The 69,512-nt window shown below is 53.0% G+C and overlaps 4 protein-coding genes and 2 long non-coding RNA genes across 8 annotated transcripts; 2 read left to right on the top strand and 4 right to left on the bottom strand.

Moving 5' to 3' along the window:
- Nucleotides 1-266: 266 nt before the first annotated feature.
- LOC311602065 (PWWP domain-containing DNA repair factor 3A-like) lies at nt 267-4,164 on the bottom strand (the record flags this gene model as incomplete). Its single annotated transcript, XM_084789756.1, is given in 5 exon segments — nt 267-283; nt 932-1,546; nt 1,631-1,969; nt 1,972-2,354; nt 4,128-4,164. Coding segments are annotated over 4 exon segments (1,173 nt in total). The 5' UTR covers nt 2,174-2,354; nt 4,128-4,164.
- An 18,924-nt stretch (nt 4,165-23,088) lies between these two features.
- On the top strand, nt 23,089-23,471 carry LOC311601435. Its single transcript, XR_014780574.1, has 2 exons — nt 23,089-23,162; nt 23,250-23,471. It is a non-coding gene; the product is annotated as an uncharacterized lncRNA (long non-coding RNA).
- Nucleotides 23,472-38,978: 15,507 nt separating this feature from the next.
- LOC311602499 (PWWP domain-containing DNA repair factor 4-like) lies at nt 38,979-41,348 on the bottom strand. Its single transcript, XM_084790667.1, is given in 3 exon segments — nt 38,979-40,684; nt 40,688-41,082; nt 41,085-41,348. Coding segments are annotated over 3 exon segments (2,085 nt in total). The 5' UTR covers nt 41,284-41,348; the 3' UTR covers nt 38,979-39,193.
- A 4,706-nt stretch (nt 41,349-46,054) lies between these two features.
- On the top strand, nt 46,055-47,509 carry LOC311602508. The gene is made up of 3 exons (XR_014780770.1): nt 46,055-46,116; nt 46,667-46,736; nt 47,387-47,509. It is a non-coding gene; the product is annotated as an uncharacterized lncRNA (long non-coding RNA).
- A 923-nt stretch (nt 47,510-48,432) lies between these two features.
- On the bottom strand, nt 48,433-49,420 carry LOC311602064 (40-kDa huntingtin-associated protein-like; the record flags this gene model as incomplete). Its single annotated transcript, XM_084789755.1, has 1 exon — nt 48,433-49,420. Exon 1 carries the CDS (start codon nt 49,198-49,200, stop codon nt 48,433-48,435), a length of 768 nt encoding a protein of 255 aa, XP_084645881.1. The 5' UTR covers nt 49,201-49,420.
- An 8,842-nt stretch (nt 49,421-58,262) lies between these two features.
- On the bottom strand, nt 58,263-67,970 carry LOC311602504 (X-linked lymphocyte-regulated protein 3A-like). Of its 3 annotated transcripts, none has more exons than XM_084790689.1 (9): nt 67,829-67,970; nt 65,923-66,036; nt 65,301-65,370; nt 64,616-64,650; nt 63,269-63,386; nt 62,319-62,418; nt 60,833-60,931; nt 58,572-58,667; nt 58,263-58,484 (listed from the first exon to the last, which is right to left on the bottom strand). In XM_084790689.1, exons 2-9 carry the CDS (start codon nt 66,008-66,010, stop codon nt 58,425-58,427), a joined length of 666 nt encoding a protein of 221 aa, XP_084646815.1. In that variant the 5' UTR covers nt 66,011-66,036; nt 67,829-67,970; the 3' UTR covers nt 58,263-58,424. The 3 variants fall into 3 exon arrangements, with proteins under 3 accessions (XP_084646815.1, XP_084646816.1, XP_084646817.1); XM_084790690.1 differs by lacking the exon at nt 67,829-67,970 and adding an exon at nt 66,700-66,755; XM_084790691.1 differs by lacking the exons at nt 64,616-64,650; nt 65,301-65,370.
- Nucleotides 67,971-69,512: the final 1,542 nt, after the last annotated feature.

Here is a 69,512-nt window from a genome sequence, read left to right as displayed (position 1 = left end):
ACACAGAGCAAGCAACAACTGACTTACAAAAACAAAAACAAAAACAAAAGCAAAACAAAACAGCTATGACACTGAGACTCAGCAAACTATGTGAATTAATGATGGCAGCCACCAGACTAGGAAGCTTAATAGCTGGCCTTCATCACTCATATTCCTATTTTCAAATACTCTGCCCTTGTCTACTATTGTTATTTCCTTGCTTAAACTCAGTATGAGTATCCTGGCTTGGATCTCTTTGTGGATGTGCCTGTTTCTCTGTATGAACATCACTTGTATGCAGTGCCTATGGAGGTCAAAACAGGACATTGACCCCTCCCCCCAGAACTGGAGAAACAAGTGACCATGAACCACCTGCTGTGAGTGCTGGGAAGTGAAGCCAGATCCTCGAAAACATCAGCATGTACTCTGAATCTCTGAGATACCACTTCAACTTCCAAACCCACCCGACATTGTGTGATTCTTTTAACCTGAGACATATTAGTGCTGCCTAAAGACAATCACACTCGTGGCTGGCCCCTCACTGGAGCATGGCGGACCTATAAAGGGCCACGCTCTTGAAGAACACTAACTCTCCTTCTCCAAACAGCTCCTACCATTTACTTAGGGACAGAATGTCACGCCCACCAGCCTCCTATATGTTGTCACTTAGTTTGGCTTAAATTTGCATGGATCTGATACATGCTGTCATGCTTGCTATGAGTTTTTGTGTGTAATTGACCTCTTGTGTATGCAAATACTATTTCTATCAAATCATCCACAGGTTCTGACTATTAGACTCTTTCTACCACTTTAGGGGTTAAGAACACTGGGTCTCTTTCCACATAACTGGGGTTTATTTCCCATTACATACATGGCAGCTTACAAACAAATATAAGTCCATTTAGAGACAGTTCTGACAATGTTTTTTGGACTCCAGAGGCACCAGCCTTACACATCTTGTCTTGTTGGCTGACGCTCTTGACCACCGCTGGCCAGAAAGGAAGGTCCTGACATTTGAACCAGACCAGCGTTCCTCCTTCAATGGTATTAGGACCCTGGGCAGAAGAAGCCACCTTGGTGGCTTGTCTGTCTCCTTGAATCGAGTCCCCTCTCCTCTGGAACCTGGTGCTGGACGCCTTTGAGTGTACGTGAGGTTCTGGTTCCGGGACCCTGCACAGGGAACACAGCATGTGGATCTTCCTTTTTCTGCTAGCAAGGCGGAGTGACCTCCATAGCTTCAGGAGAGGAGGCAAGCGGGCTGCTGATGCCCCCTTAGCATCTGGCTTCAGGGCCCCCAGGCTGAAATCCTCCTTGTCCTCTGGGAGGGCAGTATTCTTCCTCTGGCCTCCAATAGCCCGGATCTCTAGGCCTGCACACAATGCTCTTGCCAGTGGCTTTGGGGCTTTGGGCGAGGTGGAGACGCGCCTCCTCCTCCTCCACCACTGTGGCCTAGGGGCAGCTGGCTGCTCATTTTTAGCCCGGGCGCCCTCCATGGAGGCTGGGGCACTCTGAGGCCTGTGCTTGAATGTGCTTAGCTTTCTCTTGCCAGGATTACCAGCAGCCTTTCCTGCAGGTGCTGGGGACCTTGGCCACACTTAGCTGCCCCTTAGCACACTCCCTTGCACTTCAAAGTGAGGGGGCCCAACAGTACTGTGCACCTGAGTTTTCCCTCCTTGCACAGCAGGCACATTCTGTGAGCTCCTCACCACAGGACTCTGGGGGCGGGCCCTCTGCTTCCCAGGACTCCTCTGGGAGAGCCCTTGGCCTCTCTGACTGCATGGTTGGGCGCGAAGGCTCTGGCATGGGCTGGAGCTGGTCTGCTCTTTGGGAACCTTTGGAGCATCCATGCTGGTTCTTTGGCCTTGTGCCCTCCCTCCTGGAAACAAGGGCCTTCCCTTGTCCAGAACATCCAGGGCCACCTTGAGGGCTCCCTTGTATGCCCTGGTCTGCCCTGGGGAATCACTGCCCCGTGACCCCTTCCCTGCAAGAAATCCACGGTTAAGATTTTGGACTGGGTTAGGGGCTTCACCTCGGCGCTCCTCACTCTCACCTTCTCACCCCCTGACAGGATTTGCACCTCCAGGAAAGGTGCCCCTCTCCTCTTACTATGGGCTGAGGTCCTGGGTCTCGACAAGACCCTTGCAGGCCACAGCTGGCCCTTCCAGCCGCAGAGCACATACTCTGCAGAGTCCATGGTGACTGGACTCTGGGGCTGTGCTGGTCACCAACCACAGGGTTGCAGTGGGCTCCTTGACTGCCTGAGGGTCCTCTCCGGCCTGGCTGCCCTGCCTGAGGTGCTGGCCTCCCTCCAGCGTCTGGTGAGAAGCTTGAAGTGACTTCTTCGCTCAGGGTGATGTGGTGGGCGTGGGCATACCCTGGAGGGTGGGAGAGGGAAACAGAGCTGCACGAGGAAGGAAATGGCCTTTAGTGGACACAGGAGCATCAGCGCAGTGAGGTAAGGTGAGGGAAATCGAGGGAGCTCACAGAAGTCTGTTCTCCAGGTGCAGGAGAAGATATGGAAGGTTCCCGAGCCTGTGTGTGCCACACACTCATAACCATTTTGTTTCCCACCCTGAGGCTGGGGTGGTGCACTTCTTCCCAGAGAGGTGGGTGTCTTTACAAGGCTTGTGTATTTTCTTGCCCACCCAATCAGTACCTTGGGGACCCCTGGGATGCCCTTGCAGGGGGTGGGGTTCAGATGGGGGAAGTCTCATTCGACTCTTTCCTAGGGAAATAGTCCTGCTCTGCCATAGTCCCCATGCCCCGCTGGGAAACCTGTGGACACCTAGTGCACGTGCCTTCCATACTTGTGGGATTCCTCATAGCTCCTGGTCTCCCCATCCCCCACCCCTTCCAATCTTTTGGTTCAGATTTGTGGTTCCCAACTCCATCCTGCACCTCAGTATGGGATTAAGTGTCCCCGGGGCACACTTGGAGAGAGCCCCCAAGAGAAAGCACTCCATTGTGGAGAAACGGACAGACTCAGCAGTGTCAGATGGAGTGAGTGTCTCTGTTGGAGCTGTGCACCCTCCTGCTGCAAATGTCTAGTCTGCAGTAGACCCTGCACACCATATCTGCCTGTGATGGGCGGCCCAGTTCCTCCAACTGTTCCCAGACCAGAGAACTCTCCTGCCCACAACCTCTGTGCCCTAATTTTAATCCATAGCATCTTTAGACAGGTAGGAAATCACAGCAGCTACTTGACGACCCGAGTGGTGACTTGTCTGTCCACCCCTAGGTCCAGTACTAATCAATGTCATCGGTAGAGTAGCAGTCCTGTTCATGTTCCTCCGTACTGTGCCTCTCAACATAGTTACTTCCCCTCCGACTTCTCAGTGGAATCTCATACCTTTATCAGGCCTCCCTTCAGTGTGTGTGCATGCACCTACATCTGTGTGTGTGTGTGTCTATGCATTGCACATCTCCGTGTGGATGTGTGTGAAACTGTAAGCGTGCAGCAAGTTTGCATTTGTGTGTGCATGCGTGCATGCATGCGTGTACGAGCTTTTGAGGTGGTGGCTACTCTATTCCTGACTGCGTCTACCTTGAGCCTGTAGGGTCCCTATCAGCACTGTGCATGTCATGTGTGCCCATGGGAAAAAATGCCCACATCTGTCTCATCCTCAGAAGAGGCGCGCTGTGCTCCCTTTGAAGGACTACAGCACAGTGGAAGAACAAGGAAGGGCTCAGGTGCCACCTCTGTTCCCTGTTCATTCAAGGACACAAGTGATTTCCTGCCACTCTCTGGGCACCGCAAGGCACAATGAGGCAGAGCACTGTGGACTTAGGGCTCATGACGGAGTGTCCAGAGGTCTCTGCTCTTCTTGGGAACACTCGTTACCCTGCATCCCTTCTGTGAGTGTGAGCACACCGAGCATGGGGACCCCAGACCTTATCCGGGGATTTCCCAACCTTACAGAAACACGGGAGGCAAATGATGTTCTCCCCAGTCCCTCCCTCAGCCCTTCCCTCCCACCCCCTGTATCCATAAGCACCTGGGGGTACACTCTACCTCCTTTTTCACTGTGCCAATGTGCAGGGCCCCTCTTCTTGTATTCCCATCCAAGGCTAAGGGACTTCCAGCCCCATTTCACAGTGCCTAAAGTGGCTATCTACAGAAAGGGGTCGGGGTGGGTCTCAGGCCCCACCTGTTGGATGATGCAATATTCAATGTGTATGGTGGCAGTAATGGGCTCAACTTAGGGACCAACCAGGAATAACCCTTCCTCTGATGAGGCTGTGTGATCCTCCCAGGGCTGCCTTGCTCTGATTCGGCCCCCTTGGAGTTCTGGGCCTTGTCACGCAGATGTCTCCTGAGGACACAGAGGAAAACACAAGGCCCTCAGTTACTGTAGGCTGCCTTCTACTGGACCTTCCTGGCAGAGGTTGTTCTCCGCCAAGGCCGAGTGAGCACCATCCAGCCATTCCGTGCCCGCCCCACGCCCACCTGGGCACCATGTGTCGTGTACGTGAGAGCTCAGCCCTCACAGGGTACCCTTAGCAACAAAGGATGCCAGAGTTACACTTATAGAATGCACCCTTCCTACCTGGCCCAGCCCTGTGCTTGCTCCTGATTCCCTCACGCAGGGCGTTCTCGGCCCCACAGACTTCAGTCAGAAAGCATACCCGGGAATAACAACTGTGTGTTCAAGCCCACACACCACGGCATCCGTGCAGCATCTGTAACCCAATCTTCAACAGTCATAACCAGACATAACCGGTCATATCAGGCCACACTCTCCCCAGTGTGCATGCGCTCCCTGTGTGGCTATTGCTCCAGGGCATCTGAAACCTCCTTAAGTTTCCTACAGCCCACTTAAATCATATCCGTAATGCCACCTGCCTCCACCTTCTCTGCCATTGCCCGCGGTGCACTACTTTCAAAGGTTTGCTGACATTTCTGTGATAGTCACCTTCCCCGCATAAACAGCACTATCTTTTCTAGAGGCTCATGGAGAAGTGTGGGAGATGGAACCCTGAAATCTCTGTCTCCGCCCCTGCTTCAACCCGGGTGCCAAAGGCCCTCTATCAAGACCTTGCACACAATCGCTGCCTGTGAAGGCTATTGGCGTGTTCTCCAGGTGGGAACAGCAGCTTCCCGCCCCCCCCCTGTGGTAAGACAGACACAGGGAGGACAGGCTGATGAGACGGTGTAGGAATGGTACAGTGTATACTGCTCACACACGGAGGCAGAGATACACGGAGAGATCCCAATGAGCTGGAAGGTCACAGAGAAACCCCGGCTGCACACCCTGTACTGCCCAGCTGGTGCTTAACCCAACCCTGAGCAGGGTGAAGGCTGAGACAGAGACACAAACTAATGTCTGCTGAGGGGACACAGTCTGGCTCTTCCTCGGGTGTCCATACAGCACTGATTTTTACCTCAGTCGGCCTAACTGCGGTTAGTGGCCAGTTTAGAGGCAGCTGTCTTTTGGGGATATTTCTTACTTCCTGTGTCAGGTATCCCGGCCAAGAGAGTGACACCACTTGGCATCCACAGTCCTCCAAGGGAACAGCAGACCAGCACCCGCCTCAAACTCCTACAACCCTCACCCTCTGTCCCACGCCCACCCAACCCCACCACTGCCACTCACCTCCTCCTTAAATGCCCTCCAGCTTCTCTCTCAGACAGCGCAAGCCACAGCTATCTAGCATAAGGTGCTGCCACACAAGCCCGGTCATTCTGTCAAGAGCACCTGTGACAATCATGCCCAAACAGAGAGGAGGCATCCATTTACATGTGCTGGCGAACTGTGCTTTCAGGGCCTGAAACGATAAAGCTGGCACAAAAGAGCGATCAACTAAGGACGAAGAGACAGGGCTGGTGAACAGCCAGTCCTCGGGGCTTCACTTCAGACAATAGTAGTGAGCCCCTTTCCTGTCCCGTGAAAGAGCACACACGCTCCCAGGGCACACTCACCGGCTCAGCTCACACAGGCACTCAGGTTGGCTGCAGGCACCTACCTATGCGCTCTGCGTGTCTATCTAGTGACTGCACCTCTGCAGTCTGTGAGTATCCTTCCCAAATGTATCTGTAACCAGGAAAGAATGGCTTGTTCCCCTTTGTTGTCATGGCAACCGCCGTGTCATGTGGGTGAGGGTGGGGGACATTTTCTCCTAGTAGCCATTTCTCTGTGGAAATCAGGAAGTACTAATCCACCCAGGAGGCTGACTGTTCACTTACATCCCTGTCACCTAGCTCCCCTCCCCACCCCCTGCAGCTGCAGGCATGAAAGGAAGTAAGCGTGCATGTGCAAGGACCACAGAAGGTGATGCTGCCATTCCAGGATGCTGGGCCTTTGACCACAGAGGGTCTGAGACCAGGCAAGAGAAGAGATGACAGTTCTGCTCTGCCTCCTGTAAGGTCAGGGGCCATGTCTCAGAAGTACACCTTTTCACCTGCCAGAATTCAGAAGGCAGGCTTGTTGTTTCTCCAGATGCAAATGAGTGTTCTAGGTCGCTTGGCAGAAAATGTGGAGGAGCATGAACCTGCACAGGATGGAGAGCAGCTCAGGGATTCAGGTGGCAGCAGCATCAAAAGATCCATCTTGAATCTCAAACAGGAAGGGGGGGCGGATCAAACTTCAAATGGCAGGAAGCTTTGGGAGCCTCAAAGCGTACCCCCAGTGACATATTTCCTCCATCACTGCCACACCTCCCAAACAGTGCCATCTACTAGGAAACAGATATTCAGAAGCCCCAGGCTGTGGATGCTATCTCATTCAAACCAGCACCAGCATCTGCACCAGCACCAGCACCCTATCATCCACCCACCCACAAACACACACAGGGACATCACACACACACACACTCACCACTACCCAATCTCTCTTCTCTTCTCTTCTCTTCTCTTCTCTTCTCTTCTCTTCTCTCTCTCTCTCTCTCTCTCTCTCTCTCTCTCTCTCTCTCTCTCTCTCTCTCCCTCTCCCCCATCTGTGTGTGTGTGTGTGTCTGTCCATGTCTGTCTCTCTCTGTCTCTGTCTGTCTGTCTGTCTCTCCTCCCTCCCTTCCCCCCGTCCCTCCAACAGTCACACAGGAATCTGTGTTCCATTTGGCTGCCCCCAGGAATGCCTACTGCTGTATGCAGCCATCCCTGCACCCAGTGACATGTTTTCTCACCAGATTTGATGGCACCAGCTTGGTAAGTTTGCCTCTTCCGGATTTTTCTCTTCTGCCCATGGCACACCCAGGGATCCTTACAGACAGTGACTTTTGTCTGACCGATTTCACTGAAAATGCTTCGAACGTTCCTGGACTGGCTGTGCTTTTCTTTCTTAAGGTGGGATAGTATTCTGTTGTATGGATGCACCCCGCTTGGTGTATGTCTTTAGCATGAAGGGGTAATTTGGGCCTTTGCCCCTGTGCTTGGGGCTGCTGTGAGCTTTCACATACCTATATTGGCCTCTTCTATTCAGGGAGTGGCCCCTATACTTAGGGGTGCAGTAGCCTTGTGATGGGGTGTTGTCATGGGCCTCTCTTACACTCTGCAGCAGACAAATCCCTAAAGGGCTGCCTGGGAAAGCTTTGTGGAGGTGTTAGGGACTCCTAGGAGTGGGCAGGACAGCAGAATGTGTGCTCCTGCAGAGACCAGGGACTTTCCACATGGCTCTTTCAGTATCTCAGACTCTGCAGGGACCCACACTTGCACCTGTGAGGGCATTGAACACAGGGAGCAGAGGCCTTCAGGAACTTTCTGCAGGTCCTAGGTGAGCCCCCAGTTTATGGAAGCACACCTGACAGCACCAAGTCGAGCATTTTTGGTCATGGGAGGGGACAGTGAAGAGGTGGAGGGCCAGGGTTGGATATGGAGGACATGGCAGTGGGAGCTGGGGCAAGGGAGGTAGGAGGTTCACCAGGTGGAACAGCATTGCCCAGGTCCACAGAGAGCAGGCATGATTTACCCTAAGGTAGAATGCTTTCCAGGAGCGAGGGATGCCTGGGAAGACACACCCCCGAGCCTCCCGCAAGGAGAAAGAGGGTCTCTGGGATTGTGGTGAGCTATGTCTGTCCCTGTAAGAGAGCGACTAGGTATTGGGACCCAGGATAGTCCCCGAGACCAAGGTCAGGAGCCTGAATTCCACCTCAGAGTGGAGGAGGCCAGCAAGGGTGGTGTGGGAAAGCTTTGATACAATGAAGGGGGTGAACAGAGTGGGCAGGAAGGCTTCTGTGCTCGCAGAAGGCCTAGGGCTCTGCCACAGGGCCCTTGCTGACGTGCTCACGCACAGAGACACTCATCCACGTCCACACTTCCACAGTTGGGTCTACATAAAGCACATCCATGTGTGTTTGGGGTCTTTCCAGGCCATGAGATCGCAATTTCCTGATCAGGCCACAGGCAACCAGCACTAGAGTGAAGCTGTTTCCTGTGTGGGCTGGTGAGAGCAGCACATTTCATTTACAAAGGGTTGCCCTTTCCTTCGATGCAGCAGACAACCCAGCAGATGATATCAGTGAGATGGGCAGCTGTTCCTCAGGGGCAGATGAGCAAGAGGCCAGGTGATGTCTTAAAGGAACATGGGCCTGTCTGTGCCATGGGGTAGTTTCAGTGTGGTCATGTGCAGGCACAGAAAGAAAGATTTAGGCCTTTGTTGGAGAATGGATCCAAGTGGAGACCGTGGTTCTAAGCCACACAAGGCAGCATCAAAGAGACCGCTGTCACCTGTTCTCTGTCACTTGAGCATCCTAGACTACAGATAGGCCCACACAATGATACAACCTGAACTCAGAGGGGAGACTGGGAAGAGGCAGGCAATACGCAGTTGAGGAGAAGCCTTGGGGGCCAGGGGTTAGAGGCAGACTCTGGAGTTTGCACATGGTCACATGGCATGAAAGTCGAGGAGACACCGTCTGGGTGATACAGGAGGCATAGCAGGTGGGTACTGAGGAAGGACAGCATGCAGGACCTTGGGTGGGTACACCTTTATGGAACCCCATGCCACCATAGGGTGAATGGGTTCCGGTAAACAGTCAGTATAAAAACCCCTACACTGCCCGAACGGGACACAAAGCCACTGCCTGAGGAGAGGAGACACTCCCCTGGAGCTGTCTGCACTTGGCAGGGAACAACACCCTGGAAGAGGTTGTCACAAGTTGCCCAACACGCAGCCTGGGGTGGGTTTCCTGGGGTTACAGCTGAATTTCTGTCACCTATGTCCATAAGGTAACCCTTACCCGTGTGCCCCTAAAAATCTGCAGTGACCTCGCTGGCCCATGGTGACAGTGTGATGAAAGGAATAAAAGCAGTGACATAAAGAGAGGAAATCCCGACTTCCCTCCACATGAGCTCTTGGCTCTCCCATACAGCATGGCTCCCCTAGCCTTCAAGGCAAGCTTGGGATGTTTGTCCGCAATCATGGGTTCTGTGTGGGTTTTTCCACAGGGAGTCCATTGAGAATAGGATACAAGATGTCAAAGGTATGCCTGAGCAGATCCCGGCGGGCCCAGGACTTTCTTGTCAACCCCACAGCCTATGTGTGCGTGGTGAGAACGTGGTCACTGAGAGCCAGTGGGACTCACGTGACAGTTATGTCTCTCAGAGGATGTTTTCGAAGGCTAAATTGCCATTTGGCCTTCAGGGGCTACCTTTAACTTAACATTGAAGTAGCTGCTGTGAGTAGGGGAATGCTGTAGCTGTGGGCAAGGTGGTGGGGAGAGCTCCCTTCTTCCTGCACTGCTGAGGAGTGGGTGTCAGTAGAGATGAAGGGCCAGCAGGGAAAGCTCTGCTCCTTAACTTACTGTGCAGGTGGCACTCTGCATTTCAACAGCTGTTTTCCCAGTTGTGAATTAAGTCATTTTTCGCCCCTGGCTTTCCAAAGTTGCCTCTTCCAAGAACCCCTGCCAGAGGAGGGCATGGAAAATCAGGAATCACCCTGCTCAAAGGCGCTTTAAATTAGGTGTTCTTAATACACGTGGTTATACCTGTACTTTAGCGCTCTCTTTTTATTTATTTATTTATTTATTCATAATTTCATTATTTTATTATTTTATTTTATTTTCGAGTCAGGGTCTCTCTGTGTAATAGCTTTGGATGTCCTGGACTCGCTTGCAGACCAGGCTGGCCTTGAACTCACTGTGATCCTCCTGCCTCTGCCTCCTGAGTCCTGGGATTAAAGGCATGAGCTCCCACCGCCAGGCTTAGTGCTCTTCTTAAAATCTCTACTTTATTTGGGGTGTTTAGGCCTCAACTTCCTTTCCAACATCCCACCGCTATGTGTTCAGGGACTACAAAAGTAAGTTGGCCACCAATTTCCTTTTGTTAAAAAATAAATAAATAAATAAAAACCAAGGCTCAAAGCAGGTCCGGGTGGGGTGCGGATGGGGTGAGGGTGGGGAGACAAGAAGACCACATGGCCTCCACGGCTTCCTTCAGTCCTCACACAGGAAGCAACGTGACTGCTCCTCCCTAGCGCAGGTCCACGTTTCCAGTCTGGTGCTACTTGGGAAAGCGAAACAGGAATGGAGAGCGAGTGCAGCAAGTGGGAGGAATGCAGGACTAGCCATGGTGGATTCTTTAAACACTTCAGGCGTCCCAGGCCGCTCACCTGCCATGGATGCTTTTCTAACAGGAAGTACCAAAAGGTGCTCTGTGTAAAGGAGGCTACAGGAGGAAGCAGACACAGAGCCATTAAGTCTGTTTGTTAGGAGAGAAATGGCTGACGTCTCACAGGACGCGTGGAGGCCTGGTGGACCAGCCATGCTTGCCCTTGTGCCTCCAGGGTCCCCCATACACGTGCACAAATGACCAGTCTGGCTCAAAGGCTTGCTCCTGCTTTGGCGTCGGGGTTTCCTGGAAACTGTGCCATCGAGCCGTTTTCAGCTGGGGAGAGGAAAATGTATGTCTCTGGTGGGCCACAGCTGCATCACTCTGTTGGAAGTGCCCTGCTGTCTGAGATGGCAGTCCTCCCAGTCAGGATAGGCACTCTGAGCTTGGTGTTAGGTGCAGGCCTCCCTCTCCGCAGCAGGGCCCCCTGCTCTCTGCCTCACCACACCTGGAGAGTGTCTTTAGACGTAGGTGCCCCTGACCACATTTCATATATGGGCCTTGACACAGCTCCCTGCCAGCTCTCCTGTCCCCTAGCTTGTGGGATAATTAGGTATGGTGTTCCCCCATTATAGGACAGGAGCTTGCTGCCAAATGCAAACGAGCATCCTTAAAGTGCCTAATTTCAACCCATCATGTACACCTATGCCGGAAGCACTAACACGCCCCCCCTCCCCTCAATCAATTCCCCATGGACTGAATAGCCTTTCTTCCCCCTGAATAAAGTTGAACTAGCTTCCTGAAGCACTTGCCTGAGTGGTCATTCTCCATCGGGCTTAAGGCCTTAAGAGCTCTGGGACTTGCATTCTGTTCTCCCCACCACCTGCCCCCCCCCCGGGCCTTCACGGGCTGATGGCCACCCCCCACCCCCTGGCCCTCACGGGCTGATGGCTAAGAGACCCCCCAGGGAACAGGAGAACTACATCATGCAATAGTCGCTTTATGGCACTGGTCCTCGACATCCCGTTCAGTAGCCTTCTATTAGATGGGAGAGCAGGGGCCAGCGAGCAGCAGCAGGTCCAAGTACAGAAGCATGCATGTTGCGGCAATTTTACCCCACCTCTTCAGTGGCCCCGGTTGCTTTGGGGGTGAGCTCAGTTCACAGGAACTCCCTGGACTCTGGGAACTGCATTGGTTTTAGCGTGGGGCCAGTTTGGGGCATCTCCACCACAGCTTCACCAGTGTGCTGGTTTGTAGGAGATGTGCGCCATACTCTGTGGCATTTGAATGCTTGGTCCACCCGTTCCTGTTCTTGGATGTTAGAATGCCCTGACTGCGGAAAACAGGAAGTTCCCCAAGACCTGCCTTTGCCACTCTGGAGATAGGTTCCATCGCATCCATCGGGCTGGGGCAGGCAGGGCGTCAGCCTGGACTGCCTGGTTTGGGGAAACTGTCCCAGGAAGAGGAGATCATACGTTTCTCAGGAACGTGTAATCCACATGGCCCCCCAACAGCTGCATAGGTTTCCTCACACACAAGAAACCTCTCAGCCATTCCCAGAAGAAATCTGACCAGCTGCACCCTCATGCTGGGCTGACATGTGCCGTCAGGGTTCTCTGGTCAGGTCAGACTTTGCTCTGGTTCCTGCCCCTTTTCTTTACTTTGCACCATGAAATCAAACTGTGGCCGTTTGGGGAAGTTTAGGAGATTAGTCCTCGCTGGAGGAAGGAGGTCCTGAGGCCTGAAAGGACTCATTCCATGTGGAGTTTTTTCTCTTGACTTCCTGTTTCCAGTTTGAGAGGGGAGCCCTCAGGTCCAGCTTCCAGCTGCAGTTGCCATGTCTGTCACCCTCTTTCCCTGCCACTGTGGACGCTAACCCCCCTGGAACCTTAAGCCCCAAGTGAACTCTTCTCCACTGGTGCCTTGGTTATGGCATTGTATTGCAGTAACGTACACACCTTAACTAAGGCCGCCTGGTACAAGACCTGAATCGAATGGTCTCCCCCCAGGAAGGGGGGTGATTTCACCACCGCAGCTCTATACTCGGGAAGGCAGACTTTAACTGGATGTGAACTTCGTCCCTCTAAAAGTAGAAATTTCCGAGGGTTCCCTATTGCTTAAGGGTGGCAAAGGTGCTGGACTCAATATTAAGGGACTCCGAGGCGAGGTTCCAGCAGTGGCAAGTCAGAAGTGGTCTGTATCCACAGCCCCTGGGGAAGAGAGATTGGATTGTGAGGCTTGCCTTTCGGCCTTAGGTCATGCATGCGAGCAAGCATGGATGAGCCACTGCCGTGCGGAGCCTGCCTCGCATGGGACCATTCCCTTCCAGCAAACACCACAAGTGCGTTGGGGTCTGGGGTTGGGAACACTGACCTTGAAATGGCTGGGCCTAAACTAAGGAGCTGTGACTGCTCTCTGAAGGGAAAGAGGCTCCCAATGGTGTGGTGGGTTAGGGTCCCCTAGGTGAGCAAGTGAGTGAAAAGGGCATCTCCTGGGTAGGGAGAGTCAGGAAGAGTAATGCTTGGACCACAGCCCTTGGGGGATGATGGCAGGGATCCCAAGGCGACGGACCCGAGGGGGCCTGCGACAGGGTAATGTGCCTGAGTCTGGCTTTAGCTGCAGACTGGACTAGGTGCCCTGGAGTGTCGGTCAGAGAAGAGGCTCGAGAAACAGGTGGCCTGGGGTGTCCCAGCCTGACAGCGTGGTAGCGTCAGGGACTCGTGGTGTCCACCGTCTTCCCCAGCATCTGAGTACTGTTAAGGGCCAGCCCGAACGAACACCTGAGACCTCCCGACAGAGCCTCGGGGCCGGCCCGCACCAGGAGCTCCCCGTGGAGAGAAAAGAACAGTGGACCCTTCACTTAATGCGCAAAGGCTGTGCCCAAGTGGGCTGGTGGGACCCACAGGTCGGCCTCTTGCTCCAGTATCTGCCCAGCTCTCTTTGCGCGCGCGCATATTATAGCAGCCTCGCACGTGTGACCCGTTGGACTCCACGTGGGACAACCCCACGGCCCACGCCCCAGGGCCCCTGGCACACATTCCTGCTTCTTCCTGTTCCAGCCAGTCAGAGATACACACATAAGGAGTTGGGCATAACCGCCTGTGCCTCTGGCTGACCCAGCGAAACGAAGCCATGGGCCATCCTCTGTCAGGAAAGCAAGTGTAACCTCAGGAGGAGGCAGGCAGGGGCCCATGATGCAGGCACAGGGCGCTGGTATGGAGTGCGCATGCGCGAACGTTACTCAGCCAATCAGAGAGCGTTGTATTGGAATGTGGGCCTACACTAGGCAGGATTGGCCTCTGAGGGGATGGCGGCTCTCTGGGGGAGCTGAGGGGCCTAGGTGGGTGACTGCTCCTGGTGGACTCCCTGGGGTGCGGCTCCAGAGGAGGCTGAGAGGCATCAGGAAAGACTAAAGGCCCTGTGGCAGGACTGTGGGATCACCAAGTGAGAGGGTCCAGGAGAGCCCCTGAGGTGACTTCGCGAGCTTTGATTGATTCCGGGATGGGCGAAGCACCAGGGCCAAGAGTTTTTTTAAAAGAGGGAGATGAGGGCAGCAGGGCCCAAGAAGAGTGGGTGGGGCTGTCGGTGGGCTGGGAGAGGGAGTGGGGGCTTTACACGTCTGTAGCACCCTCTGGGGTTATTTTTTGCTTTGGTTCGGTTTTTGTTTTTTTTTTTTGTGTGTGTGGGTGTGTCCGTGTGTGTCCATGTGTGTGTCCCTGTGCGTGTCCGTATGTCGTCCGTGTGCGTGTGTCCTTTTCTGGACAGGTGCGCATATGTGTGTGTGCAGGAGTGCATGCCGGCGCGTGTGTTTGAAGCCGCGGGGTCCTGACGAGACGCCTGTGTCTCCCTGTGATGGGTCCCTAGGCAGGACCTTGACAGGCTGGCTGGTCTCAAGGGGAAGTGGATCTCTGGGCACTTGGCACAAGCGCACGCAAAGGCAGCATGGCTCAAGTTGGGAATGGGTGGCTGATGGACAGGCCTCACCCCTTTGGGAGTGTCTTTAGGCAGCCTCGGGCATGCCAGCATAGTGGTGTCCTTGCTAATCAGAGATCCAGTCCTGGAGGTGCGGCCTCTCAGAGCAAGTGCCCTGGAAGTGTGGTCACCTGGGTGAGGGACAGGGTGTCAGCAGTTTGAGTCTAGAGCCCCTGGTCGTGAGAAAGCAGGGTCAGCCTGGATCCACAGCCCTTTGTGGATGAGAGTGGGATCTTGAGGCGAAAGGGTCCAGGTTTATCTGTGTTGTGACGTTTGGAAGACTCTCTCCCACCTGGTAGTGACCACCGTGGGCAGTGGGGGGACAGGGATCCAGAGGGTGGCAGGATTGAAGAGCCGAGTGTGAGCGTGGCATGTAGAAGAGGAAAGGATGGCCTTCCACCTATGCTCCTTGCATCCGGCTGGAGGCCTCAGCGGCCACCTGGGCCCTGCTTTATGTGCAGCCATGGGCCTTGCCTCAGCAGAAATTCCCCCTTCCCCCCACCCCCCACCCGTGTGACTGGGATGGGGCATGGATGGGCCCCTTCACCAACCAGCGGCTTCTACATCCAAACCCCACAGGTGCCAGTTCAGGCCACTTCATCCTGGGAGTCTCTGCCTTTCCAGCCTTTCAGAGAGAGGCGCACTGGGAGGTGGGGCCTAGATGGGTATGGCTGACCATCCTCTGAGAAGAAGGAGGCTCCTGGGGCAGGAGGGTATCCTGGCCTGGGGGGCAGAGGCGGTGGGGGTTGATTGGCTACCGGGAACTCTGTTCTATTGCTGGCCAGTTGGGACAGGAATCATAGAGGAGCCTTAGCTCACCTCACGAGTTAGGGAAGCGGGATCACAAAGAGGCATGCCCAAGGCACACCTGTGGGGTGACACCAGGGGCTTCACTTCCAAATGGGGCTGGACAAGGAGGCCCCAGAAGGCGAGGCCAGAGGCCAGGGACAGGTCATGCGGGCTGCAGGGGTTGGGAAGGGTAAGTGGGACAGCTTCTGGGCTGGGGGATGTGGCCCCGCTGACTGAGTAGGCCCCAGTGAGACTCCAGCATTAGGTGCCTCCTTTTATGGGCACATGGCCCAGGATTTCCCCATGCGAGGGTTGGGAAAGCAGCAGAGGGTACTGACCTTGGGTGGTAGGTGAGTTGGGGAGCTCCGGGTTCAGACAGGGAAATGGGACGGCAGGCCAGGACACTGGTGACATCCTCTTGCCCTCTCACTGCTCCTGTACAATGCCAAGACTGTTGCCCACACCCTGTGGAGTCCTGTTCCCTGTTCCCATTGCTATCCTGTGATCCCTCCCAGCGTCTGAAGTTCCAGGCATCCAGATTCTGGCCAGGATGGACACTGACAGCGCCGGCATGGGCTCAAGGCAGAATCCAAATCTCCCATCAGATGACACCCAGAATCCAGATGCAGTCGCTCCAGGTAACGAAACAACACAGAAACAGATGGGCTCCTGTAGGGCTGCATCCACCCCTGGGGACCTCCTAAATCTCTCGCAAGGTGGAACACTGAGTGGATGCGTTGCATGGATGTTTGTCGGAAAAGCAGGAGCTTCCAGATGCTGATAAGGTTTGCTCAAGCTTGTTTGTGGATTTAGGTTCCCCTACCTGACATCCCCACTCCACAGGAACCCTGCAAGGCTCACAAGGCTGCTCTTTCTAGTCAACATGCCTCTCTGGGAGCACATGGGTCCCAGGGACTGTCTGGAAGGTGTGTACTGGTGCCTGCACAAGCTGCTCCCAGGGTCAGGGCCTTTAGAGGAGTGCAGTGTGTGTGTGTGTGTGTGTGTGTGTGTGTGTGTGTGTGTATGAGTGAGTACGTCTATGCAAGTGTGGGGATTGTTTGTGTGCATGATTTCTTTAAAAAAGTGGCAGTAGCCGTTGGTAGCTATGGGTTCTAGAAACCCCTTGGTGAAGCTGTTTCCTGTAGGGGATGATGAGAACGGCACACTTTGTCTGACAATATCTTCCCCTTTGTCTTTAATACAGCCAATAAAGAAGCCCTTGTTGTCAGTAGGGAGAACTTTCCTTCTTCGGGAACAGAAGGGCAACAGGCCAGGTGATACTTCAAAAACAAAAACAAAACACCAACACCAAACCCATTCATAAACTACATTTAGAAGAGTCAGGCTTGGGAGATGGCTCAGTGGAAGAGTGCTGGGTGTACAGGAACCAGACCCTGAGTTCGTACCCACAGGACCCATGCACACCTTTCAGGCCCAGGGCGTGAGGGGTGGCAGAGGCAGGAGGGTTGCAGGTGCTTCCTCACCGCCAGGCAGCCCAACAGGAGAAACTGAGACGTGAGGAAAGAAAGAAAGGGACGCAGCAGTAAGTGAGCTGTGTGCATGCCATGAGCGTGCTGGGCCCGTGGAGCTCAAAGGCCCCAAAACACTCACCCTGCAGTCAGCCGCTCAGATGTTCAGTGTGGTACAACATGATAATCCCACGCCCGCAGCAGGCGACAAGTCCTGTCAGAGACCTTGTAGAGACGGGTAGAGGAGGACACCCCACTTCTAACTCTGATGGCGTCACACGTGCGCACATGCCCTTCCCTTGCACGCAAAGAGATCTAGAAAAGTCGGTGTCCACTCTAGAACCGTGAACTGAGTGTAGGCTGCATGGCCCACTCTACTTCCTCCACTCACACAACAAAAGTGGCCTTCTGTACAGACTGAAGTAAAAAGTTAATGCCATTTTTTCTTTTTGCAGGAAGGAAATACAGGATTTTTTTGAAGAATTTGAAGGTATATTCTAGGAGAGGGACACTAGGAATTTGAGGAAACGGTTTGACCCAAAGAAGTGAAAGGCGAACAAGTTACTACTTGGCAGAAAAGAGACGTGTGTTGGCTGCCTTGTTCTCACACACGCAGTGTCAAAGTTGTGTTCCTCACATTGCCAACTCTCTACTTCACCTCCGTTTTCAGTTGGAAGAACACAGCGCCTGCGGTGTAAAGACTCTTACTGCCTCGTTGTGAGATATTTACACCTCGGATGAGCTGATGTGTCTTCCAGGGGTTTATCCACCCGAGGGCCGCATCTGTTTTTAATACCACATTTTTGCTTCACTGATTTGTACTCTAGACCAGTTCTTTTGTGTGTGGGGGCGGAGGGAGGCGGGTTGTGAGTGCCAAGCCCTTTTAAGTGGCTGCCCACTGTTTCATGTGCAAGAAACAGCACACAAAGTGGAAAGCTGAAGTCAGCACTGGTAGCCTGTGACCATTGTATGATCAGACTGAGTCCCGCTTGAAATGGGGTTCAGACGTTAGTCACGTGAACCATTGAAGGAATTGCAAACTGAGGACAGGCTGGAAGCGCTGCAGATTTTTCTGAGGGAGAGCTCCATGTAGACACTCTTCAGGACTCGGGCTAGGGCTGGGGCTGGGTGCGAGAGCTCCTGCCTACTGTGCTCAAGACTCCAGGTTGCATCCCCAGTCACCACAGACCTTCCCACAGAAGAGTGAGGGGTTTCTCCCCCTTTCAATGATCCAGGATCTCTACCTCATCCGGTCTGTCTAAAAGCCTCGATGGCTACAATGATAGGGGCACTTTTGTCTCGCTGGCATTAATTACTCATCTGTGAGCCTTTGGAGATTTCTGTTAATGGACTGCTTTTGTGTTTTTGCGTAAAGTGGCCCTGGAGTCCCTCTGAACGTGTCCTTGAGCTGAAGTGTGCCTAGTGCGTTGGTTAAGGTTACACTTTGTAGCCGGGGTCTGGTAAAGAAGCTACCCGGTGACTTGATACACTTTTTGCTACGTCCCCTCCATGCTATTTTCTGTGGAATACACAGACACTAAAGTGCGACTGTCCCATTTCACATTAAGGTCATAGGCCGCTGGAATCCCTGGCTGAAGGAGAGGAGGCAGACAGTCTTTCCATTGACGCAGCATTTCCATGCATTGATGACAAGCGTCTCTCCAGCACCACCGAGGTAGCGTTATGGGAAGGCTTACGAGATTGCATTTTAATACAGGGCCCATTCAGAACTTTCTTCAGGGAAACAGAGAAGGATTCAGAGCCATCCTCACCACGTCTTTCCAAGCCATGGAGCAGAAGGTGGAGGATGTTCTAAAACTCCAGTGTGAGCAAAGGTAAGGTTGTGGCTTCTTGGTGCTTTGATCCTAGGCCCGTTGATGGTTGCTTAGTAAGGAGGATGGCAAGAGGTCGAGGACCAGCCATGAGGCCCACTGGCTCTGTTGCAGAGAGTGTTCGTCTTGGTTTTTCTATAGAATAGACTTCCTTCTGTCTGATACCCTCAAATCGTGGTAACTGATGTCAGCTGTGTTTCCTAAGGATGAAATAAGGTGTCTGGGCACACCGCATCTGAATCCGTGTAGCAGTAAGGGAGATTGGTGCGTGGCATGCAGATACTGGGTGCAGTGAGCTTGGAAGCCTCAAAGCATTGACCCCTCAGTGGATCGGCAGTTCAGTGCGATAGGAAGTGAAATTCCCTCTCACCTGCGATGTTGTTCAGAATTCAAGAGCGGTGTTTGCCACACTGCAGTAAGGAAATCCTCACTGGCGTGAACGCGAGGAAGACTGGGGAGGCCTCTGAAGGATTATCTGATGGTAGTGGCTGTGCATCCCCATCAGAGCAACTCTCCAGAAGGAGAAAGTAAGGGAGAAGCTGTGCTTGTCAGGAAGAGTGATGCTTGTGGGATACTAGCGCAATACCGACTGTAATTCTCCCAGAGTTTTCTGGCCCTAGGAGCTGCGAAGGGACTTCTCTCTCGACCAAGGAGGAGCAGATGCTGGTAGTGAAAGACCACAGAATCCACCTCATTTCCCTTTTCCCTGTCAGAATGTTAAAGGGGGGAAAACCACAGAGGAACTTTTCCCCATCTGTCCATCCGTAGAGTTAGCGAGGGCAAGTCAATCGGGCTTTTAGGGCAATTTCCTCATGCTGTGCAGGATTACCACACACACTGTTGTCTTTTATAGGCAGAAACTTTATGAAGACTATTCTCTTCAGCTCTTGAGTTTGAATAGGAAGTTAACCGCGGATGCACATCAAGTCAAGAAGCAGGCAGATAATCTCGCTGTGAGTATCAGGCTTAGCTGGGAAGGAGTCCCTTGTGTCAGCATCGCCAAGTCAGGATGGAAAGAGACAGGACATGAGCTCAGGGAGACAAGCAGGGTGTTGTCTGTGGTGAGGAGAGACTTGCTCCTTTTTCTGCGGAGAGATGACTGAGTGAGGAGCCAGCGTGGGGGTGGAGTGTGTGTGTGTGTGTGTGTGTGTGTGTGTGTGTGTGTGTGTGTGTGTGTAGTCGGCGGTCTGAGCAGTCACTGCCTGGAGAGAGTGCAGGAGAAGGTATGGGAGTGTATGCTGAGGGGGGAGCCCTTCATGATCTAACATGTGTGGACACCCAGGAGCAGCAGGCCCAACACAGCCTTCTCACACAGTGATCTGGGATGCAGCCTGGGAGCAGTCAGTGTGGCTGTGGCAGAGCAGGTGGACACTCAGCTTTCAGAGGCTGCATTGCAGGTCAGACCAGCCCAGTCCCCGAGGAGAAGAGGGGAAAGGCTTCAGGCCATGATGGAGAAGGAGGTGTGATGACGACTGACTCGCCTTTAAACTGGAGATGGGACTGAGGTTTAGGGGGGTTACAGGGGGGGAGCGCAGCCAATGGACTCTGAATGGTGCTGTCCTTGAGGGCTCCCTCTTCCTGGCCATGGATGGGGCAGCCCTCCTGAAGATTCTGGCTTCCCAAAGTGGAGAAGCAGAGGCCGGGATCCCGAGGGGGATTGGAGGCACCGTCCAGCCAGGTGGTCAGAAGCATGGCCTCTGAAATGCCACCTATTGCAGCGCAGTCACACCGCCCAGCCCCTTGCTAGGTGTGCGGACTCGGGAAAACAGTGTAGGGCCCCAGTTTCCCAGGTGTGGAAGGAGAGATACTTAAAAAGCCCCTATCTCACAGAATTGGTCCAAAAGGTTCCCCTCGATGTGTCTTCCTATATTGGTCCAGAACAGTATCTGAAGCAAGTCTTAAAGACTCGATCCCTGTTAAGCATCTTACTGTTGGCTCTACTCTTGCTGGAAAGGAGTAAACGGAGTGGGCTCCTGTGTGCTGGAGTGACAAAAGAGGGGTACGCTCGAGGTTAATTCTGTACATACAGAGAGTTCACCAGATCCGGAGGCCCCTGATGGCCGAGTTTTCAAGTCTTCCGGAACTCACAGGAATGTTTAGAATACTGCTAGGTGGGGACCCTTCCCGTCCAATGAGTGGTCTTCCCGTTACTAAGCTTGTTTTGTGCCGTCAGGTGTCTCATGTGCATCCGGCCATGTTGTTAACTGGAAAACTAAGACAGTCGTTTCATTCCGTCTCTTTTGCAGAAATAGAATACAGAATTGAGTCTCCGTAAGCTTTCTGTTTCCCCCAGAATTGCTTTTTACACCTTTTGCTGTCTGTGTTTGCAGACTATGTTTATGGAGCAACAGAAGTTGGTTCACCAATCCCTGACCCTTCAGAAGGAGAGAATGGAGGAATTTAAATCACTGTGCGAGCAATACTTGGAGGTCTGTTGTACATACTGACAAAGCAACCTGTACACGGGGTGGGGGGGGAACATGGAATATTCTGGCATTCTTTCCGTGCTTTGGCCGACGCCTTTGGAAAGTCACCTGTAAACACCTTCCAGCATAATCCTCGTGTTCCATGTTCCCTGTAAACCTAAGTACAAAATGGGTCTTTAGTTTTAGGATTCACTCGTTGTTAGGAGACTCATTAGAAGCAGCAACTGCTGCCTTGGTAACCTCATCCAGGGTTGTTCGTATTGTATAAGGCATCAGTGCTTTTCAGATCGCCTCATCTTGTCTCACAGCGTATGTTTCAATGTGCATGCATGTGTGCTGGCCACAAGTCAGCTCTGGCTACCTTCAGTCACTCTTCATCATATCTTTTATCTTTTTTATTTCTTCTCTCTCTCTCTCTCTCTCTCTCTCTCTCTCTCTCTCTCTCTCTCTCTCTCTCTCTCTCTCTCTCTCTCTCTGTAATCCTGGCTCCCCTGGGACTCACTAGGTAGACCAGGGCTGGACTCAGACTCACAGAGATCTGTCTGCCTGCCCCAGCCCTCCGAGTGCTGGGTTTAAAGGCCTGTACTCCATCGTATCTTTTTGAGACAGGATGGCTCAGTGGTCCTGGATCTCGCCACTATGGCTTGCCTGGCTGTTCTCCAGGTCCCCAAGGATCTGCCTGCCGTGCCCCACCCAGTGCTGCGGGTCACTTCGATGTGCCCCAGGTGCAGGCCTGGCTTTTAATACGTGTGCTGGGAAGCTCAAGCTGGCTCTTTATGCTCTTGGAGCCCGTTCCATGTCTGCCGAAGCTGTCTTCCCTGCCAGAGCCCGCTCTGACAGTACCGAACAGACCCTCGATCAGGGAGCGAGGACTGAGAAATTAAAGAGGAGAAATAAGAAACTGTGGCAGGGCGTAAGTCATAAACACAGGGTAGGCTGCAGAGGGCCTGCAGTCAGTGCTGCAGGACGCTTGACTTCATTCACCAGTTCAATTCCTACACACCTGAGGCACGGGAAAACAACGCCGAAGGTCGCTGTGAGGAGATAATGCTGACGTTCTCACGGGAAGAACGGGGCAGTCTCTACTGACCCCTCAGCCTTGAGGCCAGTTGTGGTTGTAAGACCGCTCCCAGATGTGGTACCCAGTGGGAAAAGTAAGCGGGAGACTGGGAGATTGTGAATCGAGAGTTACCCTCTGTAATAGACCCGGCTTCGTAAGTTCCTCCTAAGCAGGTTCACCCATGCTGTCTGCAAGGCGCATAGCTATTGACAAAAGAATTAGATGCAGCATTCTGTGGTTTTGTTCAGACTTACTTGATGTGAATTGGCTTGTTCAAGTTGCTGCTAAAACCTTGATCATCCAGAGTAATTAAGATGACCCAAAACAACTGAGTGGAAGGGATTCAACCCTAGCTCTCTTCTGATTGTCCCTTCGGACAGCCTGCACTGCCAGTGTCTGTTCCTGCTGAAATGTCATTCTTTTGACAACTCGGTGGCCAGGAAACCTGCCTGCCCATTCCAACGTTAAGGTCTCGGTGTTGTTCCTCTTTCTATGGTCCCCGCGTCACCAGACTGTGGAAGAGGTCCTGCAGAATTTCATCATCTCCCCACTGTATTTAACAAAACCGCTTAGATGTGGTGTGTGCTGTTTCTGAAAAAGGCACTGTGGGGGGTGGGGGGGGCGGTTGGAGCCCTTGAGTTTTAGTTTCACGGGTGCAGTGGTCATAGTACAGGGCGGGGTATTATGCCTGGCAAAGAATGGCGGTAAATGGGCTCCTGCCTCATGTTGTCTGCTTTCATTTGTCTCTGCTTGCTTTTCTTCTTGCTGTGCCGGGTGAGGCGTTTTAGTGTCTCACACGTGTTAGGCAAGCACCCTTGCCCTGGGCCGCCCCCATGCCTAAGAGCTCCTGACTTGAATGTGTACCAGGGCGTTGGGGGAGTGGCAGTGTCTGTGTCGCTTTGGTGGGCATTTTGGCCTTCACGTTGCACATGGCGTGTGCTAGTTTTGGGGTGATCATACCATCTCCTTTACCTCCTTTGCTCCCTTATAAATGTTGCTCTTCGCATTTGCAAGCCAAGGTGACTGGGGCTGATTTCTGCACCTGTCTCTTCACTTTAGAAACTTGAGCTCCTGAGGGACTCTCGGGGAGATTCCGTGGCTGAAGAGCTGAGGCGTCTCATGGACACCTTGGAAATGAAACTGCTGATGGTCAACGTGAGTGCCGAGTCTTTCCCATACAACAGGAGGGTGGACGGGCACTATTTGCTTTAAACCCGTTTAATATGCCCTTGTACTTGACAGCGCCAGCAAGAGAGTGCTGCTGCTGCTCAACAGTCCCTCCTGGACCTGTTATTCTCATAATCCTTTGAGGAACAAGAGCCCATGTGAGGGGAGCGGAAACCAGCCTGGTGAAGCCGCTGGTGGTGCAGTTTGCAGCTTCAGCCACTCCGTCTTCCTGGGTTCTTCTGTTGCCAAAGGCACCGCTTTCTGTTAAAACCCAAATAAACCCAAGGATTTGTGTGACGGCAGTGCAAAGATGTCTGTTGGAAGGTCCAGCCCTCCTCGGGTAGTAGTGGCAGGTTTTCCTTGGTAGCGCCACAGTTACCAGTCGGCAGTGCATTGATGCCTGTAGGCTGCCTTCTCATACCTCAGCAATGCTTTCCCCAGTTAGCAGGCCCAAAGAGTGCATGGTCCATCCTTGTCATCTCCACCGAGAGATGACCGGAGAAGACACAGTCCTCCCCTTACATTCTGCTCTTAAATTTGTTCTGTCTTGGAGCCCATGGAAACGACCTTAAGCTTCCTAAGTGACTGTGCTCTGTATACTTTGAAAGTCTGTGCCTCGAGAGTGGCTAGACTGGTAGATGCCATTAAACTGCCCCGGTAAGACAGACGTGAGTGACGTGACGTGAGTTTGTGAAAACGTACCTTTCAAACAAACTTTACAAGGTCCGTCAATTAAATGTGGCCTACTGCCAAATGTCATCTGTCTGTCACACGAAGACTGGATCCTTAGCACGACTGCAGCTGAATTCGCCATGGTTTATGTGTTTCATCCCTTGTATGGATAGGAGTAACCGAGAGTGTTTTGTGTTTCAAATTTCTTGTGCATGTAGTATGTGCGCCGCAGAGATACAGAAGGGCTCCGGTATGGTTAAGGCGCTTGTCCTGTGATTTCCTTCATGTATACCACGGGAAAACTTTTCTTGGAATCTTTTCATTTAAGAAGCATGAAATGGTTTCAGACTTGCTGGGAACGAGTCCTCTAATTGCACCCTCTGCCTTGGCATTTCACACCTCTTCAAACAAAAAACCCGGCCCCTTGCCGTGTAGAGGTGTGTTATCCATCACCTGCGTTTCCGCGTGGGTTGTCTCACTGTGTTGTGTTGTGGTGTGCTGCGTGGAATCATTGAGGACAGGGTGTGTTCAGCATCTCCCACTTGCTGCACGTGGACTTGCATTCCTCCACAGTGATTGAGAACTTCCCCTCTGGGATCAGCTTACTTGCTAAACTTTGCCTTATCTGGGGGAACTTCCCACAACCTCTCCCATGGTGTTCCACCCTGTGGGAGCAGGAAGGTCTTGCACCCTCAGACCTCCAGGGAAACCAGGAACGTTAAGCAAGGAAAGTTGCCTCTTCAGTGGGAAAGGGGTAAAGCCTGCCATTCCATCCAGAAATCTGGGAACTGGAGGCGATAAAAGAGCCAGGTGCTCTGCGTTGGCTGATGGGCCAGGCCATATTCAAGCTCCTAAAGCCGGGCCCGGAGATGGATAGTCATCTAAATGACACTTGCAGCCTGGAGCTCGCTGAGTCCCCACAACCGGGAACGGAGGTATGGAATAGTCTGAATGGCCCATATGGTATCTGTGCAATCAGGGGCTCCCCCAGGCTCCTACTACCAGGACCCGAGAGATACCTAATGACCCTAAATGGCCCTTACGCTATCTGTACAGCCAGGCGCTCCCCCAACCAGGGACCTGAGATACCTAATAGTCCCAGTGACCCTTGCAGTACCTGCACAGCCAGGGGGCTCCCGCAAGCACATGCAACGAGGATTGCAGATACCTAATAGTCTAAATGACCCTTGGGTGATCTACGCATCCGAGGGCTCCCCTAAGCTCCCAAACACCAGGACCCGAGATACCTAATAACCCCAAGTGACCCTTACATTGTCTGTACAAGCAGGGACCCCACCTCCCCTAGGTCTCACACCCTGGACCTGAGATAGCTAAGAGTCTACGTGACCCCTAGATCATCTGTATAGGCAAAAGCCTCCCAACCCAAGCTCCTACAGCCAGGACTGGAGAGATCCAATCAAGACTACAAAGGACCCTTAGGTTCTTTGTAGAGGCAGGCCCCACGCCAGGCTCCCACAACCGGGACCAGAGATACCTCCTAGCCTCAATGAGCCTTGCCTTATCTGTCCAGCAAGGGACATCCCAGGGTCACACACAGCCAGGCCAGGAATATACCCAACCGTCTAAATGACCCTCGAGAGGCCTGTACAGCCAGGGGCTCTTCCAACCTCCCACTGAAGATACCTAGTAGTCTAAAGGACCCCATCTGTCATCTGTACAGTCAAGGGCTCCCCCGAGCTCTGACAAGCAGGACCCGAGACACCGAATAGTTTTAACGACTTTTGGATTATCTGTAGAGCAAGAGCCTTCCCCCCCCACACACACACACAACTTCCCACAACAAGCATGGCAGATACCTAATAGTCTAAACGACCCTTACAATATCTGTAGAGCCTGGGCCTCCCCCTAGCTACAACCACCAGCATCACAGATACCTAATAGTCTAAATTACCTTTAAATTATCTGTCCAGCCAGGGCCTCCCCTAAGCTCCCAAAACAAGTACCCGAGAATCCTTATAGCCCAGACAAACCTTACAGCGCCTGTACATTGGGGCTCCCTAAAGCTCCCACAGCCAAGCCCTGAGATGCCTAGCAATCTAAAACGACCCTTACGTTATCCTTAAATCCTGGAGCTCCCACAACCAGGGCCAGGGATACCCAATAGTTTACATGGCTGTTATGCTATCATTACATCAGTACAGCCAGAGCCCCCCCCACCTCACGCCCCCTCCCCACGGCTCCGACAACCGGGAGTGGAGATCCCTAATAGTCTAAGTGACCCTTACAGTACCTGTACAGGGAAGGGCTCCCCCAGGCTCCCATAACCAGGACCGGGGATATGTAACAGCACAAATGACCTCTAAGCTGTATACGTGTAAGCTACGCGGTATAAATGAGACCAGGGCAGGTCTTTTTTTCCCCCTGAGGCCCCTAAGCTAGTACAGGTAGCCTAAGCTCAGAAGCCATCTTCTTGGAAGAAATGCCATGTACCCTGGGTGGAGTTTCTATGTAATTACACTTCCTTGTGTCCCAGGGACTGTGTTACTCCAGAAAGCGCTCTCCCTCAAAACACAGTTTTTAAGTATACTGGCAGTAAACACATCGCCTGGTGTCAGACACCCTGAAGTTTGATCCTGGTTGACAAAGTCAATCTCAACCTAGTGCTGAGTATTTGGGGGTGGGGGGGGCTGTTGTTGTTTTGTTTTTTGTTTTTGGTTTTTCCAGACAGAGTTTCTCTGTGTAACAGCCTAGGCTGTCCTGGACTTAGTTTGTAGACCAGGCTGGCCCCGAACTCACAGTGATCTGCCTGCCTCTGCCTCCAGAGTGCTGGGATTAAAGGTGTGTGCCACCACCGCCCAGCTCAACTGAGTTTCTCTTCTTACCTGTTTTCTGAGTGGGCCACTGCCTGCAGTGACACCTGCAGAGACACCCCTCCCTCACCACTCTCTCTTCTATACAAACAAGGTGACATCCATAGGTGTCATCCATAGGTGACATCACCTATAGCAGGTGAGGGCAGGTGAGTTGGCGAATTTTACAGGTCACGAGCGAGAGGAAACTAATTACCCAGCTATGAAGTGGCCAGGGTGCTGGGCACACAGCTGAGAGTCAGCCCCGGGTAGTGACAGCGCATCTGTCACACTGCACAGTGTGGACCATACGAAGAAGGGCTATAGCACATGGCCTTGCAGAGGACGCAGACCAGAGCTGCGTTCTTTGCTCCTCCACAGGAAGTAGGTTTTCAGGGAAATGATGCAGGTGTGGAGATGTGTGGACACAGGCCGGACGTCTGTGTCAGAGGGGAGCTAACCCTCCTCATCGGGCTCCCTTCTGTGCCAGTTGGGCATGCCCTGCAAAAAGGGTCATGGCCCTATTTGTGCAGAAATGCAAGCAAAGTGCCTGAGTCAGCAGTTAAGAAGGTGTCAACTCTGTTCTGTTGTGTTCCTATCACGCCCTTTGCTGCATCCACACTGCTAGTGACCTGAGGTGTAAAAAAATGCATGGGCTCACTGCATTTTTAGGCAAGCACAATCGGATTCTTTCAGGGCTCCTCCAAAATACACTAGAACCCCTCAGCTGGTAAGGCTTCTAAGCCGTATCATTTCCAGTGTGCGTACCTCAGCACAGACTCATCGTCACATGTCAAACCAGAGGTGAGGGCGTTGTGTAGGCCAGAGGGGCAGCCTGAATGTGGGGGGTAACAGACAAGGGGAAACACAGGCCCATAGAAAGTGGGGAGAAGGTGGACCCTGTTGCTGTGCAGACTCGGCCTTCTCCTACGCACCAAGGGGTTGGGGGTATGAGTCGGCTGCGCATGTGCACTTCGGTGGGGGCGACAGATTGTCTGCCTCTCCTAAGGCGGCCTCTCTCCGGACCATGACTAGAGGACCTGACCCTACTAAGTGCCAACTTTATTTCAAGCCCTGAGGACCATAGCCAAGTGGTAAATGAAAGCAAATTTACCTATTGTGGTAAACTTTCGGAGCTGGTATTTGACTGAGGCCACAAGCCACTGTTCACACAGGAACAGCAGCAGTATGGTATAGTACTTTTGCAATCTTTTCCCAGGCACAGAGTGCATGCACTTCATTCTGTTGTACTTATTGGCTAGTGATTCTGCATTGGCAAGCTACGCCGGCCTCTCACTGGTGCTTTTGAAACCATCGAGAATGAACATATGTGCTTCTAATACTGGTCAAAAGGAAAAATCCCTACCAAATGACAGCTTCCTATTAAAATCTCCGGCAAGACCACAGTATTGCCGGTGGTCTAAATTACTGTGAATATTAAAATGACCTTGCTATGTGTCCAGGAGCACAAGGTTTTAGTCGTGGTCATACTGCTGACTAGGTTCATTTTAGTATTCATTTTTTGTTGTCTGTGTGTGTATCCATGTCTGTGTGTGTGTGTGTGTCTGTGTGTGAGTGTCTGTGTGTGTGTCTCTGTGTGTGTGTCTGTCTGTGTGTGTGTGTGTGTGTGTGTGTGTGTGTGTGTGTGTGTGTGTGTGTCTGTGCAGGTGCATTTGGATTCCTGTGGATGGCCATTACCCTGGAATTGTAGTTGCGGGTGACTGTGAGCCACCTGAAGTGGGTGCTGAAAACCAAACTCAGGTCTCCTGCAAGCATCGTAACCACTCTTCATTGCTGGGCCATCTTCCCAGTTCTAAACTGTCTTTTACATACATACATACATACATACATACATACATACATACTATATTTAAAAATGGGTTTAAGCCCTCCATTCCTCCCTGAATATTCATCACATATTTTTCTTTCTATATCTGTCAAGTGTATTTCAGGATCCGTTTCAATGATTTTAGATGGGCCAGAATAAAGAATGTGTTTACTGAATTAGGTCATGGTGGGTGAGTTTATGAAACTGGCAAAAGATTAATTTTTTTAAAAAGGAAGCAAAGGGCTGGAGAGATGTCTCCTCGGTTAAGAGCACTGTCTGCTCTTGCCTAGGTCCTGAGTTCAATTCCCAGCAACCTCATGGTGGCTCACAGCCATCATTTGTACTGTGATCTGCCATGCGGGTGTACGTGTAGACAGAGCACTCACATACATAAATAAATCATTTTCAAAAAGTAAGGGAAAACTCACTAAGCCTTTCATAACGAGGTGTTAAAGTATGGCTAAGAAACTCTCGTGTTCTTATGGTGTCTTTTAACACAGAGCATGCTTAGAACCCTATTGAGGATGCGGAGATAGAAATATTTGTGCTCCACACATTTCCCTCAAGTCTCCAGCCTATTCGCATACTGCCGGTATTCTGAATTGATGTGGTGTTGAAATGACTTTGACCTTCAGGGCTCACTGCTTGTTTTAAGTGTGTAATATATACTATATTGGTAAATTGTCAAGGGCTGCCTGTGGTTGTTGAGAGCCAGCACTGACAGTCAGGTAGCCCCTCTTAGGCCAGACTCCACCATGCTTATGTCAAGTGTCCTACCTGAGAACCCTTGATTTAGATACCCTGCCTCTGTGACAGGGGAAAAGGAGAGCAACGAACAGCAGAGGGTGCTTAAAAGCATGCGTCCTTAATCCAGCGCCTTTGACCACCGCGTGCAGGGGTGGTGCACACCTGTAACCCCCAGCACTCAGGAGGCAGAGAGGCAGGCGGGTCTCTGTGAGTTCATGGCCAGCCTGGTCTACAGGGCGAGTCCAGGACAGCCTGGGCTACACAGAGAAACCCTGTGTGGGAAAAACAAAAAACCAAAAACAACACAAACAACGCGTGCATCCCTAAGATAGCTAGAAGGGGAAGCATGTCCCACAAGGGTTACTATAGTAACACCACGTTTGACCCCCCCTCCCCACGGTATAAAAGTGTGTGTGTGTGTGTGTGTGTGTGTGTGTGTGTGTGTGTGTGTGTGTATACGGTTTGTTTTTTTACTTTTGTTCGCTATGTACATAATAAGCGCACCCATTTGAACCCATGCCATAGACCACTGTTCTATAGGAAGGGATGACCTTTAAAACAGTAGTTGGTGTACTGGAAAGATTCGAAACACACAATGAAGAGAGAGAGTGTGTGAGAGACCAAGACAGTAGGAGACACACACACACAAACACACACACACACACACACACACACACACACACACAGAGAGAGAGAGAGAGAGAGAGAGAGAGAGAGAGAGAGAGAGAGGTGGGCAGAGAGAGAATTTTAAAATGAATTATTAATTTTTATTTTATGTGTGTATCTGTGTTTTGCTTGGAAATGGACCCAGGTCCTCTGCAAGAGAGACAAGTGCCCTTAAACAATAAGGTGTCTCACAAGCCTCCAACGAGAAATGGTAGGCCTTTGTTATACAATCCCATGTTGTTGTTGTTGTTGTTGTTGTTGAACATGAGAGTAGAAAATTTACACATCCTATACCTGCTGAGTATATTTGATTTTTGTATGGCTAATCTGCAACGGACTGCCTTTTCAGAATTTGGAAGATAGGGCCCGAGTGGATAGCACCATGAAAAATTGAGGAAAAGACAAGAGAATTTGTGATATAGGAATTCGCTACTGTTGTGCATCTTGGCAGGTTCTTCTCAAGCAGGGAGATCTCTACCAGGTGCAAGCTTATAATTATTTGCATACGAATGTGATAATTCACACCCCCTTTCCGAGTTGTTACATGCTTTGTTCAAGTTCTGGTTAGTCATTTGCACGAACTGTGATAGTTCAAAATGAAGTAAAAGCAATTCCTTCCTTATTTATTGTAGTGGGAGTTTTGGTTTTTTTGTAAGCTCAGTTGTGTTATGTAAATATGTTTTTGTTTTAATCCCAGGTGTGGGATTTCAGTTTGCGCAGAGCTGCTAACCTTCTCCTGGGGAGAGTGGCTTTAGCCAGCTGGTAAGGGCTTCCTCCTCCAGCTGCATGGAGAGGGGCGTGGTCTAAGGCTCTGGGGATATACATGAGAGCCCGGAGGGAGAGCCTGGCCAGGCATGTGGTATCGGCCTCTGGCCGGTAGCAGTAGGAAGAGACCAGAGATGGACAGACGGTGTGGTGGTTTGGAGCCGAGAAACGCTTCGGGGCGCAGCGGCCTTTAGGAAACTGCTGGCTGGCTGTGTCGGCTGTGGCAGAGATTGGAATAGCCCCAAAGACCATTCGACCTCAAACAGCCGGGAGAAGTAAAGGGGCCCCCACTCCCTAGTAACCTCCTCTCTCCCACATAGCAGTGAGAGGTTGGAAGGGAGGTTGAGGCCTAAGCACCTCAAATAAAGTAGAGTTTTTAAGACGAGCACTAACCCTGGCAGTGTTGGCGCACACCTTTAATCCCAGCACTCTGGAGGCAGAAACAGGAGGATCACGGTGAGTTCAAGGCCAGCCTGGTCTACAAAGCAAATCCAGGACAGCCAAGGCTATTACACAGAGAGACCCTGACTTAAAAATACATAAATACATACATACATACATACATACATACATACATACATACATACATACATACAAATAAAAGAGAACGCTAAAGTACCGGTATAAACACCTGTATGAACAACAGCTAATTTAAAGCACCTTTGAGCAGGGTGTGTCCTGATAAACTCCTTAAAGGAAAAGTCTGTCAAAACCAGTGTGTATATGATTGCAGGTGTTCCTTTTCTGAAAGTATTTTCAGAGCGTTCTCCTCATGGTGGGGCCTAGCCTGTGAGAAGGCTACAATCCTAACCTTCTAAGTGATTTCCCCGTCGCTGTGACAAGATACCCAGACAGAGGCAACTTTCAGAAGGATTCATTTCCACTCACCACTGTAGTCCACCATGTTGCAAAAGTGCTTCGTATGGGGAGTTTGAAGTAGCGGATGACGCTGTGTTCTCGGCCCTATTATTCGGCTGTGGAGAGGAATGCAGGAGCCCTGGTTCAAGCGGCTGCGTGGGGGAGCCGCAAGAATCTTGTGTCCCTTGGGGGAAGCCTGTTGAATCCAGGACGCTAAGTGAAAGGGGCAGACACGGGTACCCAAAAGAGGCTACCCGTTACCGAGTGAATCCGCTTGCAGGGGCTGTCCAGCTCGGGCACGAGCCGCCATGGCAGAAAGCAGATTAGTGTCTCCGGGGCACCGGAGACCCGCACAGCTGTAGCTTGGTGTGGGACACTTGCTCGGGGCGCTGGGTTTGAGTCTCCACACGCAAAGCCGGGGGAACGCCCTCAGGTCTGCAGAGGAGCCAGGGGTACTGGGGAGAGGGAAAGGGAGCCCATGCTTCGTGGGTAGGGGTGGGGAAAATACCATAGAAGCCGGGAGTGGCGAAGGATTGGTTCTCCAGGGCAACACTGAGTTGCCACCCCCCCTTCCCCGCACCACCCATCCCACCCGCCGCCCAGCACCCCTTTCCCCCTACCCAACCCCCACCCCCGGCAGGCATCTTATTTCCTAGAAGGCTCCTCTGGCGACAGAGGTGTCAAGGGGACCTCGGTGCAGCCAGCGAGGGCATGCCAGGAACCTTGCCACATCATCAGCAGGAGCACAGGCGTGAGCACGGGCGCGGGAGCGGGAGCAGCCTGCGACCAGTGAGAGAGAGGTCACTAGGACGCGCCACCAGGAGCAGAGGAGGACCATCGGACCTTGGCATCATCCATCCGTGTCCCTCCCTCGAGGCCCACAGCCCAACAGCCCAGCAGAGCGAGCGCAGCAGCCAGGTGGAGCCCAGTGGACCTGTGAGGTCTCACTTGGAGGACAGCATGCCCCGGGCCATGCAGACCAGCCGTCCTCGAGGGGCTTCGTCTCGCCGCTCCCGCACCTCCAGAGCCCAGCTGACCATGTCAGTGAGCCTGGTGGAGCACCATCTTCGGGAGGGCGGCCATGGCACGCAGCTGAGCGAAACGGCGCCCATCTTCCTGACCGCCATCCTGGAGTTCCTGGTGCGCAGTCTACTGGAGCAGGCGAGAGATGAGGCCCAACGCCGAGGCGCCCAGAGGCTCATCACCCCGCAGCTGCTGGAGGCCGCTGTCTACAGCAACGCCCTGCTTGGACAACTGCTCCAATCCATCACCATCTCCCAGGTGGCCCCGCCTGAGGCCCAGGGAAGTGGCCGGAGCCGCAGTGGTCGCTAGCTAGGAGCCTCTGCCTCAGTTGCCCTTTGCCGCCGCCATTGCCGCCTTCCCTGCTGCCTTCGCTGCCGCAGCCCTTGCTGTCCCCTGGCCCTGAGTTCCCCACCAGCCCATCTGCCTGCCCCTTCTATCCCTCCCACTCCATCAGTTCATCCCGCCCAACCTCTCCCACAGTCAGCCCTGCGTACCTGCGCACCCTGGTCGCTTGTGTTCCTATTAAAGCTTTAGTTTGAGAAAAGTGTGGCCTTGCTTCCCTGGCTGTTCCTTAGGGGACGGGAAGGGCACGGGGGTGGGTGTGAGGGGGCTACTTGGGGAGGAGGGCACGGTGGGCCCAGCTGAAGGGACACAGGGGGTGGGAGAGCTGCTGGAGCACCCACAGACTGGTGTCCCTAGCTTTTCCTTGGGGCATGAGGTGGTAGTGAGGGTGGGATGCCGCGGTGGGCCTAGGTGAAAGGACACAGGGGTGGGAGTGCTGCTGGGGGACCCCAAGGCTGATTAAGGGCAGAGGGGAGGTGGGCCTAGTTAAATGAACACAGGGTGTAGGGGTGCTGCTGGGGGACACACAGGCTGGTGTCCCTACCTTTTCCTCGGGGCAGGAGGTGGTAGTGGGGGGAGGAGGGCACGGTGGGCCTAGTTGAAGGAACACAGAGGGTGTAGGGGTGCTGCTGGGAGACCCGCAGGCTGGTGTCCCTACTTTTTCCTTTGTGCAGGAGTTAGGAGTAGAAAGTGGGGGCAGAGAGTGAAGTGGGCCAAGTTGAAAGGACACTGGGGTGGGAGTGCGGCTGGGTGACCCACAGTCGGCTTGGGGTCAGAGGTCATCTGGGGTCACCCCAGATGAAGGAACACAGGGGGTGGGATTGGTTCTGGGTGACTCCCAGGTGTTTGGGGGCAGAGGGTGAGGTGGGCATAGTGGAAGAATCACATCGGGTGGTAATGGCCCTGGGTGACCCACAGGCTGGTGTCCCTAACTTTTCCTTCGGGGATGATGTGGGAGTAGGGGCAGAAGGTGAGGCTGGCTTAGCAGCAGGAGCACAGTGGTGTTGGGGCCAGGTGTGGACGGCAGGCAGGGATGGCAGAGGAGGACTGATAGGCCTCTCTGGAGGAAGAGGAGGAGGACCTGTGTGAGGCATGCTCCGCACAATGCACCTCCTGTCTCTGAAGCAGTCTGGGCCAGCCTGGGCCAGCTGCGTCAGAGTGATGGCCTTTGCCTAGGAGACCAGGGAGCAGAGGCAGTCAGGTTAGGGATGCAGACAGAACAGAGGCAGCATGTGGGGCCTAGGCTCATCTAGGATCACAACTCAGGATTAGTCCTTGGATGGTCAGCAAGGTCTGACAAGGAGGCTCCCCCCCCCCAATAGAGGTGAACAAGATGTAACCTAGCCTGCCTGCACCTGAAGCATCCCACCACCTACGGCCTTGGCTGCCCTGACTTTGAGGATTTAAGAGGCCATATCCCCGAGGCTCACACTCCACACCATATACTGGTTTTCTGTGCACCCATCTGACACTTGGCTTATCCTGCCCCTTGATTTATGTCTCTCTGGGCCCCACCCGCAGCATACCTCTTTGGCAGCTGGTTTCACCCCACAGGATCTCATCTGTATATAGGGCTGACAGCCAGATAGAACCTGCAACAACCTCCTGGTGCCTGGAGCTGAAGACCTCTCCGTGTGCTCTGGGCAAGGAGGTCACAGCTACGGCCTACTTCTTGCTCCAAACAGCGGCAGCTGCGTGTGCTGAGCGTGGACACCCCTCCCAACTTCAGCTGGGGTCACATCTTGGAGTAGCTCTGCACTGTCCCATCCCTCTCAGCACTGACACTACCTCTTCTAGCTGCCCACTTCCCTGTGATCTCACCACACTGTCATGCCCTCCTGAGCCAAAATGGAGATTAAGAATTTCATCGGACCATCCTAGTACGGCAGATATAGAAAAACATAAACAGGCAGCATAAGTGGACATCTAATGAAAATTTAAAAAAGAAAAATAAAAGCACACACTATTTGAAAGCTTCAGCAGTCTATAAAAATGAAATTCTGCCATTTGTAGTCACATGGAGGCAGCTGTAAGGCATTGAGAGAGAAAACAAGCTGATACAGAAAACCAAGTAAAGCCTGTTACCTTTCATGTGTGAAAACACACACACACACACACACACACACACACACACACACACACATACACAGGGACCTGAAACCCGAAGAGAGACTTTTAGGAACAGCGCTCATTGGAAGATAGCAAATTTGGGATGAAGTGAAGGTTTGAAGATGGTGGCTGGATATACACTATGCTCACATAGCACCGCAGATGTCATCTATTTGTAAAATGATAACTTCAAATTTTAATTAAATTTAAAAAAACAAGAAGAGATGCGTCGGTCATAGGAAAATATGAAAATGGGGAGTATGAAAAATCATGACAATCAGTGTTATGAGACAAGTTTTCTATTTAACAGTATGCTATACAAATACAAAAATGGGAAAATTACAAGTATATTATGAGACGACTTGAAATGGATTGTACAAAAAGTTTTCAACCTTTGAGAAATAGGCACTGGAAAAGAAACAATAAATCTTAATTCAGAGTTAGGTGTACATCTAGGCTGAGTAATAAACATGAATAAAGCACACTACAAAAGATGCTCCTGTAAACACCCATCCAAAATACCAAAGCCATAAACGCCTACTCAGATATGCGTGGACAAGGCAAAGGTATAGGCAGGTGTCTTTCAGCCAGTGTTGGATACAGCGCTGAGATGAGTCTGCACGTCTTTGGAAAATGCCAGAGCCCCACTACAAGCTCAAACCCTACCCGGTAGTTCTCGGTTCTGCTGTGGGAGGTCGTGTAAACAGTTTAACACATCTGAACAAGCATGTGGGCAAGCGCCCAGCCAAGCCTTTTGCTTGGTGAGGTCGACCTAGCAATTGTGCCCAGGGGCTCCATGCTTGCAGTTGCACAGGCTTGAAATGGGAACTGAACTGTTGTGAGCTGGAAAGGCCCACAGCACCCCCCCCCCTTTTTTTTTTTTTAGTGTGCCCGCCTGTCTAGCTCTCCTCTCTGGAACCAGCTGGGCAGTACCCAAAGATTTCAAAGAGTGTCACAGGGAAGGGTCCCTAGCCCCTACCCATGGGTGCAGCAGGCAAAGATGTCCCATCCACTCCCCTAGGGGTCTGGGGTCCTGACAGAGCTTTCTCAAGATGGTGAAACCAGTGAGATTTGGAAGTGAGAGTCAGGACACCATGGGCCAATCCTGAGTCCCAACCCCTCTTCACAAACCCGGAGGACAGGGCTCATGATGCTGCCTGCAGACCCTCCTTACCTGGGAAGGTGGGCTACACCTAGCTAAACGTCCCAGAAAAGAACAATCCCTGCGTCTGCTAAAGCAAGCATGACAACAAAGGCATATGCCTGCAGAGTGTGACTGTCCTAGGGTGAAGGCAGGCAGATGGGCTGGGGGTAGGGGGCGGTGTTGGGGGTACGGGGCACGGAAGGGGCAGTGGAGTGTGTGAAGGCTGCCTCTGGGCAAGCATGCAGGGAAGCTGCCTGAACAGGGCACTGTGGGACTAAGGCCTAGGAAGGCCTGGGACGCTCTCAACCCTCTTTTAAATGGTCCCTCCTGTAGAACTATGGACTGACCGCGGGAGAATGTCTGCACTCCATGGAGAGAGAGAGTGTGTGTGTCCCTAGGCCCTCAACCTGCACACATGCTCACCTGTCACTCCTCTCAGACCCTGTGGCCCTGACAAACCTTCCCCAGGCTGACCCCTCGGGCCTTTTCCAGTTTCATGGGGAATTCGGGCTCAGGAAGTCACCTCCTGGACAACCATGGGTCCCAGGATACCTAGTTACTGTGCTATAGAGAAAGGCCTCACAGCACTGTCCCCTCCTTAATCCACTCTCTCCCTCTCCCTCAAGAGGGGTCACAACCCAAATGACTTTACTTCCAGAACTGAACTACCCTAGGTCCCAGGAGACTTTGTCCTTCAGCCTGGGAACCCCAAGTCCCAGCAAGCCCCCCAAAACTCCTCTTCTTCTGGAGGGTGGCCACTGCTAGGGAGAAGTCACTTCTGGAAGTGTATTACTACAGTGGGGTCAGGACATCAGTCACTCCACTAGGGACATGTACCTCAGAGCAATCTCCCCCCTACCCCTCCTACAGGATCTGTGGAAGGATTCAGACTCCATAACACTGAGCTGACAGAATTCAAGAGTGTGGAAACGAGACTATGAATGTCAAGGAAGGGAAATTAGCTGGGACCCTTAAACCTAGAACCATGTTTGCACATGAGCCATATGGCCCCCATTTTTTGCTGCAGACCTTTGTGTTTCTTGTTCTGGAGTTTGGGAACATGGACAGTGGGCCACTGGTGTTATTAGTGATGCTCCTTAAAGCCGTTCTGGGCTCTATCCCAAAAACTGAGAGTCAGGCTCCTTGGAGGTGAAGCCTGCTGCATCCAACCATCGCTACATCAGAGGTTAAAGCCATAGTAGGGGCTGAATCTGCAGGTGAGAATATGTCTGACATGCATCCTCTGAGAACTGGGCTGCCCCGGGGCCTGGGTATGTAGAACACAGTGACCTTACACTCGGCCTTCTCTTGGGAAAGGCATTAACATACTAGAACTCTTAATTCTTGCCCTACACGGAGTCAGAATCAGCAAGGAGGGAGGTGTCGCTGACTCAAATACTTTTTAAAAGTAAGAAGGAGTGAGTTGTGCCGTGTCGGTGGCTTTTACAGAGAGACGATTTATAGCACAGAGGGAAAATTTGCTTCCATTTTAAAGTCTTCTTCACTTTGTCTTTGATGTGTGTACACGTCCCTTTCTGTGTGTCCCTGGACCTGAAAGCCAGAAGCTGACGTCAGCTGTCTTCCTCATTTGCTCTTCACATTAGTTTGCTTAGACATGGTCTCCTGAAGAACCTGGTGCTTGCCAATTCAGCTCCACTGGCTGGTCAGCAAGCCCCAGGCGTCCTGTCCCTGTGGTTCCACTCCCGAGAATACCAGCACCTGCACCGTGCTTGGCCCTTTACCCAGGTGAGAGGCCACTGTGTGCAGAAAGGAAAGGCAGTAGTTAGCGTCAAGGACTCAGCTTCAGCATTCTCCAGTGCAACAGGAAGGGAAGAGGTGCTGGGAATCCAGAGGCACTGGCTGGGGGACACATGGGTGTTTACAGGGATTCAGCAGAGAACAGGGCACAGTGGCCCCAGCCACTAATAAGGCTGTACTTCCGGGTCCACAGAGGCACAGATCCAGTGCCCCATCTCTGAAATACACCAAAAACTTAATGATCCAAGAGGGGGAAACGGGACCTTCAGGGCGGTGTGGCCAGGCTGCTTGTCATCAGTACACCCCAGGTGTCAGTGACTCCAAGGAATGACAGGCCCCCTCCTTGTCCTGCAAACACCTGAAGGCGCTGATCTCAGGAACCTGAGGAAAGCTGAGATGGTGATGTCTGCTGAGGAATAACACTGAAGACACCAGATTTTGACCTCAGGTTATCTGCAACTTGTGCACACACAGACAGAGAGAGAGAGAGAGAGAGAGAGAGAGAGAGAGAGAGAGAGAGAGAGAGGGAGGGAGGGAGGAAGGGGGAGAGAGAGAGAGAGAGAGAGAGAGAGAGAGAGAGAGAGAGAGAGAGACAGACAGACAGACAGACAGACAGACAGACAGACAGAAAGACAGACAGACACAAACACAGATGCTGACACAGACACAGAGAATGCAATACACTGTGTTCTTTGAAAGCAGGCTATCAACAGGGTTACATTTCCCTTCTCTGGCTTCAAAGACCAGCACTAAAACACACATCCTCTCCTTCAGTGTGAATGAGTGAGGAACGAGGTAGAGGAGAAAACTCTGGAACCCGGGCCCCATCCATAGCACCCTAAAGAGAAGACAGAGAGGAGGACAAGGAAGTGGGGGGGGGGAGTCCGAGACAAGGCATCATGAGGAACCTGGTGTGCTGTCCGGGTGCATAGGGTCCCTGTAGAGAGTGCTAGTCTGTGTGCCTAGCTAGCCAATGCTCCATACAGGGCTGCTGAGGTTCCAGGGAGGTGTGCCCTCGGGACTTCTGGGTACTCGGGCTCAGGCCAAAGAGGGCTAGGCCTGGCCTGAAGCTAACAGGACTTGTACAGCCGATCTAGACATCTGCACTGTCAGGCACGAAAGTGAAGATTTATTTCGGGGAGGAGGGAAGAAAATGCTGCCCACTCTGCCAGTGAGAAGCATACACAGCGCACATAGCACGCCCCATAGGCTCAGGGATGTTCCTATTTGGGGGGTGCTTCCTGTCTCCTGTCTTGGGGAGTTGCAGGGGCGATGGCTGAAAGGAGGGAGGTCCCTTCTAAGAAGTGGGGCCAAGGGCAGGAGGGGCGCTGGCAGTCAGAAGCCTGGCTGCTGACCTCTTGCGGGCCGCCTTTAACATGGTCTTGTCGAAGAGCTCTTTCTCGAGGTAGTGCACGGGCGGGCCACGCAGGTACTTCTCTTCTGCCTCCTTGTAGCTGAGCTCCTCCAGGGCAGCGATGGAGCAGATGATTGCTTCTGGAAGAAGGACCTCCATGGTAAAGCGCACTATGTCGCCTCTTGTCAGGGAGAGCAGGGCCTCATCTGCCTCCTTGGCTATATCTTGCAAATGCCTGGCCACGAGATGCAACTGGTCATCATCCTCCAGGTGGGTCTCAACACAGAAGACTTCCCTCTTTGCTTTGCGGAGGTCGTCCAGCCGCTTGGACTGTTTTCTGCCCTTCACAGTGTCCAGCAGGTGCTGGCCAGCGATCTTCTTCTTGATGATGAAGTCTACGATCTTCTTGTTGGCTCTGTGCCAGGCAGCCCTCGTAAGCTCAGTCAGGAGTTTCTTGCAGGGCCCCTTCCCAGCCAGGGCTGTCTCCTCCTCCCAGTCTTCCAAGTCGGCATAGCTCACCTTGGGGAAGTCAATGTGCAGGTCGCCCTCTTGGATGGCCCTCCTTAGCGGGGAGCTGGCTGGGGAGGTGTAGTAGCCCATGAAGGAGCCCAGGGAGGAGCCACAGGCCAGGCCCTCTCTGTAGTGGTCGATCACTGAGAAGCACCAGCTGATGCCCGGGCCGAACACTCTGCTGGCTCTCCTCAAGAGCGATCTCTTCTCCCCACAGTCCAGAGGCTTCAGCTTGCAGAGAGGGACGCGGACACCCCTGCGCTCAAGCTGCATGTTGCCCTCGATCAACAGCACCCTCGCCATCTTGTCTTGTTGACTGATGCTCTTGACCACCGCTGGCCAGAAAAGAAGGTCTTGACATTTGAACCAGACCAGCATTCCTCCTTCAATGGTATTAGGACCCCGGGCAGAAGAAGCCAACTTGGTGGTCTGTCTGTCTGCTTGAATTGCAGCCCCTCTCCTCTGGAACCTGGTGCTGGCCGCATTTGAGTGCACATGAGGTTCCAGTTCTGAGACTCTGCATAGGGGACACAGCATGTGGATCTTCCTTTTTCTGCTAGCGAGGCTCCGGATAGGAGACAAGCAGGGTGCAGATGCCCCCTTTCTAACCGGCTTCAGGGTCCCCGGGCTGGGGTCCTCCTTGTTCTCTGGGAGGGCAGTATTCTTCCTCTGGCCTCCAATAGCCCGGATCTCTAGGCCTGCACACAATGCTCTTGCCAGTGGCTTTGGGGCTATGGGCGAGGTGGAGACGTGCCTCCTCCTCCTCCACCACTGTGGCCTAGGGGCAGCTGGCTGCTCATTTTTAGCCCGGGCGCCCTCCATGGAGACTGGGGCACTCTGAGGCCTGTGCTTGAATGTGCTTTGCTTTCTCTTCCCTGGAATACCAGCAGCCTTTCCTGCAGGTGCTGGGGACCTTGGCCACACTTAGCTGCCCCTTAGCACACTCCCTTGCACTTCAAAGTGAGGGGGCCCAACAGTACTGTGCACCTGAGTTTTCCCTCCTTGCACAGCAGGCACATTCTGTGAGCTCCTCACCACAGGACTCTGGGGGCGGGCCCTCTGCTTCCCATGACTCCTCTGGGAGAGCCCTTGGCCTCTCTGACTGCATGGTTGGGCGCGAAGGCTCTGGCATGGGCTGGAGCTGGCCTGCTCATTGGGAACCTTTGGAGCATCCATGCTGGTTCTTAGGCCTTGTGCCCTCCCTCCTGGAAACAAGGGCCTTCCCTTGTCCAGAACATCCAGGGCCACCTTGAGGGCTCCCTTGTATGCCCTGGTCTGCCCTGGGGAATCACTGCCCCGTGACCCCTTCCCTGCAAGAAATCCACGGTTAAGATTTTGGACTGGGTTAGGGGCTTCACCTCGGCGCTCCTCACTCTCACCTTCTCACCCCCTGACAGGATTTGCACCTCCAGGAAAGGTGCCCCTCTCCTCTTACTATGGGCTGAGGTCCTGGGTCTCGACAAGACCCTTGCAGGCCACAGCTGGCCCTTCCAGCCGCAGAGCACATACTCTGCAGAGTCCATGGTGACTGGACTCTGGGGCTGTGCTGGTCACCAACCACAGGGTTGCAGTGGGCTCCTTGACTGCCTGCGGGTCCTCTCCGGCCTGGCTGCCTTGCCTGAGGTGCTGGCCTCCCTCCAGCGTCTGGTGAGAAGCTTGAAGTGACTTCTTCACTCAGGGTGATGTGGTGGGCGTGGGCATACCCTGGAGGGTGGGAGAGGGAAACAGAGCTGCATGAGGAAGGAAATGGCCTTTAGTGGACACAGGAGCATCAGCACAGTGAGATAAGGTGAGGGAAATTGAGGGAGCTCACAGAAGTCTGTTCTCCAAGTGCAGGAGAAGATATGGAAGGTTCTCGAGCTGCAGGCATGAAAGGAAGTAAGCATACATGTGCAAGGACCACAGAAGGTGATGCTGCCATTCCAGGATGCTGGGCCTTTGACCACAGAGGGTCTGAGACCAGGCAAGACAAGAGATGTCAGTTCTGCTCTGCCTCCTGTAAGGTCAGGGGCCATGTCTGAGAAGGACACCTTTTTACCTGCCAGAATTTGGAAGGCAGGCATGTTGTTTCTCCAGATGCAAATAAGTGTTCTAGGTCACGTGGCAGAAAATGTGGAGGAGCATGAACCTGCACAGGATGGAGAGCAGCTCAGGGATTCAGGTGGCAGCAGCATCAAAAGATCCATCTTGAATGTCAAACAGGAAGGGGGCGGATCAAACTTCAAATGGCAGGGAGCTTTGGGAGCCTCAAAGCGTACCCCCAGTGACATATTTCCTCCATCACTGCCACACCTCCCAAACAGTGCCATCTACTAGGAAACAGATATTCAGAAGCCCCAGGCTGTGGATGCTATCTCATTCAAACCAGCACCAGCATCTGCACCAGCACCAGCACCCTATCATCCACCCACCCACAAACACACACAGGGACATCACACACACACACACTCACCACTACCCAATCTCTCTTCTCTTCTCTTCTCTTCTCTTCTCTTCTCTTCTCTTCTCTTCTCTTCTCTTCTCTTCTCTCTCTCTCTCTCTCTCTCTCTCTCTCTCTCTCTCTCTCTTTGCCTCTCTCTCTCTCCCTCTCTCTCTCTCTGGTCAGGTCAGACTTTGCTCTGGTTCCTGCCCCTTTTCTTTATTTTGCACCATGAAATCAAACTGTGGCCGTTTGGGGAAGTTTAGGAGATTAGTCCTCGCTGGAGGAATGAGGTCCTGAGGCCTGAAAGGACTCATTCCATGTGGAGTTTTTTCTCTTCACTTCCTGTTTCCAGTTTGAGAGGGGAGCCCTCAGGTCCAGCTTCCAGCTGCAGTTGCCATGTCTGTCACCCTCTTTCCCTGCCACTGTGGACACTAACCCCCTGGAACCTTAAGCCCCAAGTGAACTCTTCTCCACTGCTGCCTTGGTTATGGCATTGCATTGCAGCAAAGTACACAGCTTAACTAAGGCCGCCTGGTACAAGACCTGAATGGAATGGTCTCCCCCCAGGAGGGGGGTGATTTCACCAGCACAAATTTATACTCGAGAAGGCAGACTTTAACTGGGTATGAACATCATCCCTCTAAAAGTAGAAATTTCCGAGGGTTCCCTATTGCTTAAGGGTGGCAAAAGTATGTGACTGAATATTAAGGGACTCCGAGGTGAGGTTCCAGCAGTGGCAAGTCAGAAGTGGTCTGTATCCACAGCCCCTGGGGAAGAGAGAGTGGATTGTGAAGCTTGCCTTTCGGCCTTAGGTCATACATCCGAGCAAGCATGGATGAGCCACTGCCCTGTGGAGCCTGCCTCGCATGGGACCATTCCCTTCCAGCAAACACCACAAGTGCGTTGGGGTCTGGGGTTGGGAACACTGACCTTGAAATGGCTGGCCCTAAACTAAGGAGCTGTGACTGATCTCTGAAGGGAAAGAAGCTCCCAATAGTGTGGTGGGTTAGGGTCCCCTAGGTGAGCAAGTGAGTGAAAAGGGCATCTCCTGGGTAGGGAGAGTCAGGAAGAGTAATGCTTGGACCACAGCCCTTGGGGGATGATGGCAGGGATCCCAAGGCGACGGACCCGAGGGGGCCTGCGACAGGGTAATGTGCCTGAGTCTGGCTTTAGCTGCAGACTGGACTAGGTGCCCTGGAGTGTCGGTCAGAGAAGAGGCTCGAGAAACAGGTGGCCTGGGGTGTCCCAGCCTGACAGCGTGGTAGCGTCAGGGACTCGTGGTGTCCACCGTCTTCCCCAGCATCTGAGTACTGTTAAGGGCCAGCCCGAACGAACACCTGAGACCTCCAGGCAGAGCCTCGGGGCCGGCCCGCACCAGGAGCTCCCCGTGGAGAGAAAAGAACAGTGGACCCTTCACTTAATGCGCAAAGGCTGTGCCCAAGTGGGCTGGTGGGACCCACAGGTCGGCCTCTTGCTCCAGTATCTGCCCAGCTCTCTTTGCGCGCGCGCATAATATAGCAGCCTCGCACGTGTGACCCGTTGGACTCCACATGGGACAACCCCACGGCCCACGCCCCAGGGACCCTGGCACACATTCCTGCTTCTTCCTGTTCCAGCCAGTCAGAGATACACACATAAGGAGTTGGGCATAACCGCCTGTGCCTCTGGCTGACCCAGCGAAACGAAGCCATGGGCCATCCTCTGTCAGGAAAGCAAGTGTAACCTCAGGAGGAGGCAGGCAGGGGCCCACGATGCAGGCACAGGGCGCTGGTATGGAGTGCGCATGCGCGAACGTTACTCAGCCAATCAGAGAGCGTTGTATTGGAATGTGGGCCTACACTAGGCAGGATTGGCCTCTGAGGGGATGGTGGCTCTCTGGGGGAGCTGAGGGGCCTAGGTGGGTGACTGCTCCTGGTGGACTCCCTGGGGTGCGGATCCAGAGGAGGCTGAGAGGCATCAGGAAAGACTAAAGGCCCTGTGGCAGGACTGTGGGATCACCAAGTGAGAGGGTCCAGGAGAGCCCCTGAGGTGACTTCGCGAGCTTTGATTGATTCCGGGATGGGCGAAGCACCAGGGCCAAGAGTTTTTTTAAAAGAGGGAGATGAGGGCAGCAGGGCCCTAGAAGAGTGGGTGGGGCTGTCGGTGGGCTGGGAGAGGGATTGGGGGCTTTACACATCTGTAGCACCCTCTGGGGTTTTTTTTTTCGTTTGGTTCGGTTTTTGTTTTTTTTTTGTGTGTGTGTGGGTGTGTCCGTGTGTGTCCATGTGTGTGTCCCTGTACGTGTCCGTATGTCGTCCGTGTGCGTGTGTCCTTTTCTGGACAGGTGCGCATATGTGTGTGTGCAGGAGCGCATGCCCGCGCGTGTGTTTGAAGCCGCGGGGTCCTGACGAGACGCCTGCGTCTCCCTGTGATGGGTCCCTAGGCAGGACCTTGACAGGCTGGCTGGTCTCAAGGGGAAGTGGATCTCTGGGCACTTGGCACAAGCGCACGCAAAGGCAGCATGGCTCAAGTTGGGAATGGGTGGCTGATGGACAGGCCTCACCCCTTTGGGAGTGTCTTTAGGCAGCCTCAGGCATGCCAGCATAGTGGAGTCCTTGCTAATCAGAGATCCAGTCCTGGAGGTGCGGCCTCTCAGAACAAGTGCCCTGGAAGTGTGGTCACCTGGGTGAGGGACAGGGTGTCAGCAGTTTGAGTCTAGAGCCCCTGGTGGTGAGAAAGCAGGGTCAGCCTGGATCCACAGCCCTTTGTGGATGAGAGTGGGATCTTGAGGCGAAAGGGTCCAGGTTTATCTGTGTTGTGACGTTTGGAAGACTCTCTTCCACCTGGTAGTGACCACCGTGGGCAGTGGGGGACAGGGGTCCAGAGGGTGGCAGGATTGAAGAGCCGAGTGTGAGCGTGGCGTGTAGAAGAGGAACGGATGAATTTCCACCTATGCTCCTCAGCGGCCACCTGGGCCCTGCTTTATGTGCAGCCATGGGCCTTGCCTCAGCAGAAATTCCCCCTTCCCCCCCCCCACCCGTGTGACTGGGATGGGGCATGGATGGGCCCCTTCACCAACCAGCAGCTTCTACATCCAAACCCCACAGGTGCCAGTTCAGGCCACTTCATCCTGGGAGTCTCTGCCTTTCCAGCCTTTCAGAGAGAGGCGCACTGGGAGGTGGGGCCTAGATGGGTATGGCTGACCATCCTCTGAGAAGAAGGAGGCTCCTGGGGCAGGAGGGTATCCTGGCCTGGGGGGCAGAGGCGGTGGGGGTTGATTGGCTACCGGGAACTCTGTTCTATTGCTGGCCAGTTGGGACAGGGATCAGAGAGGAGCCTTAGCTCACCTCACGAGTTAGGGAAGCGGGATCACAAAGAGGCATGCCCAAGGCACACCTGTGGGGTGACACCAGGGGCTTCACTTCCAAATGGGGCTGGACAAGGAGGCCCCAGAAGGCGAGGCCAGAGGCCAGGGACAGGTCATGCGGGCTGCAGGGGTTGGGAAGGGTAAGTGGGACAGCTTCTGGGCTGGGGGATGTGGCCCCACTGACTGAGTAGGCCCCAGTGAGACTCCAGCATTAGGTGCCTCCTTTTATGGGCACATGGCCCAGGATTTCCCCATGCGAGGGTTGGGAAAGCAGCAGAGGGTACTGACCTTGGGTGGTAGGTGAGTTGGGGAGCTCCGGGTTCAGACAGGGAAATGGGACGGCAGGCCAGGACACTGGTGACATCCTCTTGCCCTCTCACTGCTCCTGTACAATGCCAAGACTGTTGCCCACACCCTGTGGGGTCCTGGTTTCTGTTCCCATTGCTATCCTGTAATCCCTCCCGGCATCTGAAGTTCCAGGCATCCAGATTCTGGCCAGGATGGACACTGACAGCGCCGGCATGTGCTCAAGGCAGAATCCAAATCTCCCATCAGATGACACCCAGAACCCAGATGCAGTCGCTCCAGGTAACGAAACAACACAGAAACAGATGGGCTCCTGTAGGGCTGCATCCACCCCTGGGGACCTCCTAAATCTCTCGCAAGGTGGAACACTGAGTGGATGCGTTGCATGGACGTTTGTCGGAAAAGCAGGAGCTTCCAGATGCTGATAAGGTTTGCTCAAGCTTGTTTGTGGATTTAGGTTCCCCTACCTGACATCCCCACTCCACAGGAACCCTGCAAGGCTCACGAGGCGGCTCTTTCTAGTCAACATGCCTCTCTGGGAGCACATGGGTCCCAGGGACTGTCTGGAAGGTGTGTACTGGTGCCTGCACAAGCTGCTCCCAGGGTCAGGGCCTTTAGAGGAGTGCAGTGTGTGTGTGTGTGTGTATGTGTATGAGTGAGTACGTCTATGCGAGTGTGGGGATTGTTTGTGTGCATGATTTCTTTAAAAAAGTGGCAGTAGCCGTTGGTAGCTATGGGTTCTAGAAACCCCTTGGTGAAGCTGTTTCCTGTAGGGGATGATGAGAACGGCACACTTTGTCTGACAATATCTTCCCCTTTGTCTTTAATACAGCCAATGAAGAAGCCCTTGATGTCAGTAGGGAGAACTTTCCTTCTTCGGGAACAGAAGGGCAACAGGCCAGGTGGTACTTCAAAAACAAAAACAAAACACCAACACCAAACCCATTCATAAACTACATTTAGAAGAGTCAGGCTGGGGAGATGGCTCAGTGGAAGAGTGCTGGGTGTACAGGAACCAGACCCTGAGTTCATACCCGCAGGACCCATGCACACCTTTCAGGCCCAGGGCGTGAGGGGTGGCAGAGGCAGGAGGGTTGCAGGTGCTTCCTCACCGCCAGGCAGCCCAACAGGAGAAACTGAGACGTGAGGAAAGAAAGAAAGGGACGCAGCAGTAAGTGAGCTGTGTGCATGCCATGAGCGTGCTGGGCCCGTGGAGCTCAAAGGCCCCAAAACACTCACCCTGCAGTCAGCCGCTCAGATGTTCAGTGTGGTACAACATGATAATCCCACGCCCGCAGCAGGCGACAAGTCCTGTCAGAGACCTTGTAGAGACGGGTAGAGGAGGACACCCCACTTCTAACTCTGATGGCGTCACACGTGCGCACATGCCCTTCCCTTGCAGGCAAAGAGATCTAGAAAAGTCGGTGTCCACTCTAGAACCGTGAACTGAGTGTAGGCCGCATGGCCCACTCTACTTCCTCCACTCACACAACAAAAGTGGCCTTCTGTACAGACTGAAGTAAAAAGTTAATGCCATTTTTTCTTTTTGCAGGAAGGAAATACAGGATTTATTTGAAGAATTTGAAGGTATGTTCTAGGAGAGGGACACTAGGAATTTGAGGAAACGGTTTGACCCAAAGAAGTGAAAGGCGAACAAGTTATTACTTGGCAGAAAAGAGACGTGTGTTGGCTGCCTTGTTCTCACACACGCAGTGTCAAAGTTGTGTTCCTCACATTGCCAACTCTCTACTTCACGTCCGTTTTCAGTTGGAAGAACACAGCGCCTGCGGTGTAAAGACTCTTACTGCCTCGCTGTGAGATATTTACACCTCGGATGAGCTGATGTGTCTTCCAGGGGTTTATCCACCCGAGGGCCGCATCTGTTTTTAATACCACATTTTTGCTTCACTGATTTGTACACTAGACCAGTTCTTTTGTGTGTGGGGGGGGGGTGGAGGGAGGCAGGTTGTGAGTGCCAAGCCCTCTTAAGTGGCTGCCCACTGTTTCATGTGAAAGAAATAGCACACAAAGTGGAAAGCTGAAGTCAGCACTGGTAGCCTGTGACCATTGTATGATCAGACTGAGTCCCGCGTGAAGTGGGGTTCAGACGTTAGTCAAGTGAACCAATGAAGGAATTGCAAACTGAGGACAGGCTGGAAGCGCTGCAGAATTTTCTGAGGGAGAGTTCCATGTAGACACTCTTCAGGACTCGGGCTAGGGGTGGGGCTGGGTGCGAGAGCTCCTGCCTACTGTGCTCAAGACTCCAGGTTGCATCCCCAGTCACCACAGACCTTCCCACAGAAGAGTGAGGGGTTTCTCCCCCTTTCAATGATCCAGGATCTCTACCTCATCCGGTCTGTCTAAAAGCCTCGATGGCTACAATGATAGGGGCACTTTTGTCTCGCTGGCATTAATTACTCATCTGTGAGCCTTTGGAGATTTCTGTTAATGGACTGCTTTTGTGTTTTTGCGTAAAGTGGCCCTGGAGTCCCTCTGAACGTGTCCTTGAGCTGAAGTGTGCCTAGTGCGTTGGTTAAGGTTACACTTTGTAGCCGGGGTCTGGTAAAGAAGCTACCCGGTGACTTGATACACTTTTTGCTACGTCCCCTCCATGCTATTTTCTGTGGAATACACAGACACTAAAGTGCGACTGTCCCATTTCACATTAAGGTCATAGGCCGCTGGAATCCCTGGCTGAAGGAGAGGAGGCAGACAGTCTTTCCATTGACGCAGGGCCAGGCGTTGCATGCGTGTAAAGAGCGCCAGGGCGCCGGTGTAGTCGCGCGCCAGAAGCTGGCAGGAGGCGGCGTCACCCAGCGCCTGCAGCGCGGCCAGTGGCATCAGGGGCAGGTGCAGCTGCGCAGCGCGCTGAAAGTGACCGGCCGCGGCAGCCGGCTGGCCCAGGGCGCGGAGGGCCGCGGCCAGTTCCAGGCACAGAGCGGCGGCGGCGGCAGGGTGACCCAGCTCGAGGTGTAGCCGCACGGCGGCGCCCAGGGCGCTGGCGGCCGCCTGCAGAGGCTCCCCGTAGGCGGCGGGGCAGCCGAGGCGCTGGCGCGCGTCGCACTCCTGCCGCAAGAAGAGTCGGGCGGCCTCGGTGAGGGCCAGCGCTTCCCCGGGCCCATGGAAGAGCGCCTGCTGGCAGCGAGCTACAGCCAGCTGGCACCAGGCGGCGTAGGGCAGGCACTCCTGGGCCCGCAGCTCGCGGGCCAGCTGCGCGAACTGCTCCCCGGCCTCGGCCACGTTAGGCTTCCGCAAGAAGCGCTTCTTCAGCTTGTTGGACACCTGCCGGTAGCGGGCCAAAAAGTCCCCAGACTCAGAGCCTGGCCATCCACCGCCAACCAAGGAAGACGCTGAGCCTGCCGCCATGTTGACAGGCCAGTTGCGACTCCTAACTTCCGGTTGAGAAGCGCTGAGAAACGCACCTATGACAACCACAAGTCCCGAGCTTTATCTAAGCTGCGATCTCACAACACTTCCGCCCTCTCCTCAGGATCCCAAGCGCTTCTTCTATACGCCCCCGCCGTTGTCACGGCGATATGCAAAGAGCACGGCGGGGGGCGGGGCCCAGGCCAACGCCTAAGCCAGTCAGGGAGATGGGTGGGTCCCTCTGGAAACCAGCCCCATATGTAAATAACAGTCTGTAGGGGCGGGGCTATGATGACAGTGATTGAGAGGCGGGCGGGGCCATTGCCCGCCTAGTATGCAAATGAGCGTCTGAGGGGCGGGGCCTAGCCTTGGGAATCCAGCAGCCTCCACAACCCACAGACCTTCCTGGGCAAGCTATGACTGGCCCTGGCCTGGCAGGAGCCACTCTTAGCTTACAGCTTCCTTACAACCACTGCCAAGGCAGCCTCCTGGCACTTCTTGCTGAGCGTCCCAGGGTCAAGCAAGGCTCACACTAGCTTCATGATCCTCCCTGACCTTAGTTCCGGCATGCCACTGTTCTGTCACATCTGCGTCTCCAACCAAAAGCCCACCTTTGCATGTGGGTCCCCTCTGCTCCCTGGTCTCCTAGGCAAAGGCCATCGCTCTGACCCAGCTGGCCCAGGCTGGCCCAGGCTGCTTCAGAGACAGGAGGTGCATCGTGTGGAGCATGCGTCACGCAGGTCCTCCTCCTCTTCCTCCAGAGAGGCCTGTCAGTCCTCCTCTGCCATCCCTGCCTGCCGTCCACACCTGGCCCCACACCACTGTGCTCCTGCTGCTAAGCCAGCCTCACCTTCTGCCCCTACTCCCACACCATCCCCGAAGGAAAAGTTAGGGACACCAGCCTGTACGTGGGTCACCCTCACCCCACCACCTCCCCATCCCCTCCTGCCTGAATTCCACCCCTCTTTCCTCCCACTAGGGCCACCTCACACTCGGGCCCCTCACCTTCCACTCCCACCTCCTGCTCCAAGGAAAAGCTAGGGACACCAGCCTGTGGGTCTCCCAGAACCATTCCCAGCGAATGTGTTTCTTCAGCCAGGCCCAACCCACCCTCTGCCCTCACCTTCTAATCTCACCTCCTGCCCCAAGGAAAAGCTAGGGAAACCAGTGTGTGGGTCCCCCAGGAGTACTCCCACCCCCTGTATTCCTTCAACTGGGCCCAACTCACCCTTGCCCCCCCCTTTCTACTCCTAACTCCTGCACAAAGGAAAAGCTAGGGACACCATCCAGTGGGCCACCCAGCAGGACTCCCACCCCCTGTGTTCCATCAACTAAGCCCACACTGCACCCTCCTCCCCCACTATCACCTCCTGCCCCGAGGAAAAGCTAGGGACACCAGCCTATGGGTCACCCAGCAGCTCTCCCACATCCCGTGTTTTCTACGAGGCCCAACACATCCCTCTGCCCCCCACCTTACACTCCCACCTCCTTCCCAAAGGAAAAAGCTAGGGACACAAGCCTGCGGGTCACCCAGCAGCACTCTCACCCCTGTGTTCATTTCACCCTCTGGCCCACATACCACTCCGAAGTCCTGCCCAAAGGAAGAGCTAGGGACTCCAGCCTGTGGGTCCCCCAGCAACACTCGCACCCCCTGTGTGTTCAGTTAGGCCCAATGCACCCTTGACACCCACATGCTGATCAAAGGAAAAGCTAGGGGAACCCTCGTGTGGGTCACCCAGCAGCACTCACACCCCCCTGAGTTTCTCAGCTAGGACAAACTGACCCTCCCCCCTGACGTTCCACTCCTAACACCTGCCCAAAGATAAAGCCAGGGACAGTGGGCTGTCTGTCACCCAGCAGCACTTGAGTCCTGCATTCTACTAGGCCTACCCCACCCTTTGTCAGCAACCCGCCTGAGGGTCACACAGAAGCACTGCCACCCACAGTGTAACTCCACCAAGCCCTACCTCACCCTCAGATGCCACCTTCCACTCCAACCAACTGCCCAACGGAAAAGCTAGGGAATCCAGCCTGTGGGTCACCCAGGAGTACTCCCACACCCCTGTGTTCCTTCCCCTAGGTTCACCTCACCCTCGGTCCCCCACGTTCCACACCTAATTCCTGCCCAAAGGAAAAGCTAGGGAATCCAGCCTGTGGGTGCACACAACATCACTCCCACCCCGTTTTCATTTAACTAGGCCACCAACACCCTCCTGCCCCACTGACACCTCATGCCCAAAGGAAAATGTAGGGACACCAGCCTGTTGGTGACAACAACAGCAGCAACAAAACAACAACAACATGGGATTGTAGAAGGAAGGCCTACCATTTGAAAACCTTGTTGGAGGCTTATGAGACACACCTTATTGTTTAAGAGCACTTGTCTCTCTTGAAGAGGAGCTGGGTCCATTTCCAAGCAAAACACAAATACACACATAAAATAAAAATTAATAATTCATTTTAAAATTCTCTCTCTGCCCACCCCAGCCCCCTCTCTTTATTGTGTGTTTCGAATCTTTCCAGTACACCAACTACTGTTTTAAAGGTCACCCCTTCCTATAGGACAGTGGTCTATGGCATGGGTTTCAAATGGGTGCGCTTATTATGTACATAGGGAACAAAAGTAAAAAAAAAAAACAAACCATATATATATATATATATAATAGACCTAAGGCATATAAATAGAAGAAACGGACAGCAGCACATCATCAATTCAGGCACTTAGGATATTTAGTCGAAAAGACTAAGGCAGCCTGGTTAAGAGACCAGAGGCAACATCGTTAAACTTGGCATTTAATACACCCACCAGTAAGGACTGGAAAGACCTGCTGAAACAGGCTGCAGTTACAGATTAAGAGGGTCCTGGGCAGAACATCTTTCCCACAGACCAGTTTCCATGTTGCAGGCACTTTTATACCGTGGGGGGGGGGGTCAAACGTGGTGTTACTATAGTAACCCTTGTGGGACATGCTTCCCCTTCTAGCTATCTTAGGGATGCACGCGTTGTTTGTGTTGTTTTTGGTTTTTTGTTTTTCCCACACAGGGTTTCTCTGTGTAGCCCAGGCTGTCCTGGACTCGCCCTGTAGACCAGGCTGGCCATGAACTCACAGAGACCCGCCTGCCTCTCTGCCTCCTGAGTGCTGGGGGTTACAGGTGTGCACCACCCCTGCACGCGGTGGTCAAAGGCGCTGGATTAAGGACGCATGCTTTTAAGCACCCTCTGCTGTTCGTTGCTCTCCTTTTCCCCTGTCACAGAGGCAGGGTATCTAAATCAAGGGTTCTCAGGTAGGACACTTGACATAAGCATGGTGGAGTCTGGCCTAAGAGGGGCTACCTGACTGTCAGTGCTGGCTCTCAACAACCACAGGCAGCCCTTGACAATTTACCAATATAGTATATATTACACACTTACAACAAGCAGTGAGCCCTGAAGGTCAAAGTCATTTCAACACCACATCAATTCAGAATACCGGCAGTATGCGAATAGGCTGGAGACTTGAGGGAAATGTGTGAAGCACAAATATTTCTATCTCCGCATCCTCAATAGGGTTTCTAAGCATGCTGTGTGTTAACAGACACCATGAGAACACGAGAGTTTCTTAGCCATACTTTAACACCTCGTTATGAAAGGCTTAGTGAGTTTTCCCTTACTTTTTGAAAATGATTTATTTATGTATGTGAGTGCTCTGTCTGCACGTACACCCGCATGGCAGATCACAGTACAAATGATGGCTGTGAGCCACCATGAGGTTGCTGGGAATTGAATTCAGGACCTAGGCAAGAGCACACAGTGCTCTTAACCGAGGAGACATCTCTCCAGCCCTTTGCTTCCTTTTTTAAAAAATTAATCTTTTGCCAGTTTCATAAACTCACCCACCATGACCTAATTCAGTAAACACATTCTTTATTCTGGCCCATCTAAAATTGTTGAAACGGATCCTGAAATACACTTGACAGATATAGAAAGAAAAATATGTGATGAATATTCAGGGAGGAATGGAGGGCTTAAGCCCATTTTTGTATGTATGTATGTATGTATGTATGTATGTATGTATGTATGTATGTATGTATGTATGTATGTAAAAGACAGTTTAGAACTGGGAAGATGGCCCAGCGATGAAGAGTGGTTACAATGCTTGCAGGAGACCTGAGTTTGGTTTTCAGCACCCACTTCAGGTGGCTCACAGTCACCCGCAACTACAATTCCAGGGTAATGGCCATCCACAGGAATCCAAATGCACCTGCACAGACACACACACACACACACACACACACACACACACACACACAGACACACACACACACACACACAGACATGGACACACACACAGACAACAAAAAATGAATACTAAAAGGAACCTAGTCAGCAGTATGACCACGACTAAAACCTTGTGCTCCTGGACACTGCTAAAATGTAATAGCAAGGTCATTTTAATATTCATAGTAATTTAGACCACCGGCAATACGAGAATAGGCTGGAGATTTTAATAGGAAGCTGTCATTTGGTAGGGAATTTTCCTTTTGACCAGTATTAGAAGCACATATGTTCATTCTCGATGGTTTCAAAAGCACCAGTGAGAGGCCGGCGTACCTTGCCAATGCAGAATCACTAGCCAATAAGTACAACAGAATGAAGTGCATGCACTCTGTGCCTGGGAAAAGATTGCAAAAGTACTATACCATACTGCTGCTGTTCCTGTGTGAACAGTGGCTTGTGGCCTCAGTCAAATACCAGCTCCGAAAGTTTACCACAATAGGTAAATTTGCTTTCATTTACCACTTGGCTATGGTCCTCAGGGCTTGAAATAAAGTTGGCACTTAGTAGGGTCAGGTCCTCTAGTCATGGTCCGGAGAGAGGCCGCCTTAGGAGAGGCAGACAATCTGTCGCCCCCACCGAAGTGCACATGCGCAGCCGACTCATACCCCCAACCCCTTGGTGCGTAGGAGAAGGCCGAGTCTGCACAGCAACAGGGTCCACCTTCTCCCCACTTTCTATGGGCCTGTGTTTCCCCTTGTCTGTTACCCCCCACATTCAGGCTGCCCCTCTGGCCTACACAACGCCCTCACCTCTGGTTTGACATGTGACGATGAGTCTGTGCTGAGGTACGCACACTGGAAATGATACGGCTTAGAAGCCTTACCAGCTGAGGGGTTCTAGTGTATTTTGGAGGAGCCCTGAAAGAATCCGATTGTGCTTGCCTAAAAATGCAGTGAGCCCATGCATTTTTTTACACCTCAGGTCACTAGCAGTGTGGATGCAGCAAAGGGCGTGATAGGAACACAACAGAACAGAGTTGACACCTTCTTAACTGCTGACTCAGGCACTTCCCTTGCATTTCTGCACAAATAGGGCCATGACCCTTTTTGCAGGGCATGCCCAACTGGCACAGAAGGGAGCCCGATGAGGAGGGTTAGCTCCCCTCTGACACAGACGTCCGGCCTGTGTCCACACATCTCCACACCTGCATCATTTCCCTGAAAACCTACTTCCTGTGGAGGAGCAAAGAACGCAGCTCTGGTCTGCGTCCTCTGCAAGGCCATGTGCTATAGCCCTTCTTCGTATGGTCCACACTGTGCAGTGTGACAGATGCGCTGTCACTACCCGGGGCTGACTCTCAGCTGTGTGCCCAGCACCCTGGCCACTTCATAGCTGGGTAATTAGTTTCCTCTCGCTCGTGACCTGTAAAATTCGCCAACTCACCTGCCCTCACCTGCTGTCTGTGATGTCACCTATGGATGACACCTATGGATGTCACCTTGTTTGTATAGAAGAGAGAGTGGTGAGGGAGGGGTGTCTCTGCAGGTGTCACTGCAGGCAGTGGCACACTCAGAAAACAGGTAAGAAGAGAAACTCAGTTGAGCTGGGCGGTGGTGGCACACACCTTTAATCCCAGCACTCTGGAGGCAGAGGCAGGAAGATCACTGTGAGTTCGGGGCCAGCCTGGTCTACAAACTAAGTCCAGGACAGCCTAGGCTGTTACACAGAGAAACTCTGTCTCGAAAAACCAAAAAACAAAAACAAAACAACAACAGCCCCCCCCCACCCCCAAATACTCAGCACTAGGTTGAGATTGACTTTGTCAACCAGGATCAAACTTCAGGGTGTCTGACACCAGGCGATGTGTTTACTGCCAGTATACTTAAAAACTGTGTATTGAGGGAGAGCGCTTTCTGGAGTAACACAGTCCCCGGGACACAAGGAAGTGTAATTACATAGAAACTCCACCCAGGGTACATGGCATTTCTTCCAAGAAGATGGCTTCTGAGCTTAGGCTACCTGTACTAGCTTAGGGGCCTCAGGGGGAAAAAAAGACCTGCCCTGGTCTCATTTATACCGCGTAGCTTACACGTATACAGCTTAGAGGTCATTTGTGCCGTTACATATCCCCGGTCCTGGTTATGGGAGCCTGGGGGAGCCCTTCCCTGTACAGGTACTGTAAGGGTCACTTAGACTATTAGGGATCTCCACTCCCGGTTGTCGGAGCCGTGGGGAGGGGGCGTGAGGTGGGGGGATCTGGCTGTACTGATGTAATGATAGCATAACAGCCATGTAAACTATTGGGTATCCCTGGCCCTGGTTGTGGGAGCTTGGGGAGCTCCAGGATGTAAGGATAACGTAAGTGTCATTTTAGATTCCTAGGCATCTCAGGGCTTGGCTGTGGGAGCTTTAGGGAGCCCCAATGTACAGGCGCTGTAAGGGTTGTCTGGGCTATAAGGATTCTCGGGTACTTGTTTTGGGAGCTTAGGGGAGGCCCTGGCTGGACAGATAATTTAAAGGTAATTTAGACTATTAGGTATCGTTGATGCTGGTGGTTGTAGCTAGGGGGAGGCCCAGGCTCTACATATATTGTAAGGGTCGTTTAGACTATTAGGTATCTGCCATGCTTGTTGTGGGAAGTTGTGTGTGTGGGGGGGGAAGCCCCTTCCTGTACAGATAATACAAAGTTCGTTAAAACTATTCGGTATCTCGGGTCCTGCTTGTCAGAGCTCGGGGGAGCCCTTGACTGTACAGATGACAGATGGGGTCCTTTAGACTACTAGGTATCTTCAGTGGGAGGTTGGAAGAGCCCCTGGCTGTACAGGTATCTTGAGTGTCATTTAGACGGTTGGGTATATTCCTGGTCCTGGCTGTGTGTGACCCTGGGATGTCCCTTGCTGGACAGATAAGGCAAGGCTCATTGAGGCTAAGAGTTATCTCTGGTCCCGGTTGTGGGAGCCTGGCGTGGGGCCTGCCTCTTCAAAGAACCTAAGGGTCCTTTGTAGTCTTGATTGGATCTCTCCAGTCCTGGCTGTAGGAGCTTGGGTTGGGAGGCTTTTGCCTATACAGATGATCTAAGGGTCACGTAGACTCTTAGCTATCTCAGGTCCAGGGTGTGAGACCTAGGGGAGGTGGGGTCCTTGCTTGTACAGACGATGTAAGGGTCACTTGGGGTTATTAGGTATCTCGGGTCCTGGTGTTTGGGAGCTTAGGGGAGCCCTCGGATGCGTAGATCACCCAAGGGTCATTTAGACTATTAGGTATCTGCAATCCTCGTTGCATGTGCTTGCGGAAGCCCCCTGGCTGTGCAAGTACTGCAAGGGTCACTGGGACTATTAGGTATCTCAGGTCCCTGGTTGGGGGAGCGCCTGGCTGTACGGATAGCTTAAGGGCCATTTAGGGTCATTGGGTATCTCTCGGGTCCTGGTAGTAGGAGCCTGGGGGAGCCCCTGATTGCACAGATACCATATGGGCCATTCAGACTATTCCATACCTCCGTTCCCGGTTGTGGGGACTCAGCGAGCTCCAGGCTGCAAGTGTCATTTAGATGACTATCCATCTCCGGGCCCGGCTTTAGGAGCTTGAATATGGCCTGGCCCATCAGCCAACGCAGAGCACCTGGCTCTTTTATCGCCTCCAGTTCCCAGATTTCTGGATGGAATGGCAGGCTTTACCCCTTTCCCACTGAAGAGGCAACTTTCCTTGCTTAACGTTCCTGGTTTCCCTGGAGGTCTGAGGGTGCAAGGACCTTCCTGCTCCCACAGGATGGAACACCATGGGAGAGGTTGTGGGAAGTTCCCCCAGATAAGGCAAAGTTTAGCAAGTAAGCTGATCCCAGAGGGGAAGTTCTCAATCACTGTGGAGGAATGCAAGTCCACGTGCAGCAAGTGGAAGATGCTGAACACACCCTGTCCTCAATGATTCCACGCAGCACACCACAACACAACACAGTGAGACAACCCACGCGGAAACGCAGGTGATGGATAACACACCTCTACACGGCAAGGGGCCGGGTTTTTTGTTTGAAGAGGTGTGAAATGCCAAGGCAGAGGGTGCAATTAGAGGACTCGTTCCCAGCAAGTCTGAAACCATTTCATGCTTCTTAAATGAAAAGATTCCAAGAAAAGTTTTCCCGTGGTATACATGAAGGAAATCAGAGGACAAGCGCCTTAACCATACCGGAGCCCTTCTGTATCTCTGCGGCGCACATACTACATGCACAAGAAATTTGAAACACAAAACACTCTCGGTTACTCCTATCCATACAAGGGATGAAACACATAAACCATGGCGAATTCAGCTGTAGTCGTGCTAAGGATCCAGTCTTCGTGTGACAGACAGATGACATTAGGTAGTAGGCCACATTTAATTGACGGACCTTGTAAAGTTTGTTTGAAAGGTACGTTTTCACAAACTCACGTCACGTCACTCACGTCTGTCTTACCGGGGCAGTTTAATGGCATCTACCAGTCTAGCCACTCTCGAGGCACAGACTTTCAAAGTATACAGAGCACAGTCACTTAGGAAGCTTAAGGTCGTTTCCATGGGCTCCAAGACAGAACAAATTTAAGAGCAGAATGTAAGGGGAGGACTGTGTCTTCTCCGGTCATCTCTCGGTGGAGATGACAAGGATGGACCATGCACTCTTTGGGCCTGCTAACTGGGGAAAGCATTGCTGAGGTATGAGAAGGCAGCCTACAGGCATCAATGCACTGCCGACTGGTAACTGTGGCGCTACCAAGGAAAACCTGCCACTACTACCCGAGGAGGGCTGGACCTTCCAACAGACATCTTTGCACTGCCGTCACACAAATCCTTGGGTTTATTTGGGTTTTAACAGAAAGCGGTGCCTTTGGCAACAGAAGAACCCAGGAAGACGGAGTGGCTGAAGCTGCAAACTGCACCACCAGCGGCTTCACCAGGCTGGTTTCCGCTCCCCTCACATGGGCTCTTGTTCCTCAAAGGATTATGAGAATAACAGGTCCAGGAGGGACTGTTGAGCAGCAGCAGCACTCTCTTGCTGGCGCTGTCAAGTACAAGGGCATATTAAACGGGTTTAAAGCAAATAGTGCCCGTCCACCCTCCTGTTGTATGGGAAAGACTCGGTACTCACGTTGACCATCAGCAGTTTCATTTCCAAGGTGTCCATGAGACGCCTCAGCTCTTCAGCCACGGAATTTCCCCGAGAGTCCCTCAGGAGCTCAAGTTTCTAAAGTGAAGAGACAGGTGCAGAAATCAGCCCCGGTCACCTTGGCTTACAAATGCGAAGAGCAACATTTATAAGGGAGCAAAGGAGGTAAAGGAGATGGTATGATCACCCCAAAACTAGCACACGCCATGTGCAACGTGAAGACCAAAATGCCCACCAAAGCTACACAGACACTGCCACTCCCCCAACGCCCTGGTACACATTCAAGTCAGGAGCTCTTAGGCATGGGGGCGGCCCAGGGCAAGGGTGCTTGCCTAACACGTGTGAGACGTTGGAACGCCTCACCCAGCACAGCAAGAAGAAAAGCAAGCAGAGACAAATGAAAGCAGACAACATGAGGCACGAGCCCATTTACCGCCATTCTTTGCCAGGCATAATACCCCGCCCTGTACTATGACCACTGCACCCGTGAAACTAAAACTCAAGGGCTCCAACCGCCCCCCCCACCCCCCACAGTGCCTTTTTCAGAAACAGCACACACCACATCTAAGCGGTTTTGTTAAATACAGTGGGGAGATGATGAAATTCTGCAGGACCTCTTCCACAGTCTGGTGACGCGGGGACCATAGAAAGAGGAACAACACCGAGACCTTAACGTTGGAATGGGCAGGCAGGTTTCCTGGCCACCGAGTTGTCAAAAGAATGACATTTCAGCAGGAACAGACACTGGCAGTGCAGGCTGTCCGAAGGGACAATCAGAAGAGAGCTAGGGTTGAATCCCTTCCACTCAGTTGTTTTGGGTCATCTTAATTACTCTGGATGATCAAGGTTTTAGCAGCAACTTGAACAAGCCAATTCACATCAAGTAAGTCTGAACAAAACCACAGAATGCTGCATCTAATTCTTTTGTCAATAGCTATGCGCCTTGCAGACAGCATGGGTGAACCTGCTTAGGAGGAACTTACGAAGCCGGGTCTATTACAGAGGGTAACTCTCGATTCACAATCTCCCAGTCTCCCGCTTACTTTTCCCACTGGGTACCACATCTGGGAGCGGTCTTACAACCACAACTGGCCTCAAGGCTGAGGGGTCAGTAGAGACTGCCCCGTTCTTCCTGTGAGAACGTCAGCATTATCTCCTCACAGCGACCTTCAGTGTTGTTTTCCCGTGCCTCAGGTGTGTAGGAATTGAACTGGTGAATGAAGTCAAGCGTCCTGCAGCACTGACTGCAGGCCCTCTGCAGCCTACCCTGTGTTTATGACTTACGCCCTGCCACAGTTTCTTATTTCTCCTCTTTAATTTCTCAGTCCTCGCTCCCTGATCGAGGGTCTGTTCGGTACTGTCAGAGCGGGCTCTGGCAGGGAAGACAGCTTCGGCAGACAAGGAACGGGCTCCAAGAGCATAAAGAGCCAGCTTGAGCTTCCCAGCACACGTATTAAAAGCCAGGCCTGCACCTGGGAGACATCGAATTGACCCGCAGCACTGGGTGGGGCACGGCAGGCAGATCCTTGGGGACCTGGAGAACAGCCAGGCAAGCCATAGTGGCGAGATCCAGGACCACTGAGCCATCCTGTCTCAAAAAGATACGATGGAGTACAGGCCTTTAATCCCAGCACTCGGAGGGCTGAGGCAGGCAGGCGGATCTCTGTGAGTCTGAGTCCAGCCCTGGTCTACCTAGTGAGTCCCAGGGGAGCCAGGACTACAGAGAGAGAGAGAGAGAGAGAGAGAGAGAGAGAGAGAGAGAGAGAGAGAGAGAGAGAGAGAGAGAGAGAGAGAGAGAGAGGAGAGAGAGAAAGCGCGAGCGAGCGCGAGAGCGAGAGAGGAGAAATAAAAAAGATAAAAGATATGATGAAGAGTGACTGAAGGTAGCCAGAGCTGACTTGTGGCCAGCACACATGCGTGCACATTTAAACATGCGCTGTGAGACAAGATGAGGCGATCTGAAAAGCACTGATGCCTTATACAATACGAACAACCCTGGATGAGGTTACCAAGGCAGCAGTTGCTGCTTCTAATGAGTCTCCTAACCACGAGTGAATCCTAAAACTAAAGACCCATTTTGTACATAGGTTTACAGGGAACATGGAACACGAGGATAATGCTGGAAGGTGTTTACAGGCGACTTTCCAAAGGCATCAGCCAAAGCACAGAAAGAATGCCAGAATATTCCATGTCTCCCCCTCCCGCCCCGTGTACAGGTTGCTTTGTCAGAATGTACAACAGACCTCCAAGTATTGCTCGCACAGTGATTTAAATTCCTCCATTCTCTCCTTCTGAAGGGTCAGGGATTGGTGAACCAACTTCCGTTGCTCCATAAACATAGTCTGCAAACACAGACAGCAAAAGGTGTAAAAAGCAATTCAGGAGGAAACAGAAAGCTTACGGAGACTCAATTCTGTATTCTATTTCTGCAAAAGAGACGGAATGAAACAACTGTCTTAGTTTTCCAGTTAACAACATGGCCGGATGCACATGAGACACCTGACGCTACAAAACAAGCTTAGTAACGGGAAGACCACTCATTGGACGGGAAGGGTCCCCACCTAACAGTATTCTAAACATTCCTGTGAGTTCCGGAAGACTTGAAAACTCGGCCATCAGGGGCCTCCGGATCTGGTGAACTCTCTGTATGTACAGAATTAACCTCCAGCGTCCCCCTCTTTTGTCACTCCAGCACACAGGAGCCCACTCCGTTTACTCCTTTCCAGCAAGAGTAGAGCCAACAGTAAGATGCTTAACAGGGATCGAGTCTATAAGACTTGCTTCAGATACTGTTCTGGACCAATATAGGAAGACACATCGAGGGGAACCTTTTGAACCAATTCTGTGAGATAGGGGCTTTTTAAGTATCTCTCCTTCCACACCTGGGAAACTGGGGCCCTACACTGTTTTCCCGAGTCGGCACACCTAGCAAGGGGCTGGGCGGTGTGACTGCGCTGCAATAGGTGGCATTTCAGAGGCCACGCTTCTGACCACCTGGCTGGACGGTGCCTCCAATCCCCCTCGGGATCCCGGCCTCTGCTTCTCCACTTTGGGAAGCCAGAATCTTCAGGAGGGCTGCCCCATCCATGGCCAGGAAGAGGGAGCCCTCATGGACAGCACCGTTCAGAGTCCATTGGCTGCGCTCCCCCACCCCGGCACCCCCCTAAACCTCACTCCCATCTCCAGTTTATAGGCGAGTCAGTCGTCATCACACCTCCTTCTCCATCATGGCCTGAAGCCTTTCCCCTCTTCTCCTCGGGGACTGGGCTGGTCTGACCTGCAATGCAGCCTCTGAAAGCTGAGTGTCCACCTGCTCTGCCACAGCCACACTGACTGCTCCCAGGCTGCATCCCAGATCACTGTGTGAGAAGGCTGTGTTGGGCCTGCTGCTCCTGGGTGTCCACACATGTTAGATCATGAAGGGCTCCCCCCTCAGCATACACTCCCATACCTTCTCCTGCACTCTCTCCAGGCAGTGACTGCTCAGACCGCCGACTACACACACACACACACACACACACACACACACACACACACACACACACACACACACTCCACCCCCACGCTGGCTCCTCACTCAGTCATCTCTCCGCAGAAAAAGGAGCAAGTCTCTCTCCTCACCACAGACAACACCCTGCTTGTCTCCCTGAGCTCATGTCCTGTCTCTTTCCATCCTGACTTGGCGATGCTGACACAAGGGACTCCTTCCCAGCTAAGCCTGATACTCACAGCGAGATTTTCTGCCTGCTTCTTGACTTGATGTGCATCCTCGGTTAACTTCCTATTCAAACTCAGGATCTGAAGAGAATAGTCTTCATAAAGTTTCTGCCTATAAAAGACAACAGTGTGTGTGGTACTCCTGCACAGCATGAGGAAATTGCCCTGAAAGCCCGATTGACTTGCCCTCGCTAACTCTACGGATGGACAGATGGGGAAAAGTTCCTCTGTGGTTTTCCCCCCTTTAACATTCTGACAGGAAAAAGGGAAATGAGGTTGATTCTGTGGTCTTTCACTACCAGCATCTGCTCCTCCTTGGTCGAGAGAGAAGTCCCTTCGCAGCTCCTAGGGCCAGAAAACTCTGGGAGAATTACAGTCGGTATTGCGCTAGTATCCCACAAGCATCCCTCTTCCTGACAAGCACAGCTTCTCCCTTACTTTCTCCTTCTGGAGAGTTGCTCTGATGGGGATGCACAGCCACTACCATCAGATAATCCTTCAGAGGCCTCCCCAGTCTTCCTTGCGTTCACGCCAGTGAGGATTTCCTTACTGAAGTGTGGCGAACACCGCTCTTGAATTCTGAACAACATCGCAGGTGAGAGGGAATTTCACTTCCTATCGCACTGAACTGCCGATCCACTGAGGGGTCAATGCTTTGAGGCTTCCAAGCTCACTGCACCCAGCATCTGCATGCGGCGCACCAATCTCCCTTACTGCTACACGGATTCAGATGCGGTGTGCCCAGACACCTTATTTCGTCCTTAGGAAACACAGCTGACATCAGTTACCACGATTTGAGGGTATCAGACAGAAGGAAGTCTATTCTATAGAAAAACCAAGACGAACACACTCTGCAACAGAGCCAGTGGGCCTCATGGCTGGTCCTCGACCTCTTGCCATCCTCCTTACTAACCAACCGTCAACGGGCCTAGGATCAAAGCACCAAGAAGCCACAACCTTACCTTTGCTCACACTGGAGTTTTAGAACATCCTCCACCTTCTGCTCCATGGCTTGGAAAGACGTGGTGAGGATGGCTCTGAATCCTTCTCTGTTTCCCTGAAGAAAGTTCTGAATGGGCCCTGTATTAAAATGCAATCTCGTAAGCCTTCCCATAACGCTACCTCGGTGGTGCTGGAGAGACGCTTGTCATCAATGCATGGAAATGCTGCGTCAATGGAAAGACTGTCTGCCTCCTCTCCTTCAGCCAGGGATTCCAGCAGCCTATGACCTTAATGTGAAATGGGACAGTCGCACTTTAGTGTCTGTGTATTCCACAGAAAATAGCATGGAGGGGACGTAGCAAAAAGTGTATCAAGTCACCGGGTAGCTTCTTTACCAGACCCCGGCTACAAAGTGTAACCTTAACCAACGCACTAGGCACACTTCAGCTCAAGGATACGTTCAGAGGGACTCCAGGGCCACTTTACGCAAAAACACAAAAGCAGTCCATTAACAGAAATCTCCAAAGGCTCACAGATGAGTAATTAATGCCAGCGAGACAAAAGTGCCCCTATCATTGTAGCCATCGAGGCTTTTAGACAGACCGGATGAGGTAGAGATCCTGGATCATTGAAAGGGGGAGAAACCCCTCACTCTTCTGTGGGAAGGTCTGTGGTGACTGGGGATGCAACCTGGAGTCTTGAGCACAGTAGGCAGGAGCTCTCGCACCCAGCCCCACCCCTAGCCCGAGTCCTGAAGAGTGTCTACATGGAACTCTCCCTCAGAAAATTCTGCAGCTCTCCCAGCCTGTCCTCAGTTTGCAATTCCTTCATTGGTTCACTTGACTAACGTCTGAACCCCACTTCACGCGGGACTCAGTCTGATCATACAATGGTCACAGGCTACCAGTGCTGACTTCAGCTTTCCACTTTGTGTGCTGTTTCTTGCACATGAAACAGTGGGCAGCCACTTAAAAGGGCTTGGCACTCACAACCTGCCTCCCTCCGCCCCCCCACACACAAAAGAACTGGTCTAGTGTACAAATCAGTGAAGCAAAAATGTGGTATTAAAAACAGATGCGGCCCTCGGGTGGATAAACCCCTGGAAGACACATCAGCTCATCTGAGGTGTAAATATCTCACAGCGAGGCAGTAAGAGTCTTTATACTGCAGGCGCTGTGTTCTTCCAACTGAAAACGGAGGTGAAGTAGAGAGTTGGCAATGTGAGGAACACAACTCTGACACTGCGTGTGTGAGAACAAGGCACCCAACACACGTCTCTTTTCTGCCAAGTAATAACTTGTTCGCCTTTCACTTCTTTGGGTCAAACCGTTTCCTCAAATTCCTAGTGTCCCTCTCCTAGAACATACCTTCAAATTCTTCAAATAAATCCTGTATTTCCTTCCTGCAAAAAGAAAAAATGGCATTAACTTTTTACTTCAGTCTGTACAGAAGGCCACTTTTGTTGTGTGAGTGGAGGAAGTAGAGTGGGCCATGCGGCCTACACTCAGTTCACGGTTCTAGAGTGGACACCGACTTTTCTAGATCTCTTTGCCTGCAAGGGAAGGGCATGTGCGCACGTGTGACGCCATCAGAGTTAGAAGTGGGGTGTCCTCCTCTACCCGTCTCTACAAGGTCTCTGACAGGACTTGTCGCCTGCTGCGGGCGTGGGATTATCATGTTGTACCACACTGAACATCTGAGCGGCTGACTGCAGGGTGAGTGTTTTGGGGCCTTTGAGCTCCACGGGCCCAGCACGCTCATGGCATGCACACAGCTCACTTACTGCTGCGTCCCTTTCTTTCTTTCCTCACGTCTCAGTTTCTCCTGTTGGGCTGCCTGGCGGTGAGGAAGCACCTGCAACCCTCCTGCCTCTGCCACCCCTCACGCCCTGGGCCTGAAAGGTGTGCATGGGTCCTGCGGGTATGAACTCAGGGTCTGGTTCCTGTACACCCAGCACTCTTCCACTGAGCCATCTCCCCAGCCTGACTCTTCTAAATGTAGTTTATGAATGGGTTTGGTGTTGGTGTTTTGTTTTTGTTTTTGAAGTATCACCTGGCCTGTTGCCCTTCTGTTCCCGAAGAAGGAAAGTTCTCCCTACTGACATCAAGGGCTTCTTCATTGGCTGTATTAAAGACAAAGGGGAAGATATTGTCAGACAAAGTGTGCCGTTCTCATCATCCCCTACAGGAAACAGCTTCACCAAGGGGTTTCTAGAACCCATAGCTACCAACGGCTACTGCCACTTTTTTAAAGAAATCATGCACACAAACAATCCCCACACTCGCATAGACGTACTCACTCATACACATACACACACACACACACACACTGCACGCCTCTAAAGGCCCTGACCCTGGGAGCAGCTTGTGCAGGCACCAGTACACACCTTCCAGACAGTCCCTGGGACCCATGTGCTCCAAGAGAGGCATGTTGACTAGAAAGAGCCGCCTCGTGAGCCTTGCAGGGTTCCTGTGGAGTGGGGATGTCAGGTAGGGGAACCTAAATCCACAAACAAGCTTGAGCAAACCTTATCAGCATCTGGAAGCTCCTGCTTTTCCGACAAACGTCCATGCAACACATCCACTCAGTGTTCCACCTTGCGAGAGATTTAGGAGGTCCCCTGGGGTGGATGCAGCCCTACAGGAGCCCATCTGTTTCTGTGTTGTTTCGTTACCTGGAGCGACTGCATCTGGGTTCTGGGTGTCATCTGATGGGAGATTTGGATTCTGCCTTGAGCCCATGCCGGCGCTGTCAGTGTCCATCCTGGCCAGAATCTGGATGCCTGGAACTTCAGACGCTGGGAGGGATTACAGGATAGCAATGGGAACAGGGACCAGGACCCCACAGGGTGTGGGCAACAGTCTTGGCATTGTACAGGAGCAGTGAGAGGGCAAGAAGATGTCACCAGTGTCCTTGCCTGCCGTCCCATTTCCCTGTCTGAACCCAGAGCTCCCCAACTCACCTACCACCCAAGGTCAGTACCCTCTGCTGCTTTCCCAACCCTCGCATGGGGAAATCCTGGGCCATGTGCCCATAAAAGGAGGCACCTAATGCTGGAGTCTCACTGGGGCCTACTCAGTCAGCGGGGCCACATCCCCCAGCCCAGAAGCTGTCCCACTTACCCTTCCCAACCCCTGCAGCCCGCATGACCTGTCCCTGGCCTCTGGCCTCGCCTTCTGGGGCCTCCTTGTCCAGCCCCATTTGGAAGTGAAGCCCCTGGTGTCACCCCACAGGTGTGCCTTGGGCATGCCTCTTTGTGATCCTGCTTCCCTAACTCGTGAGGTGAGCTAAGGCTCCTCTCTGATCCCTGTCCCAACTGGCCAGCAATAGAACAGAGTTCCCAGTAGCCAATCAACCCCCACCGCCCCTGCCCCCCAGGCCAGGATACCCTCCTGCCCCAGGAGCCTCCTTCTTCTCAGAGGATGGTCAGCCATACCCATCTAGGCCCCACCTCCCAGTGCGCCTCTCTCTGAAAGGCTGGAAAGGCAGAGACTCCCAGGATGAAGTGGCCTGAACTGGCACCTGTGGGGTTTGGATGTAGAAGCCGCTGGTTGGTGAAGGGGCCCATCCATGCCCCATCCCAGTCACACGGGTGGGGGGGGGAAGGGGGAATTTCTGCTGAGGCAAGGCCCATGGCTGCACATAAAGCAGGGCCCAGGTGGCCGCTGAGGAGCATAGGTGGAAATTCATCCGTTCCTCTTCTACACGCCACGCTCACACTCGGCTCTTCAATCCTGCCACCCTCTGGACCCCTGTCCCCCACTGCCCACGGTGGTCACTACCAGGTGGAAGAGAGTCTTCCAAACGTCACAACACAGATAAACCTGGACCCTTTCGCCTCAAGATCCCACTCTCATCCACAAAGGGCTGTGGATCCAGGCTGACCCTGCTTTCTCACCACCAGGGGCTCTAGACTCAAACTGCTGACACCCTGTCCCTCACCCAGGTGACCACACTTCCAGGGCACTTGTTCTGAGAGGCCGCACCTCCAGGACTGGATCTCTGATTAGCAAGGACACCACTATGCTGGCATGCCTGAGGCTGCCTAAAGACACTCCCAAAGGGGTGAGGCCTGTCCATCAGCCACCCATTCCCAACTTGAGCCATGCTGCCTTTGCGTGCGCTTGTGCCAAGTGCCCAGAGATCCACTTTCCCTTGAGACCAGCCAGCCTGTCAAGGTCCTGCCTAGGGACCCATCACAGGGAGACGCAGGCGTCTCGTCAGGACCCCGCGGCTTCAAACACACGCGCCGGCATGCGCTCCTGCACACACACATATGCGCACCTGTCCAGAAAAGGACACACGCACACGGACGACATACGGACACGCACAGGGACACACACATGGACACACACGGACACACCCACACACACACACACAAAAACAAAAACCGAACCAAACGAAAAAAAAAAAACCCCAGGGGGTGCTACAGATGTGTAAAGCCGCCAATCCCTCTCCCAGCCCACCGACAGCCCCACCCACTCTTCTAGGGCCCTGCTGCCCTCATCTCCCTCTTTTAAAAAAACTCTTGGCCCTGGTGCTTCGCCCATCCCGGAATCAATCAAAGCTCGCGAAGTCACCTCAGGGGCTCTCCTGGACCCTCTCACTTGGTGATCCCACAGTCCTGCCACAGGGCCTTTAGTCTTTACTGATGCCTCTCAGCCTCCTCTGGAGCCGCACCCCAGGGAGTCCACCAGGAGCAGTCACCCACCTAGGCCCCTCAGCTCCCCCAGAGAGCCACCATCCCCTCAGAGGCCAATCCTGCCTAGTGTAGGCCCACATTCCAATACAACGCTCTCTGATTGGCTGAGTAACGTTCGCGCATGCGCACTCCATACCAGCGCCCTGTGCCTGCATCATGGGCCCCTGCCTGCCTCCTCCTGAGGTTACACTTGCTTTCCTGACAGAGGATGGCCCATGGCTTCGTTTCGCTGGGTCAGCCAGAGGCACAGGCGGTTATGCCCAACTCCTTATGTGTGTATCTCTGACTGGCTGGAACAGGAAGAAGCAGGAATGTGTGCCAGGGTCCCTGGGGCGTGGGCGGTGGGGTTGTCCCATGTGCAGTCCAACGGGTCACACGTGCTAGGCTGCTATATTATGCGCGCGCGCAAAGAGAGCTGGGCAGATACTGGAGCAAGAGGCCGACCTGTGGGTCCCACCAGCCCACTTGGGCACAGCCTTTGCGCATTAAGTGAAGGGTCCACTGTTCTTTTCTCTCCACGGGGAGCTCCTGGTGCGGGCCGGCCCCGAGGCTCTGTCTGGAGGTCTCAGGTGTTCGTTCGGGCTGGCCCTTAACAGTACTCAGATGCTGGGGAAGACGGTGGACACCACGAGTCCCTGACGCTACCACGCTGTCAGGCTGGGACACCCCAGGCCACCTGTTTCTCGAGCCTCTTCTCTGACCGACACTCCAGGGCACCTAGTCCAGTCTGCAGCTAAAGCCAGACTCAGGCACATTACCCTGTCGCAGGCCCCCTCGGGTCCGTCGCCTTGGGATCCCTGCCATCATCCCCCAAGGGCTGTGGTCCAAGCATTACTCTTCCTGACTCTCCCTACCCAGGAGATGCCCTTTTCCCTCACTTGCTCACCTAGGGGACCCTAACCCACCACACTATTGGGAGCCTCTTTCCCTTTAGAGATCAGTCACAGCTCCTTAGTTTAGGACCAGCCATTTCAAGGTCAGTGTTCCCAACCCCAGACCCCAACGCACTTGTGGTGTTTGCTGGAAGGGAATGGTCCCATGCGAGGCAGGCTCCGCAAGGCAGTGGCTCATCCATGCTTGCTCGCATGCATGACCTAAGGCCGAAAGGCAAGCCTCACAATCCACTCTCTCTTCCCCAGGGGCTGTGGATACAGACCACTTCTGACTTGCCACTGCTGGAACCTCGCCTCGGAGTTCCTTAATATTCAGTCCAGCACCTTTGCCACCCTTACGGAACAGGGAACCCTCGGAAATTTCTACTTTTAGAGGGACGATGTTCATACCCATTTAAAGTCTGCCTTCTCGAGTATAAATTTGTGCTGGTGAAATCACCCCCCTTCCTGGGGGGAGACCATTCGATTCAGGTCTTGTACCAGGCAGCCTTAGTTAAGGTGTGTAGGTTGCTGCAATGCAATGTCATAACCAAGGCAGCAGTGGAGAAGAGTTCACTTGGGGCTTAAGGTTCCAGGGGTTTAGTGTCCACAGTGGCAGGGAAAGAGGGTGACAGACATGGCAACTGCAGCTGGAAGCTGGACCTGAGGGCTCCCCTCTCAAACTGGAAA

Source organism: Acomys minous (genome assembly GCF_964271855.1).
Source record: "Acomys minous genome assembly, chromosome: 7".
Classification (NCBI taxonomy): domain Eukaryota; kingdom Metazoa; phylum Chordata; class Mammalia; order Rodentia; family Muridae; genus Acomys; species Acomys minous.
The sequence above is the reverse complement of the archived record's forward strand: the minus strand, read 5'-3'. Positions and strand labels throughout refer to the sequence as shown.

Excerpts from the sequence above, each read along its gene's own strand:
- LOC311602504 (XM_084790689.1), bottom strand. The coding sequence starts at position 66,010 with ATGGACACTGACAGCGCCGGCATGGGCTCAAGGCAGAATCCAAATCTC. Across the intron at positions 64,651-65,300 it reads ACAGAAGGGCAACAGGCCAG|GAAGGAAATACAGGATTTAT; the intron begins GTGATACTTCAA and ends TTCTTTTTGCAG. Across the intron at positions 58,485-58,571 it reads TGAAACTGCTGATGGTCAAC|CGCCAGCAAGAGAGTGCTGC; the intron begins GTGAGTACCGAG and ends TGTACTTGACAG.